This window comes from Schistosoma haematobium (genome assembly GCF_000699445.3).
Source record: "Schistosoma haematobium chromosome Unknown HiC_scaffold_9, whole genome shotgun sequence".
Taxonomy (NCBI): Eukaryota; Metazoa; Platyhelminthes; class Trematoda; order Strigeidida; family Schistosomatidae; genus Schistosoma; species Schistosoma haematobium.
This window is the reverse complement of record NW_026137003.1, coordinates 100,479-172,567: the sequence shown is the minus strand read 5'-3', so window position 1 is coordinate 172,567 and position 72,089 is coordinate 100,479. Positions and strand designations below refer to the sequence as shown.

At 36.7% G+C, this 72,089-nt stretch overlaps 3 protein-coding genes across 3 annotated transcripts in view; 1 reads left to right on the top strand and 2 right to left on the bottom strand.

Moving 5' to 3' along the window:
• The window catches only part of MS3_00011209 (uncharacterized protein), a gene marked incomplete at its 5' end in the record, with an annotated part of 16,146 nt that extends 1,504 nt beyond the window's left edge, over positions 1–14,642 (bottom strand). The window contains 4 exons of the mRNA XM_051219614.1: positions 6,637–6,881; positions 8,989–9,062; positions 9,955–10,050; positions 14,629–14,642. Coding sequence (XP_051064170.1) covers positions 6,637–6,881; positions 8,989–9,062; positions 9,955–10,050; positions 14,629–14,642 — 429 coding nt within the window. The remainder of the gene's footprint in view (positions 1–6,636; positions 6,882–8,988; positions 9,063–9,954; positions 10,051–14,628) is intronic.
• Positions 14,643–35,953: 21,311 nt separating this feature from the next.
• MS3_00009776 (uncharacterized protein) lies at positions 35,954–50,361 on the top strand. Its single transcript, XM_051218177.1, has 7 exons — positions 35,954–36,129; positions 36,165–36,303; positions 36,339–36,581; positions 36,623–36,822; positions 38,410–38,532; positions 43,376–43,616; positions 49,355–50,361. The coding sequence occupies exons 1-7, from the start codon at positions 36,077–36,079 to the stop codon at positions 49,631–49,633; spliced, it is 1,278 nt and encodes a 425-aa protein (XP_051064169.1). The 5' UTR covers positions 35,954–36,076; the 3' UTR covers positions 49,634–50,361.
• Positions 50,362–52,628: 2,267 nt separating this feature from the next.
• Positions 52,629–71,462, bottom strand: TSNAXIP1_3 (Translin-associated factor X-interacting protein 1; the record flags this gene model as incomplete). Its single annotated transcript, XM_051219613.1, has 8 exons — positions 52,629–52,902; positions 54,567–54,673; positions 58,328–58,596; positions 59,139–59,232; positions 62,314–62,511; positions 68,957–69,007; positions 71,262–71,402; positions 71,454–71,462. The coding sequence occupies 8 exons, from the start codon at positions 71,460–71,462 to the stop codon at positions 52,629–52,631; spliced, it is 1,143 nt and encodes a 380-aa protein (XP_051064168.1).
• Between the last annotated feature and the right edge of the window lie 627 nt (positions 71,463–72,089).

Sequence of the window (72,089 nt, the reverse complement as noted above, 5' to 3'; positions counted from 1 at the left end):
GGAACACTATTTTTCGCAATCAAACAAATGATATCAGATATTGAGTCAACTTAAATAAGGCAATGCATGTTAGTTATTGAGTTACATATTTAACCTATCATCAGGTTGTAGAGTTCAACTTTCAACATAGTAATTCCATCGAAATGCAACTTTTCGAACAGAAATAGTTTATTTGAAAGTCATTTTTACTACAAAAAAGACCGAAATTGTATGGTAACTTACTCTGAATGATTTTCAATGAAAAAAAGCCGTTGTTTTTTTTGAAATATAAAAACTCCCATTGTTTACTTAGTAATTTCATTTCTCCTTTTAAATTATTACATCACTCTCCACTTCATTCATGTTGGGGACGTTAGATCCCCAGAACTCACTTGAAAAAGGTCCTAATTTTGTAATTTTATTTCAGCACATTTGCGCGAAGGGGCTCCGGCACAACCATTCTTTCTCCAAACACCAAACAGTCGTTTACAATGCATAGTGAGTCCCGCCGCTGATACAACTGTTTCATGTCCCCATCAAACTTCTTAGACGACCAACCGTTGGTGACATGGTTCATCGCTATCTTGATGATGGGGTCGTTCCTGGAAGCGTTTCGGATGTCTGTTGCAGACACCGGCGATGCCCGTATTGAGATTGTCAGATAACATTCCGCATGGTCTTCCGCTGACAGAGATGCAATTACCATGTTTTCCTCAGCTGCCAATCGATCATTACCGAGTCGTGAGGAAGCATCTGCCTGACCGAATTGCCAAGTGCGTCGGTATTGGATCTCGAAATCAGACCTCAAGAGTACCAAGGGTCATCGCTGAAGACGATTTGCAGAATGGGCTGGAATGCCAGATCTGGACCCGAATATTGCGAGCAGAGGATTGTGATCCGTGAGAAGCGTAAATCTCCTACTGTACAGAAACTTGTGGAAACGTCGAACGGCAAACACAAGTGCGAGAGCCTCTTTTTCTATCTGACTGTATTTCTTTTCTGCCGGGGTTAGTGTACGGGATGCATGCATAACAGCCTTTTCTGACGCGTCTGGAAACTGATGTGAAATAACAACACCTAGGTCATACGCTGAAGCGTCTGTAGCTACGATAATCGGCATGAATGGACCGTAGTGCGTTAACAACAATCCCGAGTTAATTATGGACTTGAGTTTATAAAACGCCGCATCACACTCTTTAGTCCATCTCCAAGTGCTGTTCTTCTCCAGCAGACGATTCAATGAAGCGCGAATATCATGCATTGAAGGAACGAACGCTGCATAATGGGTAACAAGTCCCATGAAGGAACGTAGTGCCGAGACATTAGTGGGGGTGGGAATCAGTTTGATAGCTCGAATGTTCTCAGAATCCGGTCTGCGGCCTTCAGCGTCAAAAATGAACGCCAAATACTTTACTGACTGCAATAAAAACTGGCATCTCTCTGGATGTAACCGGAGCCCATTCTGCAAATCGTCTTCAGCGATGACCCTTGGTACTCTTGAGGTCTGATTTCGAGATCCAATACCGACGCACTTAACAATTCGGTCAGGCAAATGCTTCCTCACGACTCGGTAATGATCGATTGGCGCTGAGGAAAACATGGTAATTGCATCTCTGTCAGCGGAAGATCACGCGGAATATTATCTTTTGCGGAATATACTTCCCCGTTCGGACTTTGACTTCTCTCTCTAGTTAGCGGAGCTGGGACGCAACAGAATAGCTAGTTCATTGGTCTTTTGGTCACAAGTCTTTGTTCCATTTGCAGACTAAGTGAACTCGTAATCGCTTCAAACCTAGCAATTCAATTACTCGTTTTCCTTACCACTATTAATGTAAGGTGGTTGAGCGACACGAGTTCAAGTTAAACATATAAATGACTGAACATAGGCTGAGTGACCTAAATGTTAAGCGCTTGCTGTGAGATCTGAAGGTGCGGGGTTTAGTCCAGGGTGGGGTCTTGATCTACACAGTTGAAAAGTCTAATACTGGGAAGAAACAGCTATTCAATGCTTCCTGGATTTTAATGGTTATTTAACTAAGGTCAGTCCGGGATGTTAACTAAATAATTACCATTGTATTTGCACTCTATTATAAGTTAGCACCATAAACTGTAGTGAGGAGCTTTGATGATATTTAGTTGAAATGAAATTATTCCATTGTTTAATTAGAATCGTTGCTTTGTTTACTTAGTTTTATGACGTGACTTAATTATGTGAACTTTGGTGAAACAATAATGTTGAAATTTTGATTTGTGCAAACTTAGTTTAAATATTACCACAAACAGTAAACGTACAAAAAACTTCAAGTAAAACTATACAAGCAGTGTAAGAAAAAAAGCAACAAGTAATTTGATAGCTTGTATACTCTACTCTTAATTGACTAATTTGCATTTCAATGAATTCATTTACATAGTAGTTAGTGAGCATTAATGAAGGTTCCTCTTATTCACTATGATTTTTGTAATGATGTAGATAGTACTGTATCTCTTTGAGACACAAATGACTTAAATAAAAGATGCCAATATATGAATGGATAACTAACTCCTTTCACACGACGTTAGTTATATACATGTACATTTTAGATTCTACGGAGATCTGGTTGAACTATCTACACACTTAGCCAATTGAATAATCAGTTACGACCACTTTTATTTTAATCTATCAAATTAAGTATCGTAAAATCACCTATATACGTAACGTGTGATGGATAGATGAACCCACCAATGATAACACGATACACCCACCACCACGTTAACTTATTTTGACCTTGTATGACTATGTTTTGCTTATTCACCAATCATAAATTTATATTTATTACGAACGATATTAGGTTCGTTGACTCATTTTCCCTATGCTCTAGTTACTGTTCCGTATGTTATTTGTCTCTCGATTCCCTTTTTAGTAGACTGTATTAATTGTCATTTTGTATACCATTAGTGTTAATTTACGTTTAAGAAACAGATAAAGTTTACCTCAATCACTCTAACGAAATCTTTACCACATTATGTTACATATATTCATCCTTCATCGCCCTCTGTTGTATAAGTATGTCAATATCTATAATAACGTTGAATTTCAAATATTTTAGGTTGTAAGCAGCTGATGAGAACCTAACGAAATAAAATGAATTCATATTATTCTGCACCAACCTTTGTTCTTACTCTCTTTAAAGTTTATCTAACCAAATAGCTTACTTGTTTTGACTTTGGCTAAGCTAAGACTCTGTGCTCGACAGTCTAGGGAATAGTTTAGAATTACATCTGTAGGAAATTACTTTCTACACTATACTTGTATAATCACTCACAAGTTGGATTAGCTCAAGTATCGATATAGCCCATATTTTACAATGTTTCGAATCAAATTTAATTTATGTTTGTGTTAATGTCTTCCCTTTAAGTGTCGTTTCGTTGAAAAACTTATCTATTGGTCAATTGTGTTGTCATCTAATATCAGTTCATTTGAAAGCTCGGGTTAATAGTAGGTATTTGTGGCCAATTATCAACTGACCACACCGCATCAATTAGCACTTAATTTAACTATTAAAGAACTTGAACATGTTCATTTATTTATTTGAACTCATAAATATTGGTACAAGAGTGCGCCAAATATATATGCGCCACACAAAACAATGAGAATTTGAATAAAAGGAAAAAGAAAAACGGTAAGGAGCGTTAAAAATGAGAGAACGATAACGAAGAGATTGGTGTAAGGTAGTGTACAAATAATAATAGTAATAATGGGGGAACAGAAAGGTACAATCAGAAGAAATCTTTCAGTTAAGGAAGATACAACCACTTTTTACGAAGAAAGTGAAGAAAGGTTACAGCAGGATTGCCATTGGCTTCTATTCTGAGCCATATCTGATAACGTCTCTAGTCACTGTGTAGCACCATCTCTTAGACCCCAACCAGGGAGTCGTGAAGGACCAACAGAAGCCAGTCCTTTGCAGCTTTCTTTCATGCCACGACACCATGTCATGCACTGACCACCTCTCCACTTCTTCCAACCAGTCCCAGAGTCGGCAAATAATGCACGACGTGGAATTCTCTGGGACGACATTCGGAGAACATGTCCAAGCCACCGAAGTCGGCGTTTCAAGATGGTGACATCGATTGAATTATCGTCTCCGTGTCCGAACACACGATGCCGAACCTCTGCATTACTAACATGGTGTGGCCACTGGATGTCAGCAATCCTTCGGAGACAACGACGATCGAACACAGAGAGTCGTCTAACGTCCTCAACTCGGAGAGACCAAGTTTCACAAGCATAGAGCAAAACTGCTCTCAACGAGGCCTTGTAGATCGGACCTTTTACAGCCAGACTAACATTACGAGGCGCCAAAGATGGTCCAGTTTGTTATCAGCCTCTCTAGCCCCCACTCTGTGTGAAGATATGATCAATAAATCCTCGACCAGAACGAAAAACAGCCTGCTCCTCGCGAGTCAATCTTTTGAACAACCTGAGAAGTATGACGGAAGCCAATAGCTTGGGTGCAATCGGAAGTAGACTTATCCCCCGATAGTTGTTACAGAAACGACGTGAACCCTTTTTAAAGATAGGGACAACTATCGACTCATTCCATGACGTTGGTACACTCTCTAGCTCCCAAACCTTTGTAAACAACGTCGTCAGTTCCTTGGTCACAAGGTCACCACCATCTTTAAAAAGAACCGGAGGTAAGTCATCTGGGCCAGGTGAGTTATAGTGCTTCAAAAGTTGGAGTTCCTTGCGGACTTCCGCCTCATTTGGTGGATCAGTCGTCACCGGCCATGGAGGGCAGGACAGTCCGACCAATGTTCCTGGGGCATCAGGTCGGTTGAACTGCCCTTCGAAGAATCCTGACCACCGTCCAAGACGTCGATGGATATTAGTGATTGGCATCCCATCATCCTCGCAAATTGTTTCGCTCACACCAGACTTCTTGCTGCCATTGGCTCGGATGAGTTGGAAGAGCTTTCGGTAATTACCAGATGCAGCTGCTGCTTCGAGCTCATTAGCACGCTTCGACTACCAGGCTTCTCGGTCCTTACGCAAGCTTTGCCCAATTTCATTATGTAACAACCTTCGTTTGTGGTCAAACTCACGGTCACCCGGAATAGACCGACGGGCTTCAATGAGTTGTAAGGAACCTGAAGAAATCCAGTGCTTGTAAGAGGGACGTTTCGCGAACCCATAACTGATTGCACCAGCCATTTTCATGGCGTCGTGCAATTGCAACCAATGCTCATCTGTACTTTTCGGTGGAATGGTAGCTAGCTTGATTCGATACTTACTTGCAACAGAAGTTGCAACCAGCTTGCTAATATCAATCCGTTGATGGCGGTCACTTCGTTGGCCACTGAAAAGTAGGGTAAGATTGGCGCAGACCAAAGCATGGTCAGAGTCCAGATAGGTACTCCAAAAGGAGTGGCAGTCTTGTACACAACCACGCCAGCGGTAGCTGATCGCGATGTGATCAATCTGAGTCCAGGCTTGAGATGTAGAGGGAGGACGCCAGGTGGCACATCGGCGATGACTGTGCCGAAAGTTAGTGCTAGCCAGAAACAGGTTGTGGTCTGTGCATAGTTGCAGTAGACGGTCCCCGTTATCTGACCTGCGATCAACAAGTCCCCATCGGCCACCTGAACGACTCTCTTCTGTGCCTAGACGCCCGACCTGAGCATTCAAGTCTCGGCTAGTACTACAATATCTGTCGAACGCACTTTCTGGAGAAGAACAGATAACTGGTGGTAAAACTCATCCTTGATTGCATCCGGGCTGCAATCTGTCGGGGCATAGGCGGATATGACGAAAAGACATCGTTTCTCACTCCGATTTCTCCTTACTTTGATGGAACTCTCTAATCTAACAGCACGTAACCGACTGTTAATGGGGATCCAATCGATTAGTGCTGCTTCAGGTCTAGCGCTTAGTGCGACACTAACGCGAGTAAGACCAGACGAAGATGACACAGGGTCACCGGATAAGCGCACGTAAAACAAGCTTTTTGAAGCGACAGATGGAGAGCGAATTTGTAGTACCTCACCAGTCTCGGATAGACAACAAACATCAATATTAAGACTTTCCAAAGACATAACCAACCCCATCTGTTGTCCGACCTGCATAATGTGCGAACGTTGAAGGCAGCCAGTTTGAATGGTGCATCTGGTTTCAGAAAAACTGCTTCAGTATTCGTAATTGGTGGTAACATACAATTTTCAACCAGACAGTGACTCGAGAACGTTTAGATAGAACCAAGTTTCCACCATAGGCGAGCTGCTGTATAAGTCGAAAAATAAGTAAAGACAGTAGGAATGGAAGAGGATGAATAATGACATAGTAAATAATAATAATAATAATAATAATAATAATAATAATAATAATAATAATAATTTGAACCACTTGATTATTAGTCGAAGCAAGAAAAGTTGTTTCCATAAATATAGACAGTTCACCATTTGTGTGGGCTGTGATACTGCCCGGGTGCCCAGACCGAAGCAGGTGGTTATGTTCATAGCAAACTCAAAATATTAAGCCATGACAATCGTGGTCAGTGCTATTCCTTTATCATTACTATTTAACAAGGTAGCTTAACGGTGTCTGTCCTATTATCTAAAGTGTTATATTATGTATCTAAATGGTCCATATAGCTAACACGCTCGGTTAAAATAGGATACCTGATCAGATTCCCATTTCTTTTGATCTTCTAATTTAGACATGTGATCACTGGAACCAGCTGCCCAAACTTCGATTGCATTTAAACGTATTGGTAGACCAGAATTATATTTCAACTCAGTAAAATCTTCATTTATTTCAATTACAGGCGATATCAGTGGTTGGTGCCCCACAAAAAGACCACGTTTTGATGTTTTCGAAGTAAAATTTGCATAAAATATCCCCGAATCTGTGCCTAATTTACCAGCTTTTAAAATATAGGAAAGAAAAAGTAACGGTTGATACAGAGAGGAAAAAGCAGAAGATAAATAAAAGACGGAATATTTATACCGAGCATCAAATGAAGATAAAAACAATTTACCATTTTTACAGTCAGTAATACTTACGTGATCATCAGCTTGGATTCCTAATAAACTGTATCTCAGCTATTTTTAAATAATACGCGATTTTAATGAAAATACATCAGAACACATACCTGTCACTAAAAGTCAATTAAACGAGTTAAAAGCTTTGTTTTAGTGGATATTACTTATATAAAATAATTTATTCGTGTTATGTCCTAACGAAGAACAAGCGAATGGTAACTGTTAAGAATTTTTTATGGATTATTACGTATATTCTTATTATTTCAACACATAGATATTGGTACAAATAGGCACCAAATACATATGCACCACACAAATCTCATTCGATATGTGTGAGGGCTGTAATACTGCCCGGGTGCCCAAACCGAAGCAGGTGGTTTTCCTAGGGGCCACTCCCCGAGTCTTCGACCTGAAGGTCTGATCCACAAGGCATAACTATTAAGTAACTATTATTTGTATATTTATAGTCCTTTTATTATTATCTTTCATTCAACCTATTGGTTACTGTTATATGATTTACTATTCTCAATCTATTAATCACAGCCTCTCACAACCACAGCCACTTTGACTTGGTCTTGTGTAATTGTTATTTTCTATTTTATGGTATGATGCTATCTGGTTTGTATGTATATAAACCAAGTATGTCCGAAATTTATGATTCGTATAGCGGAGGCTGATTTTGGCGTTCTGGACCGAACATGATGGGTTAAGGGAGAAGCTACTATCTCAGAGGACCAACAGGAACCGTAGGTTGCTCGTACACGTTTATGCGTTGTTGGTCTGGTCGTATAAGTCGGTGTCTATTAGCGATCTTATCACGTGATAAATTAATGGGGTAACAAGTCATGACAATTAGATCATGTAAGTCTTGTTGCATCGTAAAGAATGGATGGATAATGAATTTAAGGAAATGGAGAAATAGTGAAGTTAGATCATGAACTGATTGATGTTAGACCACCATTGAAAACCTGGAAGCACTGAACGGCCGTCTCCACTGGTCACGGCTTCTCACTAGAACTCCGAGAATTCCCTCACGAAGCTAGTCTGTGTGAGTGTTTGATAAGACGATAACCTAGTAATTGTATGTTAGTTGATGTCAAATAACTTATAAATTTTGGACAATCCACCTGCACTGAAGTAATCCTCTTTGGAATGTATTGAAGTGAAAATAATCATATTCTGAAAAGTTGCTTGTTAAGTAATAATGAGTGGTCTTGTGATAACGAAACTGCATATGCGGTAACATTGATTCTAAGGTTTTATTAACTTTCAGTTAATTGGCCAGGAAAAATAGCTGCTTTTATTTGTTAACATCATAGGGTCTTTGATGGAAAAAACCTGGAATTTTGGTTTGAGCATAGTAACATAATTAGTTGGGAATTGCACTTAAAATGAAGCGAAATGGTTGTTATTAGTTGATATTTATTCATTCCATTTATTGTAATCCATATATTAAATTACTCATTTTAATTGGAACTGATGGACCACCACTGAAAACGCGAGGGGCTGAACAAATGTATCACCCTTATAGGAGGATCGTAAACGTGCGTCTATATCTTCGCCAGAGATCGAACCTAGAACATTTAGGACTAGTGGCGAGCGTATTACCTTTATAATACTTAATGAAAATCTGGTAGTTCACGTTTTAAAAATTAAAACGATATAGATGTCCAGTGCTCCAAAACTACTAATTGTTGATGACGATCTACGGTAACTCGGTTAGAAATTACCAAGTTTTCACGGTATACACGTGTTCTAGCAAAATAAACTACTCGGGTTGTAACAGGTAAATAAACACGATTAAAGAGAACTGTGTATGAAAACACGATTAAGTCGAATGCTTGCTGAATATTCTGTTTGCTATTGAAGAATTCCAAGTATGCTTCAATTTGATTTCGTCAAACCGATCAATTAACCTAGCGAAGCATTATGAATTTCAGTAAGATAAAAATTGTTTAAAAATTTGTTGGAAAATGTACATACACTTACATACAAGTCGAATAAATTTCGGTTGAATCTGATAGAGAAATGAATACTCTTTGCCAAACGTTTTTAATGATTCTCTATATAACAGAAAAGAAAAATTAAACCACTTTGTAATTTATCTAAGTTTATTAAACTGCATAGAAACCATTAGCTACATTCATTATTTGTTGCAGATTTACAATCAGCATTCGATGTAATTAATTAGACGGGAATTTTTTTGTCATATATTTAAATAACAATCTAAAATAACCTCGGAAATAGTTACTTCAGAGTGTTATTGTCTTAAAAATTGTTTTTGATGGAAAACAATGGATGTCGATTAAACTATTTTGACTGAATAACATGTGTTTGCATAAATAATCTTCATCAGTTTCTTTTGGAAGTGTAAAAACAAAGAAATGTATGAGAAATAATAATGACTGTATTATTTAAAATCTTACTTTAGAATTTGTGTTCCTGGGATGTTTCGAAAAGATATGTTTTTATTTTGGGAAAATGTGTTTAAACCAAACTTAATAAGAATGAATGGGTATTGCTAACTTCATTGAGAGTAGTATAGTTAACACATATATATACACACAGTCTACTCACTCAAATTATAGTCTAAACTTGAAACCATTTCTCTATTAAAAAATTCTGAATTAATAACGAGAATTGACTGAACTACTCGATAAGATAATATAAGAGGTTATTCTCTTGAAAAGCACAAAGAGAAGTAAAGGCCTTGTGCTAGAGTTGAAACAGATAAACATTTAGGAAGATATATAAATAGTTTGCCAATGTTAATATTTACAAAGAACAAGTATACGTATAAAAATGGCGGTATATTCACACTGCTCAGCATTTAACGCCATAAATAAAAATAACTAACACTGAAACCAGTTAGTATATTACGTAACAAATATTTACAAAGAAATTCAAGTAATGTTCAGAGAAATTTAAAGTAAATTACACTTATGAATATCTTACTTTAAACCTTGGTCAGACAATAAACAGAATAAAAATTCTTTAGCTTTGAGAAAGACAATCGTTGGTCCATTGTAATCAAATACCAGTTCTAACAGTCTAAATAATGAAATAAAATTGGGAAAAGTATATGATGATAAACTGTTACACTGATCGATAGCTATAAGAATCGAATAAATTAGATTGAAGCAAAACACTGACTAGTACATGAAAAAAATTCCATAAAGTTGTTTAAATTGGAGAGTTTCGGTTATTGATATAGGTTGATGGATCGTTAAAGAGCAGGGGAATTGATCAATAAAATTCGATCAACAATAAACCACTAAGCAAACATGAGAATAGTCACTGCTCAATCATCGAACAATTTTAAATACCTCAGTTCCGTAGGAAATCAGTTGAGGTCAGCATAGCTCAATGTTAACGTCTCAGGTTGTAAAGTTGGATGACATGGGTTCGAATCCACCAGACAGTATCACTTGCAGGTATGACTTAGCGACAGGTCCCAGATAGTACAGAAAGTAGATCCAAATAATCCTACTGACTACCTCCGACCACCTGACATCTCATAATAAGGGATGCAATGTTAAGTCATTTTGACATGGCAACTAGATAGATAGAATCCGATCAGAGACAACAGAATAGACAAACATGACATTAGTCACTGCTCAATGATTAATCAATTATAAGATTGTTCTTTTTAGTTTATGGTCCTACACGCAGGATGTATACTTCTTAAAAATACCGGTTTAAAAAATTGGTGTTTTCATGATTTGGATCATGTCAGTGAAATATATTTAAATACTCGATGTTTTTGCATTTTTCTAAGGAATGTTAAGTGAAGTTGATGGCTTTAATTGAACCGTAGACAAACAAGAGTTAAAACTTTGGGATCAAACATCGGGAAGCTACCGATAAAGTAGGATGAAAAGTTTTTTTAACCACAGCTTTTTACGTTTTATTATCTAACTTAGTGTACACTAAATTTCATCATAAATGGAATAAGGTAACGCTAGTATTTATAGTATGAATTACTTCAAATAGGGCTGGAATAAATTTTATAATTCACTTTAGGTTTCTTACAATTTGAAAGTGAGAGAAACATGATACAATAAAAAATGACTTAATAGAAGAGTAAGTTATAACAGTAAGAACATGTGTCTATGAAATATACATATATATATTAGACACGTCTTGAACATAAATAATAAAAATTATCGAAACTTTCATTACATAGAATGAAAGAAGCGCAATATTTAGTACACTTTCTAAATCTAAAATCATGGATACTTAATTTATCATATCAACTCCGCATGTAGCTCTTCTAGAGTTACTGCCGGTCCCAAGCCCGGGTAAAGGAGGAAGGTTTGGGATAGGGTTAGCGACCCCATCCCGTAGAAAACTAACTCGCTAAAAAACGCTAACCAGATAAAATAATTCAAACCATTTAAACTCGGCCCTCCGATTTGAACCATCTTCATTCAAAAGAATTATGACGCTTCGTGGTGAAAGCCGAGTTCCTTCCGAAGCCACGAGGCCGATGCCCCTCCTAACAACCAGAGCAACAATTTTTATAGGTACATGGAACGTACGGACAATGTAGGAGACCTGGAAGACCAGTCAAATAGCAACGGAAATGAGGAGATACAAATTGGCAGTACTGGGAATCAGCGAAACCCATCGGACCCAAGCTGGACATCAAAGGCTAAATACGGGAGATGCTGCTAAACTCCGGTCAAGAAGATGAAAATGCTCCACACACTCAGGGAGTTGCTCTAATGCTGTCCAAAGTAGCACGAAATGCACTTTTAGGATGGGAATCTCACGGATTCAGAATCAGCAAAGCATCATTCAAAACAAAGGAGGGGATCACAATGAACATTATTTAATGTTATGCACCCACCAATGATAGCAACGACGACATTAAAGATCAATTCTACGAGCGGCTGCAGTCAGTCATAGAGAAGTGCCCAAGAAACGACCTCACCATTCTGATGGGAGATCTAAATGCCAAAATCGGAATAGACAACGCCGGATATGAAGATATCATGGGACGACATGGACTGGGACAGAGAAACGAAAATGGAGAAAGATTTGTAAATCTGTGTGCAATCAACAAATCGGTCGTAGGCGGCACAATACGTATACACAAAGCTACATAGATCTCACCGGACCACACCACAGAGAACCAGATAGATCACATTTGCATCAATAAGAAGTTCCGAAGGACAATGGAAGATGTGAGAACCAAGAGAGGAGCTGACATAGCTTCAGATCACCACCTAGTTGTGGCCAATTTGAAACTGAAGCTAAAGAAGGACTGAACAAACAACACTACAAATGTTCAATACAGCCTTCCTTCGAGATACTGACAAACAATGAATTCAAGATAGCTCTCAACAACAGGTTCCAAGCCTTACAGGAACAGCAATCCACTCTTAATGGCGAAACTATGGAAGATGTAGAATCCTTCACATACCTGGGAAGCATCATCGATGAACAAGGAGGATCAGATGCAGACGTAAAGGCGAGGATTGGCAAATCAAGGGCCGCATTCCTACAATGGAAGAACATATGGAACTCAAAACAACTTTCGACTAATATCAAAGACAGAATCTTCAATAAGAACTTCAAGGTCAGTTCTACTGTATGGAGCTGAAACTTGGAGAACTACTACAACCATCATCAAACATGTACAAGTATTTATAAATAGTTGTCTACGCAAGATACTCAACATCCATTGGCCGGATACCATCAACAACAGCCTTCTCTGGGAGAGACAAACCAACATCCAGCTGAAGAAAAATTAGGAAAAGACGATGGAAATTGATAGGACATACATTACGCAAATCGTCAAACTGCATCACGAGACAAGCCCTAACTTGGAATCCTGAAGGGAAGCGAAAAGAGGAAGGCCAAAGAACACATTACGTCGGGAAATATAAGCAGATATGAAAAGATGAATAACAACTGGAAGGAGCTGGAAAGGATTGCCCAGGACAGGTTTGGATGGAGAATGCTGGTGAGTGGCCTATGCTCCTTCACGAGGAGTAACAGGAGTAAGAAAGTAATTTATCATATCAAGTAAGTATAACATAATAAAAGCCAAACAGAGCAAGCACAAGTGATTGGACTTTCATGGTACTAGATTAGCGAAACTATACTATTTAATTATATATTAATGATAGCTACTGTTTCTGAAATGGCATTTAATAGCAGAAAATAAGCAAATTCATAATTTTACATTGAGAAATGAAATTCCAGTAGTGAGTGTATATCGATTATACTTGTATTCAGTAATTATATAAATCGGTTAACTGAATATGATAGCTGTATTATGTTCGCTTTTTAAACGTGATTTCAGCAAATTTAGAAATCTCATCTACACATAAATGGTTACGGCAGGAGTTTTGATCATGTACAATGATAGTAGCAACCTTAAGAAATTACACGGGATGATATCACGAATACGAATATACTGGAAACATTATTGTCCTTCCATTTAGTCATACCCTTATGGCAGTAGTTAAAAACTTTGAATGAATTAGCACTTGTGAGTGTTATTTTATTGTTTTACGACAATAAGAAGGATCGTGGAACGATTCACATTTAAAAACCTTTCGCAAATAGAGCTCTCACAGTCCAGACATTCTCAAAAAACAAGTGAATTTTAATGTCATTCAACACTGAAAGATTTAGGCTAAATGGTATATCTAATACTTAGCAAGGATAAGTCGAAAATAAGGCCAAATCACTGAATATTAGCTTCATAAAACTGATTTCTCTGATTAACGCATATACCTCTAGTTCATTTTACCTCTTTTCCTAGCTAAATTTGAGCTGGATATCAAATGAAAATATACCTTATGCATGTTAATTCACTAGAAATAAACAGTAATCAACCTCGTTTGTTAATATTTGTTTATGTCCAAGCCATTTTATTGTAAGAAACAAAACTCAGTAATGTATCTTTTCCTCAGACTGAAAAAACTGTGAGTAAGAATAACAGAGACATTATTTATAGGTCCACAAAAGGGTACAAACTTGAAATAACGAAGTTAGGCTAAATAGATAAGTAGTTGTTAAAACCAGATGATTGACATGAACACAAATATCTAGAAGAAAAATTGTGAATGAGAAAACTAAAAGACGGCAGTTGAATTTATTCCTTTCATCTCATACTAAATCCGTCACCAGACAAAAGTAACTATTCTTCATCGCCATCAGTTTTAGCCAGACAAGTTACATGATCCACCCGAATATGATCAAAAATACTGGCACAACCAGATAGTTGTTTGAAAAATACCATCTTTGCTCTATACAAAAAGCAAATCACAAATTATGGTGCACAACATCCTAGATACCAAGTTCATACTTGAAGATAAGTGATCATGGATGGCATTCCTTGACCATGGTTTTCGGGTAGCTTAACATCATTTTACACCATATCGATTGTTTGGTTTTGACCAGAAGACCGAATACTCCAGTTTTTGGTTAAGTATATGATAATAACATAAGCTAGTATCTTAAAACAGCTGAGAAAATGGATATAGAGTAGTTAAAAACGCATAAATACATAATGTTATTGTTAACTGTGAATTAACAAGACCTTTGTTGATGAGATCGATAAAAATTCAGCATAATATTTAAGAATCCACAACACAATACCGAAGTAATTACCTGGTCAAACTCATCCCATGATTCGTACTGTCATACAAACAATGTAAATGTGACAACTGCTCCTGAAATATGCATTATTATGTATATGCACTAGTCGGTCAGAATAATATACATACACATTCTAATGGTGTTGTTTGAAGTAGACACGTTTTCGGTGCACGTTTGTATGGATAAGTGAGAAAAGTAGAGAACAACCACTGGAGATCCGACGTTAATATTGTTCCGGAAAGTGAATAAGGGTTGAAATCTGTCTAGGAAATAATAATGGTTTAAATGAACAGGTAAATATATATACATATATATTTGTTTCTGCACCTTACCAAATTAAATGAATGATTATCCTTTAAGAGTTGTAAAAGTATATTGACTAAGTCATTACAAATATCTGGACATAAGCGATTCAAACAGCTGACAATTGTGTGATGCTTGTATGTACCATTTTCATCCTGAGAAAACAGGATTAAAAAGAAAATCAAAAAGATTAACGATTTAACCAAGGAAAATGACTTGTTTAAAGTACATAAACTAGTATGATAAATGATTATCGTATAATACGGAGTAAGTAATTTACTGCAAAATACTATGCGTTAAATTGATAAACTCTACGGTAGCTTTCATCAACAGGACATGTCAAAATTTGAAACGTATGATCACTCTACGCCTTGAATTTTATATAGCAGTAAAGTGAAAACCTATACTGTTCACAGTGACTACATCACCTTCTAATTAAATTATTTAAATCCAGTGATTTACATCACATGACTACTTCCTTTTCTGTATAAAATTATCCAGTCAGTTGTTAGTATACTTCAGGTTTCTATGACGTTTTTCCACTTAATACTGGTCCATGATGAAAAATATCTCTAAATTGGACGAATTTTCACAAATCGCCAGATTCGAAGCGGTGATAGACCCTAAAAACATATGAAATGTAACATAAAATTCGAATCAATGCCCCTGTGAAACTACATTAATTTTGACTCTAGGGTATCTAGATAGTAACAAACTGAAATTATGAATGTTAATTGGGAAAGTGAATCCTTCAACGTTTATGATTTAGGTGTATTATACAAGGGTGCTAGGAATACTCAGATGATGACGGCCAAACAAAAGTCACTTCCCAATTGTAAGTAAATTATGTTGTAGGAAATCAGATAAACTAACAAGTAGAATAACTTAGGATAAAAGATGAATAATATAAAACTAAAAACTTTAAAAACGGATTTTCGATAAATTTGTGAAACAAACCAGTACATTTTATGAAATACTGGATAGTTAGTTGGCAGTTGAATGAGTCAACCTGAGTTCTATTGATTATCTTTGTATCCATTATAATATATAGTTTCCGAACTCATAAACGTGCATATTTTTGCGTACATATGATTGAATGTTTTGATTGCCTGTACGACTAAACAAACTAATGGTTGCTTAAATACAGTCCGATTACTAGAGTGGCGTGTGTTACTGATGTCAACAGATATAAGTAGTATGTATCACCAATCGAAAGTGGAATGCCTGGCGGCAGAAATTTAAGAAAACCGAAGAGAAGAGAACGAGAACAGAAAGCGATTAATATGGAAACGAAAGAACGGCAAAGTCTGAGACAGTTGATGGACATTTTGCAAATGAAGTATTTACTGTTCGGTCCCTAGATTTTAATACGAGATTCTGCAATTTTTTATTTGCATACATTTAATTGTCCCCATTGGTGTTCTCATTTACTATACTAGAACAGATCTTTTTCTCCATGAGTACAAGCATATGAAACAAATATTTAACTTTAACTTAAAGTGTTGAAATACATTTTAAGTATATCTATGTGCTAAAAAGATGTAAATGTTTCTGAAAACAACTCGACATTTTCGAAATACACAAAAGCTTTCAATATGAAAAAATTGTAAAATCTCGTCAACTAACGAAATATCAAAATTAGAGTTACTGTTGAGATAAATAATGCTTATAAATAAATATACGTTTAATCTAGACTAGGATTTGAAAACCTAATTTTATGAAATAAGAATAAGGCGACCAAAAGGAATTCAAACTGAAGATTTTTAAGGTGCGACGTTCTAGACTAATAATATATGGATCACAGAATACGATTCACTAGACATCGTTTATGAGGCGAGACTATAATTTATGGACGAACCAATCAGATTTAGGACACAGGTCTTGGATTTTGACGTGGAACTTATTTATCTATTTGATTAAATAGCTCTTTGGCATTTTAGCTAATGTCAGTTTGTGATAAAAACCCTAAGTCTAACTCCTAACGCTAACCACCAACAGTAAATTATAAATCTGATTCCCCACACTGATTTATAATCCTCATTTAACCTTAATTAGTAGATGGATATTTTCAAGGTCACCTTAGTGTCACTCAAAGTTAACCCATAAATTATAGTTTCACCGTTTATACTATAAAGTAATGACATGAAAAAGATAATTGATATATCTATACAAAATAACAGAAACAACTGGGAACTTCTAGCATTGATCGGTGGTGAAATTCTTAATATACTGAATATCCGAGAAGCCTTAAATGACTGATTTGCTTAGAGGAAAAATTACTTACACGTTGCCAAGGGAATTTCAAATATATCACCAATATTTAGTGATACGATAGTGATCCCAGCTTGTGACAAAACTAACTCATAGATGAACGATGCTGTAAAGAGTACAATTTGTCAAGAATTCAAACTATCGAGAAAATAAAATTTAAAAAACAAGCAGCACGCTAGCAATGTTTAGTTTATTAACTATCACTTCAATTTTATGCTGAAAAATAGCATGTTATTTTATTTCAAAAGACAGCCGATTATATGACAGTGACTTATCGATCGGATCAAGGTTTCAGAGACTCGATAGTCTTTTCTGGTCCGTTGTCCCCAACTCTGCTGACTCGATCAAAAGGCTGGGTAAGGTGTAGAAAGTGTATTCTACAGACAAACAGCAGATAACAAGTCAGGCAGGCAGATCAGATCAAGCATACAAGTCAAGCGTATTTATACAATTATTTACAATCGATAGAAAATTTTTAAACATTAATCAATGAGTTCATTAATTGACCTATTTGCGCATTTAATCGATAGTTCATCAATTGACTTCAATACAAATATTTAAACGTTTAATCAATAAGTTGATCGATGCGATAAAATTCAAAATATGAGTTTGGGGATCTATCGTCCCCAACACTCCTCCCTTTTAGAAGATCCGGAGTTGATATCCGGATTTTAAGTTTTCAGGTCCATCCTCCCACGAAACAGTGTTGGATCCTCATATGCCCACGTTATAATTAACTTGAATTTATTTAAGACATATTTATCGCACTGAACAGAGAATTGACTGAAAGTGACTAAGTCTTGAGGCTGAACAACACTTGATGTGAGGTGTTCGAAGTTTAATTCTTCTGAAATATTGTGACCAAATTTATTTGGAATCTTATTTGTAGATAATGGATCATCAAGGTAATTAGCATCTATCAAAATTGTATTAAGTTTTTGATCATCATTTGATGCATCTGACATATTTTCTGGTAAGAGAGAATCTTGATAATAAGATTTGTCAAAAACATCTGTCGCAGACTGATGAGAACCATTTGAAGCAGTTGTATTCAGTGCACTGCTCGATTTGTTTTCTGTTTCATGGGTGGTTATTGCGACAATTATATGAGGATTTACCAGGGAGTGTGTTTGTGAGCTGGATAAGTCACCGTCTGCACATGCTGTTTTGGGATAATGGAGTTTGAGTCCATTACCGGGCATGTTTCTGGAATGGAGAAGACTGGACCACTGGGCGAATCTTGAGTGACTGTTGTACCGTTTGAAATACGGTTTATCGGGGATTCATTGGGGCTGCAATCATTTTCCAGCTCTGTGTGCAGTTGAGAGATCAATCCATCCACTTCCGTTGCATCTCCAAAGCATGAGTGATTTAACAGCTGCGTGCGTAATTTGACTAAAAACTCCAACTGTCTTTCAAATAGCAGCTGTACTCGATCGGAAGGAGAGTCATTTTTTTTTATTCAGCACCGGTAATGAAAATTACTGTTTGATTAATGACCAATGTTGCTGAAGGACACTGATGACAAATTTGGATGCTGAAGGCTGACTTTGGATTGTTCTTTTTACCCGTCGCCAATTGTTAGGTTCGTTATCCTTGAGGATACTACTGATTCGACTTATTCGCCAATTGTTATGTCTCAAATAGGCAGCCGCACTTTCCAAGCATCATCTTGATTGGCGAAATCAAATTTAAATAGATCTTCATAACGCCTGAACCACATTTCAAAAGTAACATTAGAATCAGGATCGTAATGAAATTCAGCTATGCTATTTGCGATGCCATCTACTGATGGTGCCGTGGTTGAACTAGGCGTGCTTGGCTGTAAGGAGGCGTAACCTTGGTCTCCATTAACATTTGCATCAATTTTAGCTGCTGCTCAAGTAACAGTTCAAGTTTGGCAGGGTCCATAATCGAAAAACCACCGTCGCCAATTTGTTATGTTTCGTTATTGCTTGAATGCGATTACTGATGCGTCTTACTCGAACGAACGAAGGATCAATGATTCAGCGACTCGATAGTCTTTTCTGGTCCGTTGTCCCCAACTCTGCTGACTCGATCAAAAGGCTGGGTAAGGTGTAGAAAGTGTATTCTACAGACAAACAGCAGATAACAAGTCAGGCAGGCAGATCAGATCAAGCATACAAGTCAAGCGTATTTATACAATTATTTACAATCGATAGAAAATTTTTAAACATTAATCAATGAGTTCATTAATTGACCTATTTGCATTTAATCGATAGTTCATCAATTGACTTCAATACAAATATTTAAACGTTTAATCAATAAGTTGATCGATGCGATAAAATTCAAAATATGAGTTTGGGGATCTATCGTCCCCAACAGTTATTTATTTCGAAAAATAATCTAATAAACAACCTTTGAAATATTTGTCGCACAAACTTTACAGTTCATCCACTTGTTAACCAAGCGGACTTTAAAACATTATCCTAACGATGAAAATATTGTATCTTCCCATGAAACGTGGTTTACAACTTATAGTAATCTCCAACTTAGTTTTGTACATGTAACCCACTTAGTTTACTACAGTGTCGTATGCAGTAAGAAAAGTATGTGAAATAGCACTAACAACAAACTAAATAAGTTTCATGAGCCAGTTAAAGCTAGACCATCATGGAAAACCTCAGTCAGTCAGTAACAACGTAGAACTTCGTACGTACCTACATCAGTTCGAGTTGCCACACACATTAGCACAGAGATGCCTTGTCGATTCAAATCCCGTAGTGCTAGATGTAGTAAAATTATAAGCTGTAATCAGGAAAATTAGGATTTGAAGATGTTATTCAAGGAGTATAATGCAGTGGAATAAGTTTGGAAAGAGAAAAAAGGGACATGAAGAAGTCAGAAGATTAGAATTTGGGAGAACACAAGAGTGGATGCACCTGTGCCATTGCAAACGATTTTGAGCCATGTCATTCAAGGTCTCTAACCATCGGTTGCTATAATCTCACGGTCCCCAACCAGGTAGTCTGCACTTGTCAGTGACTTCATGGACTTGTGCCATGTTTTCGTCTGGCCTCCTAGCTTTCTTCCAATCTACTCCTATACCACTGAACATAGCACGTCGAGGTAGTCGGTCGTTGGGCATACGTAACACGTGTCCCAGCCATCTCAACTGATGAAGTTCCACTACTTCATCAAATGATTTGCCATCCTTACCTAGTACTCGTTTCCTAAGACCTCATTACTTACTCGATCTCATTGCTAATACTGGACCACCATCCTTAAAAATCTCAGGAGTAAACCTGTCAGGGCCTGCTGCTCTCCCTCGTTTCAGATTTCCTATGGCTTTTTCAACTTCGTAAAGGGACGGAGGACCTACATTAACTTGCCATTCAGGTGACTAGAGATCGTGGGAAACCGAAGTGTGGCTGAAGGCCAGTTGAACTGATCCCTAAAGTGTTCTGCCCATCGATCCAATCTCCTGGATTGAGAATGAATAATATGTCCATCTTTCTCTGAGATTGTTTCGCTAACGGTCGGGTTCCTAATTCTGGTTTCCTTAACGAGTCTGAACAATTGTCTGCTATTACCTATTGCCGCTGCCTTTTCCATCTCTCTTGATTTCGCTACCAACCACTGTTCGCGATCATTGCGTAGACTTCTTGTCAGCTTGCGCTTAAGCTGACTCCGCTCTTCATTATGTTCAGAGCCAGGTGGAATGAGTTTCCGAGCATCTATCAGTGCGATAGATGCTGCTGAGATCCAGTGTTGCTCCATAACCTTCTGGTTTATCTTACTAGCAGATATCACTGCTGTTTCCACAGCTTTTCGGATATCGTTCCATGCTGCCTCGTGGTGGGCATCACATACATGGCTGCCTAACTGTTTTCCTAGTTGTTCCTGAAATATACTCTTAGCTTGACTATCATTAAGTAGGCCCCTAAGAGGTTGCCTTGCAGCGTCTTTCCTACGTCCAGTAAGACGCAAGCAAATACGCGCTCGCACTAGAGCATGATCTGAATCTAGGCATGTGCTCCAGAGTGAGCGACAGTCTTCTATCGAGCCCCTCCATCGGTGGCTGATAGCGATGTGATCTATTTGGGTCCAACGTTGGGACGAATTAGGGGTCTCCATGTTAAAAGATGTTTTTCCTTATGCTTAAAGTTAGTATTTGCAAGAAACAGGCGGTTATCCGAGCATAGCTGCAACAGACGGTCGCCATTATCTGTTCTTTGAGCCACGACACCATAAGATCCACCTAGGTGTCTTTCCCTATCGCTTAGTTTACCTACTTGAGCATTAAAGTCACCGGCCACTATTACTACATCCGAGCGCTTAGCTTTTCGGAGAAGGTCCGAAAGCTTTCTGTAAAACTCATCTTTTACATCATCTGAGCTGCAGTCAGTGGGAGAATAGGCAGAGACGACGAAGAGGCAACGACGAGTGTCCCTATCTTCCGAGTCCTTACTGTTCCGTTCAGTCGGACAGCGCACAAACGACTGTCTACTGGGACCCACTCTAAGAGAGCTAGTCCTGCCCTAGGACTCAATGCTATACCTACGCCGGCGAGGCCACGGAAAGCAGAATCAGGGCTTCCAGATACACGAAGCGTAAATCGAGTCGGTTCTTTATTTTGGCATGGTGAGGTCAAATGAATGACGCTACTTGGATCCTGTATGCGCGTTTCGGAGACGCAGCACACATCGATGGCGCAAGATTCTAAAGTCCTAGCTAAGGAAGCCTGCTGTCCTATTTGGCACAGTGTTCGGATGTTAAAAGCTCCTACGTGTAGTTTAGAGCGTGGTTTCAGTAGACCAGGGATAGCGTTCCGCGTACTCGAATCGTTTGCCCTAGCGGTGCGAGGTGATAAAGAGACGTGAGGAGGGTCAGTCATGGAGATAAGAGAGTATTAGGAGGTGTAGGAAGGATTTGAATGTGACCAACTTGGTCTCGTGTGCTGTTACGGGTATGAGGGCTGATGTCACTTCCCGGCTGCCCACACCGTGGAAGGGTATTTCTTGAGGAACCTGAAAAGGAAATTGGATTAGTGTTGGTCTTAACGACCTGGGAGCGTGACCGCAGAGCACAAGGGACAACTGCTTGAGGCCGGTCGCGCACGGCCTTTTGTGGAAGGTTTTTGACGTGTTAGCTCCGTTCTTCAAAGGGCCTTACCACAGGAGACGGAAATCCGTGAGGTAAGGTGAGGTGTGACATTTTTAGGGTCGACCTTTTCTAACCCCACCCCTCCTTGTGGGAAGGCAGCATCGCTGTCATGCTGGTTGTCCGAAGGAAACACCTTACTGCTGTCACACCTCTCTACAGTTAGCAGTACGACTTCGCCCTCAGACCTTGAGTTGCTGCTTTTAGTCTTACCGTTCACCAATCGACCTGCCTGGCATGGTAGAACCTACAGGAACATATGTTCCAGCCAATATAGCTCAGTTGGGTCATCACGATAGGCAAGCCCGACCACCGCGTCAAGGTAGCAGCTTCGGTCGGGCCATGGAAAACCTGGAAGCACTGGACGACCGTTTCGTCCTAGTATGGGACTCTTCAGCAGTGCTGTAAAATGTGATCGACAGACGAACCCACCAATAATAAAGTGAAACGCCCACCACCACATTAACTCCCTTTGACCTTGTACGACTGTATCTCTTTATTAACCAATCGCAGTTTGATGTTCATTGTAAAACAATATTTGCTTTGTTGACTCATTTTTCCTGTTCTCTGGCTACTGTTCGGTATGTTATTTGTCTCCGTTTTTCCCTGTATTAATAGACCGTACTGCTTGTTTGAACACTAACGATGTTATTTTGTGTTTTAGAAACAGATAAAGTTTATCTAGCCAAATAGCTTGCTTGTTCTGACTTTGGCCAAACCAAGACTCTGTATTCGACGGTCTAGGGAATAACTCAGAATTAAACCTGTAAGAAATTGCTTCACACAAGTGCGCATCCACGATCCCGCTCGCAGAATTCGAACCCAAGACCTTCAGTCTCGCGCGCGAGCGCTTAACATCTAGACCACTGAGCCGACATCGAACGGTGTTAATGTTTAAGTTCAACCAATCCACGATATTGCGCCGCCGTCCACCATTGTCTTCAGTGAGTTGCTATCTTACTACAAACCCGGTTTAACTCCACTGGTCACGGGATCGTGGATGCGCACTGCTGAGGAGTCACATGATAGGATGAAACGGCCGTCCAGTACTTCCAGGTTTTCCATGGTGGTCTAGCTTTAAGTAACTCATGAACTCAACTATTAAATTACTACAATCTCCACAAAAACCCTTCCGATAATAATTAGGTTTCGTCAACTCTAATTATTGTAATAGCATGCAGTCAGAAAAATTACGCAGTGTTTTGAGGCAATATCACTAGTGAATCTGAAAGATCATATCTGATAAGATTAGTATAAAAAGACTGTAATTGCATGTTAACAAGCCATTTCCTACCCGAGTAATTTAGAACGCTTTATACAAGCCTTGGATGCCTTCAATGGTGCGCACATATCTAGTTTCACCTGAGAAACATCTTATCACATCAAAAGGAAAGGGATTAGACCAATAACTAATAAAGTACAACAATACAGAATTCGTATAATTAAAAGGACTTACTGAGGACAAGATAGAAGTAATTATTAATTGCCACGTGTCTGGTTTCAAATCTCTTCCCAGCAAGAACCACTTAAATAATGCTTTAACATCTTGAAATTTTGTGAAAATAAGTAATTTGCTAATTACCTGATTCACTTAGTGCACGTAGCTTAAACAAACCTAGAAATATCTCCAGTTTATCCTGAGCAGAAGACAAGTATTCAATTATGCTTTGATATTTTCTGAGAACCAGGAATTCATCATTGGAATTACGATCACCTTTGAAATTATCCCATAAAAGATCGGCCAAATCATAGAAACAGAGGTCAAACTTATTCTACACACAAGTACAAAATTCAAATAAAGAAAACGATGGACGAACTCGAAATGATTCCTTAGAAATAACTAGTTCATTATCCTATACGGAAGTTAGATAACGAGAAAACAGATTATTTACATGGTTTTCAAATCCTGTATACGTTTTTATTGGATTTAGATTTGTTTCAATACGACTATTTGTACTACCCATGATTGAAAGCGACAGCTAGGAAATAAGTTAAAAGAGATGTAAGATTATGGTGGTAATTGACAGAACGATTAAAATATTACAATAATTAACGCTTTCAGGTAAACAGAGTATAGGAATGATACATTAGGGTGATAATAAACTAGAACTGTAATTACCAGTCTACTGATGCAAGATTTGGTATGGCTACCGAGAGTGATAGAATTTACTAGCCTTATTATTACACAGGTAATTAGTATGGAGAAATGGTTAGGGCAAAGAAAAAATTATGTACTTTTGATATCTAAGCTTTTGAGTGACATGGATTTTTGATGATAATCATCCTAACAATAGATATACCGGAAACAGCCAATACTGTAGGAAACTTGTGGTGTAAATTCGGGTAAAACCGGACTTTAAGCCACACTTTTCCCTAGTTCGAGGGCAAACCTACATTTTCATAAAATCCACCCTGATGAATTAACATGATTTCCCTCAAAGGTCTACTCTTCCAAAATCATTTATTCTTGGAGAGAATTTATTTTAGAACAGAGTACATCACCGCGGCCAACAAACGTTTGTTAACACTTCGTAAGTACAGAACTAAATCATATTCAAATCATATGAATATCTATTATTTATATCAAGTTAAATCACAAGGGTACATGATACAAATCTAAGGCTGTTTCGGATGCTTCACACAGCACACAACGTTACACACGTATTAGAAACTAAGCCCTATCAACCGGATTTTAATATTCGAATCTACATAGTAAACCACTGGTTTGTAACTACTTTGCTGGCGCAAAACACATCTTGAAGACATTTGGACACCCATTGTAGACGACAGTTTAATTACATGATAAATAACGATTTTTACCCAACGAAACTGTTAGTTTATCCGAAGTGCGCTGTCTGTTGTGTATAAAAAGCATAAAATGCATGGTCATTTTAAAACTCATAGTTTGGTCAGTATAACCTAGCATGACCAGTCCCAATTGGGACTTCCTTAAGGAACTGGTCAACATATTGAACCCTATAACACAAAATGAACTGTATTTTCCGCAGAAAAGATGGGATACATAGAACTTATTCTCCAGAAAGTTTAAGTGAACTTATGTCTGGAATTATGACTGAGAACAGAAACATTGTTTAGTAGCGGGATATGATTTTGGTGGTATATAATAACAGATTAGCGAAATTCAATTTAAGTTGCCCTCATATTACCCTAAAAGAGGTTTTTGCACTTACTCTAGGAATATACTTTAAAAATAAAGGACCAGCTCAGCTTCCCTTTGGTCGATGGCCTTCAAGTCATATTAAGTTGCTTGCCTCAAGGCAAGTAATGAAATTAGTTAGTGAAGCCAAACAAATATTCGGATTTGACATCAAGAATTTTCGCTTCGTAAAAGAAACGAAACGCCTTGCTCCAATCTATTTAACTGTGCCTTTGCGTGTCTCAGAGGTTCTTTCAAATTATCAGTTTTTAACCTATAGTTCGTGTTTTGGGTCTATAGGCTTAACTGTCTACATTTAACTACTTTGAGTAACATTTCTGTGCAAATGAAATGATAATTATGGCGCCTGTTTAATTTAATATTCTTGGTTCACGTACAATTAACTTAGATCGATCTAATTATACGGAAGTATAGTGCTTGAACATATAGTGAAGCATATCAGTTTAGTAAGTAGAACTGCTCACTCATATCCGTTAGCACTCCTATGTGTCGCAACTACAAAATAATCAGTGTGAAACTATGTATGCATTACAGAGTATATCGCTCCAGAAAGCTGAGGCTGAGAGCTTAGAATATGTGTAGAACAGGAGGAATGATATATTGATCATATTCCCATAAAACCTAACACTTTGTCAATAAGTTACACTTAAGATAGTGGTGATATTGCAGTGAAGGAGAACGCAGGTGAGGACAACCGAGTTGTATTTAGAACAAAATTACAGAGTTGCTTGTTAAAACAGAAAAAGCATATAGTAAATCGTTAATTTGCAAAATATCATTCCATCATATCAATGTTACCAGTGCAAGGTTTGCTCGGAAGGCATTTTTGTCACAGTTAGCATAAGACTTTAAATCGTAGGGCACCAAGACTCCCAAATCTTTTTCGACTTGGGATACTACTAGAGAGCAGTTACCTAAGTTATAACTGTAGTCTGCGACATGTCACAGATGGACTACTTTACACTTTGAAGTGTTAAAGGTAAGTCCGTTATCGTCTGCCCAACTTCGAAGTCGAGTCAGATCCTCCTGAAGTGCCTGTATATCGTCTTGGTTGTGTATCGCTCTCCAAAGTTTCACGTCATCGGAAAAAGTAATAAGTCTGACGTTACCTGTTAAGGAAGATCATTCATGTAGATCAAGAAGGGAAGAGGCCCTAGTACTGGGCCCTTGGGGACCCCACTAGGACATTCCATGGCCTGAGATAAAGTGAAATTAACTCTGACCTTAAAGTGTCAAATTTTCAGGTATGAAGTGAGCCAATCGATGAGAGGTGGTCTGATACCCAATCGTTTGAGCTTATTGATAAGACATGTATGGTTAAGCTTAACAAAAGCTTTTGAGAAATCTAGGTAGATTATATCAACCTTCCTCTTGTGATTGAGGATGCTTGTCCACCTGTCGACCTCAGTAAGCAGGTTAGTTATATGAGAGTAACCCTTCCTGAAACCATGCTGTTGAGGTGAGAAGAAATTTAAGGACAGTAAATAGTCTGTTCAAGATCCCTCCTATTTTCCAAACGTTCCTGTCGTTGTAGACGGAAAAGAAGGACCTTTCAATGATGTTTCCAGGTATGAACCTAGTTATACGAAGTAAACAAAAAGAAATATAACTAAATTGGGGTGACATTGTGGAGATAAGCACGACAACTGGATTGGTCTTCAGTCTTCAGCAATAAGGATAGTCGGTTGATGAACCTGTATTAATCCTGACACACTGCTTTCGATTGAAGGTCTAGCTTCTCCTTGAAAATATTTTCTGATGGGGCTGGTACCACTTGTTCGGGTAAAGCGTTCCAGTCACTGACTACTCAATGAGAAAAACGGAACCCCACTTTGAGTTTATTAGGTCGCGGTTTGTGAACCTTCTTGCTATGACCGTGGAGATTATTAGTGGTGGAGGGAGCAAAAGGTGGGACATATTAACACCCAAATCATAATTAAAGTTACGAAATGCCAGCATAAGCTCACCTCGCGTCCTACGATACGACAAGGTGAAAAGTTTTAGGCGTTTTAAACGCTCATTGTCAGGGAGTTTAGAAAGACTCTTCACTAATTTCGTTCCCACACGCTGGACACGCTCAAGGGAGTTAGTATTCTTTACCAGACATGGGCTGCCTGCTTGAATACAGTACTCTAAGTGTGGTCTTACATAGATGGGATATAAAATTCGAAACGTTTCCTCGTCAAAAGATTTGAACGCTCAGGAAGTGACCATAACGCACGAAAACCTTTGACAGTGGCTGGGTTGCAATCTGTAGTTGTTTTTAAATCATGACTTATTATTACTCCTAAGTCTTTATGTTCTTGAACGCATGGAAGAGGTTTGCCCTCAATAGTGTAACGGTAACTATTACCGTGACCGATGTGCATTAGCACACTCTTCCTAGCATTCATTTCTAAGCCCCACTCTCGAGCCCATCTAACTAAATCGTCTAAGTCAGCTTGGAGATCCAGATGATCAGCTTCACTCTTTATTGTTCTCCAGATTTCTACGTCATCCGCGAACAATAATGTCGACGACCTAAGCAACAGCGGTAATTCATTAACGTAGAGAAGGAAGAGCAGATGGCCTAAGATGGTGCCTTGGGGTACATCACTTTTGACCGGCTTCCAATCGGATAGCGTTCCATTGACCCTCGCTCTCTGTCTGCGGTCACATAAGAAGTTTCCTATCCACTCATGTACAGTACCTATTATTCGACTGGGTCGACCCCTTTGAAAATTGGTGTGATGTGAGCCAGCCTCCGATTTTCCGTTAGTTTTCCTCGACTTAGCGAGTGTGAGAACATCACGCTAAGCGGCGTTGCCAAGATTGAGGCTGCTTCCCTCAGTATGGCGGAATGGACGATGTCCGGGCCAGGAGAAGTGTCTAATCCTAAGTGCTGCAGTTTCCGGAACACCAAGTCAGCGCATAGGTTCACTTCGGAAAGTTCTGTGGAATTGCAAACGAGACTGTCATCAGTAAAGTTAATGTCAGTTGGTTGAAATGTCTGGGAGTAATGTCCAGCCTGAAGGTTAGCGGCGCCGCCATCGTTGTTGGTCGGGCCGTTAAGACCTACCAGTTGGGAAACTCCAGTTTTGGCTTCACGAAGAGAGACTGCATAACGGAATAAGCTTTTAGGATTGGAGGAAAATTTGTTCATAAGCTTTGTCTGGTACTGAAGCTTATCTTCTCTTATAGCCTTCGTTCATATGTTCCTGATATTTTTATATTGCCTGTACGCTCGGTCGTTGTCAGTTCGTTTGTACTCCGCCCAACAGTGCCTTTTGAGGCTTAGCAGGCGAAGGGTACGGTTCTTGATTATTGTAGGTGGCTTGTATATCACAATACTGTTTTTAGCACTAAATTTTATAACCACACATAATCCCATACACCCAGCTCACTTATGAATCGCCTCCATTTGTCAGTTGTATGTCCAACCACACCTTGTTTACACTTATTTTCTTTAACCTATTTAAATGCTCTTTCTTAACAAATACCTTAATAAAAGAAAATTAGACTGAGTAATCTTACCTTAAACATTTCTTCATGAATATTGGCTATTCTGCCTCTCGTCCTTTCGTTTGCTTGCTCCCTCTTTCAGCTCCCTTGTGATATGGAACGAAAGATTTCATCCTGCACCATCCTCAAAGCCTTAGACATTCCAAAGGGACATAAGGTTGCGACGTTTAGAAGCTCCCACATTCAATGGACCTATCCTTGACCATCAGTTGCACATTCGCAACGCAACTTTCATGAAGCGCACCAACTGACTAAAACCATGTACATTCATATCTTATAAATTATCGACCCAGCTGAGTAATTTACTAGAGTGTATATTGTATCTTTTATAACAATTTGATCTTGCCTGTAAACTGGCATGCCTCATGTAACAAACTGCTATTTGAGAATAAATTATTATTATTATTCCGCAGACCTATCAATAGGACAATGACGTTACTCAGCAAGACTTAAGCATCCGCGTTGCAAATGATACATAAACACCTATGATCCGACTTACTGAGTCTGTTGTGAGCGTTTGCTATGAGATCTGTGCACGCCTCATGGAATCAACCTTCGCGTTTGCCGCACTGCTTGCCAGATGTGACGGCAAAACGGCACTCAGGTTGTTTGCGTGAATTTTTCATGACTACACTGACGTAAAATGTTTTATAGGTGCTAGCAAAAGCCTAAGACGGTAAAAAACGGGAAAAATGGATAGAAACGAGTTACAATTAACTGAATTTAGCCTTTACATAAAAAATGAAAAAAATCGAACAGTAAGGTGAGGCAAAACCACAGTTAACTATTAAGTTGGGTAAAAGTAAAAAATTAATCTAGCAAACGTATAGCTCAGAACAAATTCTTGAGGTCAGAAATGCTACTTTTGTTGCGTAAGAACACAGCAAATGTTTGATAAATGCAAATCACGCTAGGACTAAACTTCCCCTTCGATAAACTCCTTAAACTCCGTAAACAGTTCGTCCTGATAAACGTTTGTAGATAATGTCATAATGATGTAATTATTAGAAGATGGGTACGAAGTGTTGATCGCGTTTATTTTTGCACGACACACAATTCACCGGAACCACAGATTCGTGAAATAAGAATGAAAGGTTAATGCCGTAAAGCAAGCATGTGAGCGTGCAAGTTCGTGAGTCAAAATGGATAGTATCAAAATGTATATATATTTACATAGGGAAATGAGTGAATCATCGAATCAATTAAGCGACTAACATTAAAGCTAGCAGAATTAATATGTGCATAGGAAGCAAGCGATGCACAAGCACACATATTCATATGAGCGCAACAATGATAAAGGTACAATGATATAACTAAGTTGTTATTGTACGTATGACTCTGTCTGCTAAATAAGATAACAAAAAGGCTTAATCAAGTCAAATGTGAACAAAATCAATCGCACGTGATCTGCCATAATGATCTGGAGTTCGCAGATGACCCAGCTCTTCCATACCATACATAGCAACAAATGCGAATGAGGACAACCAGTGTAGCAACAGCTTATGCAACAGTAGGCCTCAACATCTACAAGAGAAAATGAAAGATCCTCAAACACAACCAACATAATCACATTTGATAGAGAAGCTCTGAAAGAGGTGGAAGCTTTCGCGTACCTGGACACCATCATCGATAAACAAGCAGGAACTGATGTAGACGTAAAGGCAAGGATCGGCAAAGCAAGGACAGCATTCCTACAATTGAGGAACACATGAAACTCGAAACAACTGTCATCCAACATTAAAGTCGGAATCTTCAATACGAACGTCAAGGCAGTTCTACTGTAAGGAGCTGAAGCTAGGAGAACTACTACAACCATTATCAAAAAACTACAAGTGTTCGTAAACAATTGTCTACTCAAGATTCTCAATATCTGTTGGCCGGATACCATCGGCAACGACCTACTGTTGGAGAGAACAAATCAGCTTCCAGTTGAAGAGGAAACCAGGAAAAGACACTGAAAGTGGATAGAACACACATTACGGAAATCGCCAAACTGAATCACGAGGCAAACCCTAACTCCGAATCCTGAAGAGAAAAGGGAAAGAGGAAGATCAAGGAACACATTGAGTCCAGAACTGGGGGGCAGAAATAAAAGGAATGAATAGCGATTGGAAACAACTGCAAAGGATCGTTGAGAACAGAGTTCAATGGAGAATCCTGGTGTGCGGCCTATGCTCTTCCACGCGGAACGACGGGGGCTGTATGTATACACATTATCAAGCTTATATGTTGAGGCTGTGGCTTATCACTGTCATTGAGTCTAATATCATGGTAAAGTATCTTGGTAGTATTTCTTATTTCTTGGTTTTGGTCTAGCTAGAATTTTATACTATTAAAGTCCTAAGATCTTTACAGAATACTATACTGTTAGCTAAATACGTCAAGGTTCTCCAGTTACACGTTTTGTCGGATTTCAGTGATGTCACATTCCAGAGCAGCAGTGTTTCTAGAATTAGCAGCTGTTATATTTCCACTGGGAATTTTAGTTAACTACAACCTAAAAGATATAAAATTTGGAAGCAAAGGATCTGTGAAGTGACAGTAAGAATAATCCAATAAGTCAACGAATTTGTTGATTGCTTGAACAATTAAGCGGAGATAATAAGACGCTAAATGGGTGGACATGAGATAATGCCATATGATAGTTTACGAGGCGTGAGTCATGTAGAGCTCGGTGAGGTTTTGGCAGGGTGTTTGTGTCGAAGATGGAATATTTAAAACTAGTTTCAGTTTCAGTTTGGGAAGGACAGGAGGCCCGATGGCCTGTGTTAGTCCTGGCAATGGTGGTCCCTCAGTTCATCCAACTTTCTTTGAAAGAATCGAAGGATGGAGCCTCAACCACTTGCTGAGGTAATGAGTTCCACTCGTTGATGATTCGATGGAAAAGTCGATAGTCACCGACAAGTAATTTGTTCTTGGCTTGTGAACTTTTTGGAGTGTCCTCGTAAATTCTCTGTTTTGGAAGACAAGAAAACTGAGGGCATATCAAGTGCAAATTTGGCACTAAGCAATTTGAAAACTGTAATCAAGTCGCCTCTAGTTCTGCGATATGACAACGGGAAAAGGTTCAGCTTGGCCAGTCGAGATTCATACGGAAGCTTCACTATTCCGGGAATCAGTTTGGTTGCCGTTCTCTGAACATTTTCCAGATGCTCACTGTCTTTTTTAAGCAGGAGCTGGCCACTTGTATGCAGTACTCAAGTTTAGGACGTACAAACACTGTATACAAAGTCAAAAACGTCTTAGCGTCGACATGACTAAAAGCCCTACGTATTGACCATAACGTTATAAAACCTTTGGTGGCTATTGCACGGCAGTGTGCAGTAGTCTTTAAGACTTGGCTAACGATGAATCCTAAGTCATTATATGTCTGGACGACAGGTAGCTCAGTGTTATTCATCGTGTATGTATCTGTACCTTGATGACCGATATTTATCGACAACTGCCAGGTCTGAGACCATTCAGATAATTTTGAAGTTCTAAGCTATCACCCTCACATCGTATCGTTCTCCATATCTTGACATCGTCAGCATATAGCAAGAACGATGATGATAGGAGACGAGGAAGGTCATTTACATACAAAAGCACTGGCCCCAAAACTGTACCCCGGGGCACTCCACTAAGCACAGTTCCCCAGCTAGATAACTTTGAGTTAACCTTAACTCTTTGTTGACGCCCAACTAAGAAGTCTTTTATCCACATAAATAGATTGCCTCCAATCCCGACATTTCTTAACTTATATAACAGCCGGTTGTGCGGAACCTTGTCAAAAGCTTTGCTGAAATCAATGAAGGCTACGTCTACGGGTAACTTTTGGTCCTTAAGAGCGCACCAGCTTTCAGGAGCCACTAATAAGTTAGTGAGACGAGAGTAACCTATTCTGAAACCGTGCTGCTTCTCCGAAAGGGTCCGGTTTTTATCGAGATACTTAAAAAGCTCCTTCCGAATAATCTTTTCTAAGATTTTAGCAACCACACTAGTTATTCTAACGGGGCGGAAATTCTCAGGTTTGTGTTTCGTACCTGTTTTGAAGATAGGACTTGCTATGGCGTTTTTCCAATCTTTGGGTAAACGACCCTGCGTTACGAATAGGTTAAAGCATATACTTAAATGGTTCGCAACGAAGTTAGATAATTCCTTCAGTAGCCTAGGATGTGATTCATTGGGCCCCGTGGATTTACCTATGTAAAGCTTATTTGGTAGACCAAAGACATCGAGTTCTTTAATAGTCACGATATCCAGTGTGTGTGGGGATCTGTATGTGTTGATGGGAGGGTGCATCTATGGTGCTGAAGTAGTTTGAGAACACTTGAGCCTTACCAAAGTCGTCCTCCACTGTCTCCCCATAGAGCAGGAATATTTCCTCTTTTCTTTGTCCTTTGGTTTATGGAAGAATACAAACGTTTTGGACATTCTATGGATTCCCTAACAATCTTTTCTTCGTACAACTTTCTAGACTTACGGAGGGTCGAGGCACAATTATTCCGGACATTTCTATACAGGGATTTAGTTTAATCGGTTCCCAGTAACCTAAATCTATCCCACATTTTTCTTATCTTACGAAGAAGGATTGGAACCTCCCTACTGAACCATGGTGGGAGTTTCTCGGCCCCTTGATATAGTCCAAGGGATGTGGGGTGTGGTAACTTTTAAGTATGAATTTCGAAATGCGTCCCAGGCCGTTTCAACTGAGGACTCTAGGTCTATTGTCCAATCTACTAACGATGCTGAGTGCATGATACCTGGTATATTTGCTTTCCAGAAGTTAGGTCTGGATTGGGCTGACGCGTGCTCGTGACTGACAGTTATATGGAAGTCGAAAATTAAAACTGCGTGATCACTTTTACCGAGGGTGGCATATAATGAAGGTTCGCAACGTCATCCACATAGTGAGTGAGTATCAGATCTAGTAAGGATGATTCAGTGTCCTGGTCGTACCTAGTCGCTTCTTTCACATGTTGTACTAGAACACATGTGATAACCGCATCAACTAGTTCCTGCTCGAAGGAATTTTCTGACGATTCAGTTCGCAGATTTTCCCAGTCTACCATAGGTGCATTAAAGTCACCTAGGATTAGACATCGACAACTTTGTGACCAAGTATTGAGACTGCTTAGCAGGACCTCGTTTATCTCACAGCTTGGACTGTGATAGACCAAATCAATCAGCAGTTCTTGTCCCTTGACTAACTAATTCACACGTCCCATTCTCATGGGATACACTATCGATAATGGCAAATGGGATAGCATTCCTAATGAATAGAGCTACTCCCCTCCTTCGCTTTTGTGTTCTGTCGGCCCTTACTAACGTAAAACCCTCAAAATCAAGTTCCATCCTATCTATAGCCTGTGTCAGTCAGGTTTCTGTTACTGCGATTATGTCTGGCTTTGTAGAGTAAATCCGTACCCCTAGTTCCGATCGCTTATTAAGTAAGCTTTGTGCATTGGTGTAACAAATCCGAAGCCTGTTTAAGTACCTTCGTGCTTCACCCAAAGTGGCTTCGGCATCATTCTCTGTCGAAGTCTTACAACCCGAAAATTTACAATTTTCAGGTCCTTTTCGCCAGCGTCTAACCTAAGTTGTAGTTCTTTCTCGGCTTCCCGTCTTTTAACACGGTCTGCCAAAGGTAAGTTCCTTCGTATAAAGACTCCTGAACCCTTTAATTTGTGTTCATTCTGTAAAATTAGGTCACGTTCGTTCGAAGAGCTGAATACTACTTTAAGCAGTCTGGAATGATTTGGTTTCGAGTCCGCTAGACCCTAGTCTGTACACCTTTAGCAAGGTGACCCCGGTCATATTTCGAGGCATGAGTTGATTAAGCAGCTGCCTAATCAGTACAATGTCATGCTCAAAACGAGTTTTAGGTTCAGCGCTCTCGCTCTCCTTGATTCTATGAAAAATACCAAATCTGTCTCTATGATGAGCTTTCGATTTTTCAACTACTTCTACGGAGGCAGGGTTCCCTTTTATATCCCTAATTTTCTTCCTTACAACCTGTACCTACTCGTCAACGGTGCTGGGAGAAGCAACAACAGTTGCGTCAAACCTAGTGTTGGATTCTGGAAGGTTGTCGATGACCTGAGAGGTCAGGTTATGTTTACCGCTTGAAACCGATCGAGCTTTGCGATTGCGGCTTCTAGGCGTTTCCTGTGGGATCCCATCTGGGAGACGGGGAACAGAAGACCCTGCTTTCCTTGAGCTTTTGTTTAAGGCAGGTCCCTTTGGAGACTGCTTTTCCTTCTTTGACCGGCGTGAGTCATCTATTATCGAACTAACTTTAATTTGCTTCATTTCGATTTGCGTGTCGACAGATTGAGTGCTGTTTGACGCGTTCCGACTACGCTTGCTAAAACACTTCTTTGCAGCATCAACCAGTGAGATGGCCTCGGTTAACAGGCTGTTTGCATCCGAACAGCACTGTTGACAAAGCCATACGCAACTCTTCTTACTGAACCGTTTGAAAGACGCAGGCGTTAAGTTCGTGCAAACTTCGTGGTATCAGCTTTTGCACTCGTCGCACTGCATGCCGCTTTCAACGGGATAACGACAACCCGGACGTTGGCAACTGCTTTATCACAGTGTCCGGTCATTTAAAAGGAGTCCTTTTCAAAAAGGAACGAGATGCGATGATACTCAGAAACAAAAAAATAATCAATGACCAAAAGTGAAGTACTTTAGATTGTTAGGACCAAATGTACTAACAGATACAATTGAAAATGAGGTACTCAAGAGTACCAACGACAAAACTAATTGAGAGAGCGGTAAAAACGGTACTCTAGTCGAATACTTTAACTGAAATGAATTTAATTAAAGTGAAAACAGTAATCTTGATACGTAATAAACGAACAAAACAATGAAACCTACTCAGCGAGGAACAATACCACTGTCCTTTTTAAATAACGCGGGAAATAATAACACATTGAAATTATCAAGACAGCAAGTTCTTTTTAACATCATGGAGTAGTAGTGAGGATTGAGGGAGTGTACATTAACTACGTATCAGTGCCTCAGATTCTTTGAGTGTTTGTTTTAATTCAGTCACTAATGTTGCGGATCTTAGTGTGCGAGTTATAACTGAAGGTTATGATGCTGCTTCTAGTTCTTCTCCTACACGTTGTTGCATCTGAAGTGGTTAGGTAATTGACAGTGTATGAAAATAGCTAAAACTTAGGATCCCTCTTCATCCGTTTAAGTCTGCTCAACGCACTCTTATTGAGTTCGAAACTTCTTTAGAAAATGTTAAGAAGCTCTGGTTATCCAGGGTATCTGGAGTTGATCCCCAACCGGAATACTTGAAAAACTTCCTTGATGTATGATTTTTTAAATATAATATTTCTTGCTCTAGGCTCAATACTACGGTGACATAACTATTGGTACGCCACCTCAGACATTCAGCGTTGTATTTGATACTGGTTCGTCTAATCTTTGGGTACCGTCAAAATACTGTAGCTACTTTGACATTGCATGCCTACTGCACAGGAAGTACGACAGTTCAAAGTCTTCCACTTATGTCCCGAATGGTACTGAGTTCAGTATTCGTTACGGTACTGGCAGTCTCAGTGGGTTCTTAAGTATAGATTCCCTTCAGGTTGGTTGTTGAAGCTTTAGCTCATCATATTACTTAAACAGTTGGGTTCGCTCAGCGTAAAGCGACAAACGTTTGGAGAAGCGACAAAACAACCAGGATTGGTTTTCGTCATGGCGAAATTCGATGGTATCCTTGGTATGGCCTACCCCTCAATTTCTGTGGATGGTGTTACTCCTGTATTCGTAAACATGATCCAGCAAGGTATAGTTGAATCCCCAGTGTTCTCCTTCTATCTCAGCAGGTTGGTTGTCGTTTTAATATTTAAATTACACACCAACACTTGACTAATAGTTTTCATAATTATTATCAATGTCTTCAGAGATGATATATTTGAGAACAATAATATTTATTACCTGATATGAGTCTTTTGATTTCTGACCTTCGCCTTTACAATTAAATCTATGTTTTCGTTATACCAGCACTAACTTGCAGCAGTTAGAAGTTCTGGGTTTAAATATTTGAAAAACTACCAAAAGTTGAAATGGACATCTTTGTAGGACATAAGGAAGTCAGTTTTTCTAGTTTTTTGTGGTATCCACCGTTCGCAGCGTTTAGTTTGTTGTACAAATATTGTTTTGCGTCCATTTTAGCTAATAAAAGCGGGTGTAGTTAAGTGGTGGTTTTACTAATGTACAAGGAAAACGTGCTTGTTGTTAAGGAGCACTTCTGATTAGTATTCTAGTCCAAATAGGTATGTATATTTACACGTGACTGACTAACCATCCAGTTTCATAAATTCAAGCATTAGGTCTAATTATTCTATTTTGTGTAGTATCAATATAATCTAGAAATTTGCTTGTCTAACCAAAAGTTTCCGTATTCACAACTTTTCTATAAACGTACAGGCATTACTCATCCTTAAACTGTTATAGGAGCCTAGATGCGTATGTAATTGTTTATTTTTATTATGTCGACTATGCACTCCTCGTGAACTCAAATTCTCATAGGAATTTAGAAATTTAAGCTTTCTAAATACCTCTAATATGAGCATAATTGTGCTAAATTTCGCATGATTGCGTCCTGTCGATTAGTGTGTATACTACATTTTCTTAGACGGATTTTAAATAACAAGACATGTAAACAATAGGGTCTTTCATATGCACCCGTTCAAGTTTGGACAGTCCACATTACTATTTTAGATCAGTGAAATAACATAATAGATTGATGACAATCCTCAGTACCGGTAGACAACAGTCATCAGGTTGGCTTAATGCCCTATGGTTTTCTCATTCGAATTGCTGGTTTTTAGTGTACGGAGACTATATACTAAGTTAGAAGTAAATAAACTATTCTCGTTGAAATGTTGCTTTACCATCATTCATGAAATGTACGTGCTCGTTAGTTTCGGAGGTAACACTCAAGAAAATCGGCTGTTCAGTTAGTGTTTATCCAGTGCTGTAAAATCCATCCGGGGCATTTCAAAGATTATTTTTCACGGGATGGTTGGACTCGTTAGTGGACCCCTAAATATTTTAAACTGTTCAACGGTTTAAATATCCAATTCTCTGATCAACTGTTGCAGAATTTAATAGGGTTTCTGAATCCAAAATAAACTAATGCTATTTATTCATTGAGTATTTTTCCACCATAACTTGGTAAAAAATCCTATTATGGCCAATACCGTTTTCCTATTGCATTATTAGTTTCATTAATCAGTCAACTAGTCAATTGAAAAACAAACCAAACAAAATTAGTCGTTTCCATACTGCTACATTCTTTATTGAACCTTATGTTGTAAATATGATAGTTATTGGTGTATCAGTCAATAACGTTACATGTGAAGGTTTATTATTGTCCCGAAGAGTGATGTTTAATCTTTATATTTTAGGAATATATCAGCTGTACTGGGTGGTGAACTGATGATTGGTGGTATCGATGACAAGTATTATACTGGTGAAATCAACTATGTGGACTTAATCGAACAGTCCTATTGGTTGTTCAAAATGGACAAGTAAGCTAAAACTATGGGAATGTTCAATAAATCTTATCATTTAAAGCCATTTAACTGGTTTCTTATTGATTAGTTATGTGACTTTTTTAAGACAAGTGGTTTACTATCCAAATAATATTTCCCAAACATACGTAGTGAAACATTGGTGTTAATTTAGAAGGCAAAAGACTTTCCACTAGCTTTATTACAATGTAGATGTTTTTACTGACCTTGTGTTTAAAACTCAGATTTATGACCAGCCAAGCTAATATCACCTGATAAAAAGCGACGTTAGCAAAAATATTGATGATATAACTTCTTCCCAAAATGCTTACTGGAGTGTTTTTTTATTTTTACAATGCAATGAGTACTATCCAAACCAAATAAATCCCTGATAAAACTGATACGTCTATAACATCAGTACCTTCTCGAATAGTTTATTCCATAAAACGTTTTGTAAAGCTCAGTGGACCAATTTCAAGTAATTGCTTAAATTTATGTGAGCATATAAACATAGGCTCAAAGAGGTACCGAAATATATATGTCACACATCAAAGATGAAGTTGTAAAGAGACAGAGAAAGGAAAGTGAGTATAATAAAAAAAGAAACAAAAATCTTTAAAAATTAATGTCTGAGAATGAATTAACAATAACGGTGATAATAATAATAGAAGCAGTTCACTTAATAAAAATACGACCAGAAAGAATTCTTGCAGTTAAAGAAGTTACTCATTTATGAAAGAAGTTGCAGCAGGATTGCCACTGGCTTCTATTCTGAGCTATGCCTGATAACGCCTCAAGCCAGTGTGGCGCATATGTATCTAATGCCTCCTTGTACCAATATTTACGTGTTAAAATAAGAAATAAATAAATGCACCACCTCTAGGACCCCAATCAGGGAGTCGTGAAGGACCAAAAGAAGCCAGTCCTGTACAGCTTTCTTTCATAACACGACGGCATGTCACGAACTAACCATCTCTTCGCTTTTTCCAAGCAACCCCAGCGTCAGCAAATAGTGCACGATGTGGGATTCGCTGGGACGACATTCGTAGGACATGTCCAGGCCACCGAAGTCGGTGTCTCACGATGGTGATACCAACTAAATTATTGTCGTTGTGCCCGAACACACGATGCCGAACCTCTGCATTACTAACATGGTGTTGCCACTGGATGTCAGCAATCCTTCGAAGACAACGATGATCAAACACGGAGTTGCCTATCATCCTCAACTCGGAGAGGTCAGGTTTTACAAGCACAGAGTAAAACTACTCTCACCGATGCGTTGTAGATCCGACCTTATACAACCAGACTAACATTACGAGGGCGCCAAAGATGGTTCAGTTTGTTATCAGCCTCTCTAGCTCCCACTCTGTGTGCATTTATCTCATCACCATCAGCATTTACACAGCTACTCAGACGCACTAATTTTTCGACTACCTCTAACAGCTCACTACGAAAAAAGAATGCAAACAGCCCCTTGTCAGTCTTGTAAAAGTATTTTGCACATAAAGGTGCAAGGCGCATGCCATACCTACGGACAATGATTACCAACTGACTAAGTGCGGATTGCATCGCTTGGGTATCACCACCCAGTAAGCCAACATCATCCCCACACTACAGGTCGAAAAGTCTCCAGGCGACAGATCCACACCATTACTACCTACATCCAGTAGGGCTGTTTCTAAAACATCATCGATGGCAAAGTTGAAGAGAAATGGTGAGATTGGGGGACCCTGCCTAACTTCACTGTTTGAAATGAAACAATGGAGAGATGGTTATTTGCTTTCAGTCTTCTTGAGGTACTTGTATACAAAGCTTTCGATATGTTAATAAGCTTATAAGGAATACCTTTCTTGATTAGATAGTCCCAGAAAAGTCCTGTCCAACGAGTCGAGGGCGGCCGTGGTGTCCGGAAACACTATGATCGTTTACCTGTAGTACGGCGGTGTTTCAACATTTGCGGAGAATGAGGATATGGTTAATGCATCCCCAACCAAAGCAAAAACGGGTCTGTTCTCGTGAGTCAGTCTTTCTCGCGTTTTGAATAATGCGTATAACGGAAGCTAAGACTTTGGACGCAATCAGAAATAGACTTATCCCCCGATAGTTGTTGCATAGGTGATGTGAACCCTTTATAAATATAGGGACAACTGTTGACTCATTCCATGACGTTGGTACACTCTCTAGCTCCCAAACCTTTGTAAGCAACGTCGTCAGTTCCTTAGTCACAAAGTCACCACCATCTTTAAAAAGGGCTGGAGGTAAGTCATCTGGACCCGGTGCATTGTAGCGCTTCAAAAATTGGAGTTCCTTGCGGACTTCCGCCTCATTTGGTGGATCAGTCGTCACCGGCCTTGGAGGACAGAACTATCTGATCGATGTCGCTGGGAGAGAGTAAACTAGCTAAACTGTCCTTCAAAAGAAAGTGCTTGTAGAAGCCTAGTGCTCATAAGCCTCAAGTTACTTTACTCACTATTTTCATGGCGTCATGCAATTGCAGCCGTTTCTTATCCATGCTTTCCAGTGGATTGATAGCTAGCCTTGAACCTAGCTCGGTTTTGTGTTTAGTTGCAACAGAATCCGTAACCAATTCACTGACATCGATTCGTTTATGACGATGAATTTGTTGGCCACTGGAAAGTAAGGTAAGATTAGCGCAAACAGGGACATAGTCAGATTCCAGATAGGTACTCAGACAGGAGCGACCGTTTTCTACACATCCACGCCAGCGGTAGCTGAGTCCAGCCTTGAGATGCAGAGGGAGGACTCCAGGCGGTACATCGGCGATAACGGTGCCGGAAGTTAGTGTCAGCTAAAAACAGGTTGTAGTCTGCTCAAAGTTGCAGTAGACGGTCCCCGTTATCTGACCTGTGACCAACGAGTTCCCACCGACCACCCAAACGAATCACTTCTGTCCTTAGATGCCCGACCTTTGCATGCAAGTCTCCGACTAGTACTACAATATATGTCGAACACTTTCTGTAGAGGAACATTTAATTGGTGGTAGAACTCATTCTTGATCGGATCCGGGCTACAATCTTCCGGAGCGTAAGCGGAGATGATGAAAGACATCGTTTTTCACACCGATTTCTTCGCACTTCGATGGAACGTTTCAATGTAACAGCATATAACCGACTGCTAATGGAAATCCAATTGATCAGTGCTGTCTCAGCTTTAGAGCTTAGTGTGACACCAACGCCAGAAAAGCCAGACAAAGATGCCACAGGGTCACCGGATAAGCGCACGTAACACAAGCTTTTCAAAGAGACAGATGGAGAGCGGATTTGTAGTACTTCACTAGAGTCTTGAATACGGGTCTCGGATAGACTGCAGACATCGATATTAAGACTTTCAATAGACATAGCCAACCCTATATGTTGTCCGATCTGCATTAGTGTGCGAACGTTCAAAGACGCCAGTTTGAATGGTATTCGTGGTGGTTGCATTCAACTTTCGACCAGTCAGTAACTCGAGATCGTTTAGATAGAACAGAGTTTCCACCATAGGTGAGCTGCTGTATAAGTTGAAAAATAAGGATACACCAAGTGTAAATAAAAGAGTAGATAAGTAACGTAGTATGTAAATAATAAAAATGAGTGTGAATTGTCTGGATTTTAATTGAAATGAGAATAGTATTTCCAGTAATTATCGTCATTTCATTTGTGTATGGGCTGTGATACTGCCCGGGTGCCCAAAGCGAAGCAGGTTGTTTTCTTAGGGGATCACCCGGAGTCTTCGACCTAAAGGTCTCATCGATAAGGCAATGGAGCAACGTCAGAAGATGCAGTCCCATGGTAGCCGGTGACCAACAATTGGTTCATACGCCGTTTGTTCCCTCAGGATCCAGTAGTCTGGCTCGGATATACTTTGGCCCAAGTTGCTATACCTTATTTAGACGACGAGATAAACGGCAAGTAATCGAAATAATGTTTGTTTCAGAAAGATGATGGAAGGGAATATGTGAAGCAATGTTGGAATTCAAGATGTAGAATAAGATGAAAAGTGGATGCATCTGCTTCATTGCTTCCCTTGCCAAACTACGTCACTCATAATTCATTTTCTATTGTTTGTTTGAATCCTCCAATTAATGTGTAGGACTGCAATTGATCAGTCTCTTATTGACATATGTGTATCCTGTGTGGACTGCCCTGATACTGTCTTAAATCATAAGCACTATTACCAGAGATGGATGACGACTGGCAGTGGGATCCAAGACGCTCGTTCCGTCCCATGTGGTGTATAACACCATAGCGTTTGAAGCTAACGGTAGTGTCCGAGTCCTGGCGTGAACATCAAAACTGACATGCAGGTACATCTAGCTGACGAATTCTAAAGAGGACGAAACGCCCGTCCTGGATTCCACTGCTAGGCTTCGTCCATTTCTCCTTATGCCACTAATTTTTTCTAATTATTGGTTACGACAATCATACGGACCTCAACCAGGTAATCTGCACCTACTTACACAACTCAGTCTAACTCTCAATTACTTCATAGGCTGATGCTACATTTTGGCTTGGTCTTCACAGCCTACTCCTACACCAGATATCACCCATAGTGGTAGGTTGTGGTTAGGCATACGTGATGCACGTCTCAACTATCTTATTTGTTGAGGATTCACTGCAATGCCAACCGATTTACCATCTTTACCTACTACACTGTATGTCCGACCTCATTCAGTAGTCCCAAACCACGCGAAAAGTGCGTCGGTGAACTGACTGTCAGAAATCTGCATTCTCAGTATGTGCTTTTAGAGTCCATGTTTTTGTAAGTTTATGATGTACATTGCCTAGTTCTATTCTGTAGTTTTTATTGGATTTTTATCTAAATATATGTATCTGTGTTTCTAAAATTCTCCTTCAAACAGATTGACTACTTCAGATATAACGGTTTGTCCTGACGGATGTCTGGCTATTGCCGATACTGGCACTTCGATGATCGCCGGTCCAACTGACGAAATACAAAAAATTAATGCAAGGCTCGGAGCCACTCGTCTACCTGGTGGTATTTATACCGTTTCTTGTGGTAATATAAACAATCTCCCAACGATTGATTTTGTAATCAACGGAAAACCTATGACATTAGAACCTACAGATTATTTAGTGAAAGTAATTTTCATTCTGTTTTTCCTTATACGTATAAGGTGTGTCTGTTTATTTCACCTATATCAATACACTTTTTTTCAAACTAAATATCAGTGAAAATTATTTTATTCTATATACTTGTCCACTCTACTTGGATTTCCTCGTTTATTGTGGCAAATGTGTATTTCAGGTCAATTTCTAACACTGATGTCTAGTTAGCATGAAAGTATATATGTCTGTCAGAGCTCAGAGAAAAAAATTTCGTGCGGATAAAAATGTTTTTAATATTTGCATTAACTAACCGTTCAATCTTTTCTCCACATTTAAAACCAAACAGAATTGGATAGAGGTATCAAATGACTATCATGGATTTGTTTTACTTATATGTGTATCTGTTTTTGATTAACATATGCCAACATTTTATGGATTCAGAAAGCTTGATTGGCTTTCGTCAACTTGTAAAGTAGGTGAAATGACAGCTGAATATAGAATGAGTTAAATGCACAGCAGTTTCCTCTATTCCACTTTATGGACTTTAAACACGACCATTGAAAAAGAGGATATTTGTAGGTTACTAGTATTTAATCATAAGTTCACCGGCGCAGTTTGGGATCACTGAATGAGGTTGGACATATAGAGTAGTAGGTAAAGATGGTAAATCGGTTGGTATTGCAGTGAATCTTCAACAAACGAGGTACTTGGAATGTGCATTACGTATGCCCAGCTACTGGAAGGAAGGTGGGTGGATCAAACCAAAATGTAGCATTAGCCTATGAAGTAATTGACAGTTAGACTGAGTTGTGTAGGTTGGTGCAGATTACCTGATTGAGGTCCGTATGATTATCGTGATCAATAGTCAGTGGCATGGCTCGGAGCATTCATTCTTTTTCACCATTTAGATTCTGAACCCCGTAATATCCTTCTACTTATTTTTACTGTTTATACCTAATCCTTACTACAACTGATATTGTCACTACTTTTAGTACTTTGGTATTGGTCTTAATAATTTATCTCACTGTGCTAATGTTGCGTGACAACTTCATTCTGTGCAAATATGTACGAGGTTCTACGTTGTGTACGACTTACTGGTTGATATGATTGGATATAGAAGTTGCTATCATTTATAATAATGCCCTGTAGTTAGGAGAAAATTAAAATATACCGAGTGAGTGAATCTCATAACTTGTCTGGTAAAACGTGTAATGGGTGACTACTTATTAATTGGTGTCTTGAATCCTGGTTCTACTCAAATGTTCTTCCACGTTAAACAACTACTCTTATTTACGCCTGTTAATCCTCATAGGCCTCCCACCAGGATTCTCCATCGAACTCTGTTCTCAACGATCCTTTGCAGTTGTTTCCAATCGCTATTCATTCCTTTTATTTCTGCCCCCCCCAGTTCTGGACTCAATGTGTTCCTTGATCTTCCTCTTTCCCTTTTCTCTTCAGGATTCGGAGTTAGGGTTTGCCTCGTGATTCAGTTTGGCGATTTCCGTAATGTGTGTTCTATCCACTTTCAGTGTCTTTTCCTGGTTTCCTCTTCAACTGGAAGCTGATTTGTTCTCTCCAACAGTAGGTCGTTGCCGATGGTATCCGGCCAACAGATATTGAGAATCTTGAGTAGACAATTGTTTACGAACACTTGTAGTTTTTTGATAATGGTTGTAGTAGTTCTCCTAGCTTCAGCTCCTTACAGTAGAACTGCCTTGACGTTCGTATTGAAGATTCCGACTTTAATGTTGGATGACAGTTGTTTCGAGTTTCATGTGTTCCTCAATTGTAGGAATGCTGTCCTTGCTTTGCCGATTCTTGCCTTTACGTCTACATCAGTTCCTGCTTGTTTATCGATGATGGTGTCCAGGTACGCGAAAGCTTCCATCTCTTTCAGAGCTTCTCTATCAAATGTGATTATGTTGGTTGTGTTTGAGGATCTTTCATTTTCTCTTGTAGATGTTGAGGCCTACTGTTGCATAAGCTGTTGCTACACTGGTTGTCCTCATTCGCATTTGTTGCTGTGTATGGTATGGAAGAGCTGGGTCATCTACGAAGTCCAAATCGTCTAGTTGCATCCAATCTGTCCATTGTACTCCGTACTTCTCAAATGTGGAGGTCTTCATAATCTGGTCGACCATCAGAAGAAAGAGAAAGGGAGATAGCGAAAAGCCTTGTATGACTCCGATCCTCAGTTGGAATGCGTCAGCTGTCCTCCATGCATGACTTTACGGTGTAGTCCGTCGTATGAATCCGTATGGTGTTGACGATTTTCTCAGGTACACTGTAGTGTCGAATAAGCTTGCATAAGGTCCTCCTCCTGTACTCACTGTCAACCCGTTTCTCATAGTCAAGGAAGTTGATGTATAGTGACGGTTTCCATTCAGTCGATTGTTCAAAATGATCTGTGGTGTTGTCATTTGGTCTGTACACGATCGATCCTTACGGAATCCAGCCTATTGATTTCGAAATTGGGTGTCTATTAAATCTTTCATCCGATTCAATAACACTGTTGAAATCTTTTCCTGGCACTGATGCTAGTGTGATGCCTCTATCAGGCAGTCAGCTACAACGTAGGATCAGGCCCATATGTACATCAGTCCAAGTTGCCACACCTTATTAGCACAACAAGATGAACACCGGATTCATAGAAGTAGTTAATTCAATGGTGTTAAAATTTAAAAGAAAGACTGCATATAAGAGTAGGGTACAGAAAGAAAGAATGATATGAAGCTATTTTATTCTCATAGTTTAAAGGAAGACAGAGAGTGTATACACCTACGCCATTGTGATAGATTCTGAGCCATGTCACCCAGTGTCCAACCATTGGTTATGATAGTCACGCGAACCCCAACCAAGTAGTCTGCATCTGTCAACATGGCTCAGACTGGAAGTTAGTGACTTCAAGGACTGATGCCACGTCTTATTTTGGCCTCCCTAACTCTCTTTCGCCCGCCCCCAACACTAGTCTGCATTGCGCGTCGTGGTAATCGGTGTTTAGGCCTACTCAACACATGGCCCGACTATTTCAGTCGATGAAGATTCACAACCTCATCAACTGGTTTACCATCATTCCGTAATACCCTGCGTCTAACCTCACTGTTACTTACCCGGTGATCCCAGCAGACGCCAGCAATATTTCTAAGGCATCTATGGTCAAATACTAGTAGCTTACGTGTATCTTCTACTCTTAATGGCCATGTTTCGCTGCCGTAAATTAAAACAGGACGGACTGACGCGCAGTATACTCGCCCTTTTAGTGATAAACGGATATCTCGCCTTCGCCAAAGGTGACGTAAGTTGGCAAAAGCCAAACGAGCTTTTCGAGTCCGTTTAGAGATTTAGTCAGACACCAACCTGTTAGGGCTAATCAGACTTCCAAGATAAATGAAGTTGTTGACATGTTCGACTACTTCACTCCTTATCCTTAGTTCAGGTGTTGACACAGATCAGTCCTGAAGCAACAACTTGCACTTAGAGGGAGAGAAGCGTATTCCAAACATTCTGGCATTGTTGCTTAGTGCTACCAAAAGACTGCATTTTATCAGCGTCTTCACTAAACAGGACTATGTCATCTGCGTATTCTAAGTCAATAAGTTGACCTCCTGGTAGGTCTATGCCCGAAAATTCAGTCGACGAGAGCGTTATTTCCATCAGTAGGTCTATGATGAAGTTAAACAAAAATGGAGAAAGTGAACAGCCTTGACGGACACCACTTGAGGTTACAAAAGCAGATGACAGTTCGCCATAAGCTCTGACTCGACTGATCGTGTTCGGGTAAAGAGCCTTCACTAGGTTTATGTACTTGTGGGGTACGCCTCTCAATGACAGACACTGTCACAGAATGTCGCGGTCTACCGAGTAAAATGCTGCTTTTAAGTCAAGAACGACCACCTCTATAATTCTCACACTTGCTCAGATCTTTCTTTCCATCCTGTTGGCACTTGTGCTTCGTTTCGAATCTTTCTGAATAGGACGTGAAACGTGTTTAGAGTCAGCTTCAAGTGATATGTTGTCTGTTCCTTCTTTATTGTAGTCTTGATATGTCTGATGACCATGCTAATTTCTTCGATTGTTGGTGTGGTGACCTCTATAGTAAAGTCTGTACGTGTTGCTTCGAAACCTGGTGGGTTCAATGGGACTGGTCTATCACAGAGTCGTACGAAAATGCTCCACCCACCTGTTCCGATGTTCTTGAATCTAAGTGACGGGCTTGCCTTCTTTGTTCTTGACTATTCGCTGTGGTTTACAATATTTCCTTGCTAGTCTCTTCGTTGTGTCATATAGTTGTCTCATATTTCCTCCCTTTATAGCTTTTCCCACCGTCATTGCAAGATCTTCCGTGTACTTCTGTTTGTCGGTTCTACTGCCCCTCTTTACTCCCTTATCCGCTTCTGTGCATTCAGTCTGTGCCTCGAGTCCTGTTCAGATTATCTATAGAAATGCATTCTTTATGATGGTCCTCCTATAGACCCTGAACGTTTTCACATGTTGAAGTTAGTGCTTCTTTGGTTCCTTTCCAGTTATCCTACATAGTAGTTCCCTCTCCTTGGAGTAGACCTTGTCAGGTTTGGAACCTTTTATTGAGAGCTATCCTTAATCCACAGAGTTTGTCAGTATCTTTAAGAAAGGCGGCGTGTAACCTTTGTAATGCTGTTTCTCCATTTGTCCAGTGCTTCTTTAGCTTCGGTTTGACCTTGGCAACCACCAGTCACCACCACCAGGTGGTGATCCGAAGCTGTGTCGGTACTTCTCTGTGTTCTTGCGTCTTCCATTGTTCTTCTGAATTGTTTAGTGATACAGATATGATCGACCCGGTTCTCTGTAGTGTGATTCGGTGAGACTCACGTAGCTTTGTGTATGTGTTTGTGGAGGGAATGTATTGCTACCTATAACCATGGTATTGAAGGCATATAAGTTTGCAAATCTCTCACCATTCTCGTTTTTTCTTCCAGTTCATGTCATCTCATGATATCTTAATACCTAGTGTTATCCACTCCGACTTTGGCGTTTAGGTCTATCAGGATGATCAGGTCTTTTCCTGATCACTTCGCTATGATCGATTGCAGCCTCTCGTAAAACTGATATTTATTGTCGTTGTTGCTATCATTGGTGGGTGCATAACATTGGATAACATTCATTATGATCCCATCTTCTTTGTTTTGAAGGGTGGTTTGATGATTCTGGATAAATGAGATTCCCATCGTAGAAGTGCTTTTTGTGGTTGTCTGGACAGCATTGGTGTGATTCCTTGTGTGTGCGAAACACATTCTCCCTCATGAACAGAGCACAACCTAATCACTGATTTCGAAAACCTCCAAGTTGTATCTTTTGATTTCCGCAGCTATTTGACTGGTCCTTTTAGTCTCCAACATTGTCTGGACATTCCATATACCTATAATAAATGCCGCTCTGGTTTTGAGAAGGGACATTAGCCGGTGACTTCCGATGCATCTCGGCTTTCATCATGAGGCGTCATAATTCTTCTGAACGTAGATCCTTTAACTCCCATTACATTGTATAGATTTTTTCTGGTTAGTGTTTTTTTAGCAGGGTTGTTTTCTATGGGATGTGGTTGCTGACCCCATATCTAACCCTCCTTTTTTATCCGGGTTCGAGACCGGCACTAACCGTAGAAGAGCTACAGGTGAAGTTAATGACTACTACTCCTTGTGTGTAATTATCTTTTATTGTGTCGCTACGTCTATATGCATTTCTTTTCAGTAAAACATGTTTGATTGTTTCTGTGCATGATTTTGATTTCGATACAGGTATCCAAAATGGGTTCTGAGATTTGTCTAAGCGGTTTCATTGGATTGGACTTGCCGAAGAGGAAATTATGGATATTAGGAGATATATTCATAGGTAAATTTTATACAGTATTCGATATGGGCAGAAACCGTGTCGGTTTTGCGAAAGCTCTTCATCCAGATTCTCTTCATCGTACAAAAACTTATATCCCTATGATGCGATTATTCCCTGCTCAATCAGTTCCACAAGCGGCTTTAGAAACCCCAAATGGGGTGTTCGCCTTTCCAAACTTCTTTTAGATGAAGTTTGAGAAAATGATTACTCCGTTCCGATGTCTACCGACATGATGCATCTATTTTATTTAAAAGAGAGTAATATTTATTATTCATCGTTGATAATCTACATTTTTAACTATTATGTGACTTTCCTCTATTATCCGGTTTTTTCGTCTCATTATTGTCATCATTACCTTTTGCACCTTTTTGTTAATCCCAAAAATGTTGTATTACACCTTATCTAAATCTTGTCGTGTTCAATCGCAAAATTAAACGTAACTTGTTAAATCGCGTTTCGCTAAACTTGCAATAACCAAACTGTCCACTTTCTTAAAGCAATTTTTCATTCTAACTTCAGTCGTATTGTAGCATGGCTTAGAATATTTTCAGGTAGCTTGTACATAATACTCCTGCAGCGAGGTTTGTATTTGTAACTCAGACCTAGACATAGTCTCTCGGATGAACAATATGTAGTTCCCTTGGCCTCCATGCAGAAATAGTGTAGCTTAAAGTTGTGTATGAATCTGTACTGAGTTACGTTACTTCTGTTCAGTTGTTTAATTTTAAGGTTCTATAACGGTAGGATTTTCAACAATGGAGCTTCCAATAACTTTCCAGATAAAGTTATCAGCACAAATTTCAGATAGAAATAGGGCATTCGTATCTATGCACAGATGATTAACACCTTGTTCTGTTGACCTTTGGTTTGGTTGGACAATGACGGCAGAATGTTTCATTTCTAAATACTTGTCGCGTAGAGTAGTAACTAGTTGGTCAGTGATTATGGTATCGCTTTAGATCAAAGATTATTAATGAAGTTACATCACTACTATGAATTTACATTGTGTTATCTAATGTTTGGCGATACAGTTGTTATGACGACTTAAATCAACGACCTCAGTAGGTACGACTTGCTAAGTAAACAAAACTTCTACTTTTGCTTCACGACATTATTACAACGGATTCGTTAATCAACCCTTAGAAGCCAGGTTACACGACTTGGTTCTAAGGATTGGTGAAAGTCGGTCGAGTGACTATTCTGTACATTAACAATACTTTGTGGCTTTTAGAAGTTAAAATCCAACTTCGCTCAATGCTTTCCGTACTAATACTTGGTAGTTGAGATTGTAGTGTGTTTAATCTATCGGGTTATAATGTAAGTTGAGACAGTCTTTATATTGAATGCAGTTGAATTTTGTCAAAATCTCTGGACTATTTCAAGTAGTATTAAATCCTCATAGAAATAACGGTCGTTCTTTTTGATGATTGTCCGTATTACAGTTGTCCACCTGAATTACAACAGGAGATTAGGTTTCATATGGAACATCAACAAATATTTTTTCCTAACCTAATGAAAATAATATTTTTGTAATATTTCTTATCAGCCAAGCCGGTCTCATGAGCTTTTGGGGTGTGCTGGGGGTTCACTACTAGTCATTTTGCTTTAAGAGAGTTTTATCGACTGTCGCTTTTTACTGCTGACTTGCACATTTTGACTGTTACTTAGTATTTTCAAAATTTTCCTGGTTTTCGAAATCCGGTTTTTGTTCTAAGTCACTGTTTACGTTGCTGATGTTCCTCACTGTCACACAGTCTCTGATACTGAAAACAACGAGAGAATTGAAATCTAGTAGTCCGAAGTATCCACTAGCTCTCTAACATTTTTAACGGTTGTCCCCGTTCGTATGTATCGTTAAAATGAATTTAACGATTGTTTATCTATACTGTTACTTAGTATATGATATAAATTGTATTCACAAACAATTCGGAATTCCAGTACAAGTTTCGAAATATTTCACGTTTTATGAGGTGTGAATCATTCATAGATGATAAATTTCCGTGTACCCAAATAGTATTTGACAATGTTATGTAGTCATTGATTGACGAATATTCACTGGTTATTGGTATTTTTATATAGTACAAAACACAGCGATTTCTCGTATACAGTCTGTCAATGCACTGCGGAAAAAAGTATGAGTGACTATGTTGTTAGATTAGCAGTAGATGAAAATGCATAATGATATTTATGGAACACAACTGAAACAAGGCTTCCGCCGAGTGTTTACATTTTACTATTTCGTTGTTATTTTATTTCAAACAAAATTTGTAGTTATTTCCTTTTAGTTTTAAATTTTAATATGTTGTTTACTTAATTTTATTGTTTGCGAAAGGAAATCAGAAAATTTTGATATCAGGACAAGAACTTTATCATTGAGTTGAAATTTCAGTAGTTAACATTGTCGAACTTTAAGCGATCAACAGTGATCTATGATACTGCTCACAATTTTTGCAACCAGAACCTTGTTGACTTCAGTAACCACTGATCATCAAAATAATAATTAACCTGTAGATTTCAATTGATCATTGGAAGTAAGTTAGGTCATATATGAAGAAAAAGGATAGTTACCCACATAGTACAGCTGCGTATTAGGACTGTAACTTCAATCGATGAAGTTTGGAAAATAATAATCACATATGTATGATCTAGTGGATTAGCAGTAACATAAGTACTTTGGGTTTCAAAAGATGTTAAATATGCCAATCAGCGACAACAAGTAGACGTACTTATGGACGTTACAAGATAATAAGACATCTTGTATCGACTCTTGGTAGTTTCCGACTTCACGGTAAGTAATAGATAATAATTTAATGCGATTAACTGCAGCACATCCTGATAATCATAGTTGTATAACAATTTATACAAAATTGTAGTTTCCAGTGACAACAATGAATTTTGTTCAGAAGTAGCTTTTGTTTCTAAACTTATTTGATAATGTTATGAGGATATCAGCTTGACGATTGTAATGTTTTCAGATAGCCTTCATATTAACCACTTAAACAGAAATATTCTCATTAAAAAATTATTTGAACCAAAATCTTACGGTTGCTGGGGAACAAATGAAAACAATTATAAGATTTCAACATCTATTTACTTGAAAATACTGAGATAACTTTTTTTCTCTCTAAAAATGTAGTTTGTTGAATGAAAAATGAACAAAAAAAATTATAAGCTTCTATACTAGTTTCTAAAAAACAGATTGCATCCTTCAAGGCGTGTTGTTAACTGATTCAAAGGTATAGATTGTAATGGTGAATCATTTGGATTAATTTTAAACAACCATTCTAAACTTGATTCGATATCAATCGATAGTGTATACTGTTGCTGTTGTGTTGTGATGGGTTTCCCACTTTTTGGTCTTACATTCAATGTGACAGCAGTGGATGGAGCTATGCATTCGATTGCATGCTTTACTTGAACTGATGTTACGTTGTTGGATTGTACTCCATCTGATCTGCTTGTTTTTTTCACCAGATTAAAATAAACATGAAATGATAAATAACCATTTATAGTAAATTTGAAGATGGTTAAAGTATTGTACATGAAAATTTCCCACTTTTCGTCATATGTGAATAATTTCGAAAGTCTTGGTCATTTTCAAATATTTATACTTCAAACTGATACAAGACATAAAGACAAAGAAGTCTCAACTGCTTAGTCTGAATCACGAACTATATAGCATTTCGAAAGACCTATCTTTACATAGATAAATACCAAATTTGCAGGTCTGACACTGCTTATCTTCACACTGCAAAATAAAAACCCAGTAAATATTGTTGACAGATTTCCCAATGGTCCATTCACACTAATATTGAACATAGCTGTGTGGCGCATATATATTTGGTGCGCCCTTGTACCAATATTTGTGTTCAAATAAATGAACATAGCTTACTAATTGTTTAAGTGTGAGAAATTGCCATTTATACTCAGTCAGCTACAACGTTCGACCAGGCACGTATATGCATTTGTCCAAGTTGCCATAACTCATTAGCACAACAAGATGAACACCGAATTCATAGTAGTTAACTCAATGGTGGTAATATATAAAAGAACGATTGCATGTAAGAATATAGTACATAAATTCATGTTATTCTGAATAGTTTTGTCTCCCAGAACAGCTTAGGTAGCTTTTTATTTCGTTAGTTATTTTTGCGGGATTATATTTAAAGTTTTCCCAGATTCTTCAGCTCCACAGATCCCCATCTTTCTCATTCTTATGATTTGTCAATGTTTTAGTAACGTCCTACCAAATATAATGTAAATTTGCTGTTGTGTGGTGATTATAAGCTTATTTATTCTTCTGTAGCATTTAAAACAAATGTTCACACAATTTACGTACATACATTCATACATTTACTATTCTTCACTTGACTCTTTAGTAACAGAATATTTTGAGTACCAGTTATTTATAGTCATGCATTACAGAAACATATCACTTTTTATCGTTTGGTATTCAACATAAAAATGGAGTCCTGTCTGTTCTGAATAATATGCATTTTATGATAAGGTTGCTATTTCTGGTGAGATTTTCGGCGTTAATGCTTTCAGTAATCTATACATTCTTTGTAAACCGAAAATTTCTAATTTTCATGTATGGATCTATGTTATTCTACGTGACATTCATTTGATTGGCTTTTCCAGTGATTTATTTTTCGACTCTGCTCTTCACACTGAATCGTTTCTACATGATCCCTATTAGGATAGAAATAATTAGTAGTAAATATAGTTTTTGCTATATCCCAATTTTTAGAAAAAATATATTTCAGAGCATTTACTCTAATGAAGTGGCTTACATTAAGTCGCGAAACGTCAGGAATACAATTGTTCTGCTCATTTGGATATAACAAAGATTATATTTATTGCTAATTTTCTATCCTATGCCCAATTTATTTGAAACTATCAAGTCCAATCTTGGCAATAATATCTACAAACTCATTGATAGAAATAATTGTTAGGGCATAACAATCTTGCAGTCATACTGTACTTGCTTTCAGGATAACGAAAAATATTTCAGTGGAACCATCAGTTCAAGCGTTACTCGATCAGACAAACAATATGAAGAAAACTATAGCTAAGAAAATCATTTGTCGTGCTTGTTGGGATGATATAATCTCTTACTTTAACTTCTGAAGTTCGGTGACAATTCCATTGACAAATGTTGCTTTTAAGTGTTTATATATTGAAATTAATTCTTTTAAGAATGGATTGAAGTCTTCATCATGTACCTATTTAAAAAACAAAGGAAACAAAATCAAATATGGAGATATTGCAATAATAATGCATTTGTATGATATCCAAATGAGTAGAAAATAGTATTTATTATGTTTCGTGACTTAATTTGATTTATTTCTTCAAACTAAATAAATGACCAAAATAAAATAAATAGTGCAGACGAACAAGCTTTCAACACTGGAGAAATATCTAGGGAGGTTTGTTTAACTTGGTAATTTCACTACAAGTACCATATTTTGTACCACACTACAGTATTTCAAAACACCAGTTTAATTGTTTCCTGATCTACATTATACAGAGGAAAAACCTGAGTTGAAATGTTTGTAATTCTTTTAAAGTAGTTGAAACTAAATACAATAGACTTCAGAGTTGTTCTATGTACCATGCTGTTCGTAATGAAATTTGACTATGTAGAATGTTCATTGATTGTACAGCGTTTAATATAATTTAGCTTCTGCTTCATAGTACTTACAGTTTTGTAACTCCACCAACTGGATTCATTGTTCACAATCGTCAAATAATTCCTTAAATGTAGTAATCGCTAATATCTATTAAATTATCTTTATACACCACAAAACTCATTTTACAGTCATCTAGTGATCTAGATGGCATAGTCTATGTATAATGACAACGAAAGGGATTGGATTGTTTTCAAGAGCATGACCGATTTGTATCAGTTGTATTCAAACGCGACATTCACATTAGTTTTGAAAATATTTCTCACCAATGATCATTGCAAGAATTGTAATAAGATGACAAGTTCTCAGTATCCAGTAAATATAATAGTGATATCAGATAATATGAGCTGGGTGGTCAGACTATGAGGCTTTAGTTTTCGTTTTGGACAACACCATGAACACTTACTCAAGCTGAGATAATGTAACACCATAGCATCCACGCGAGTCTACCTTATTCCATAAGTGGAAACTGCATTGAAGAACTTCTCTTAATATCGCACTTTTGAGAAACTAGCAATAAAACCTATCGTTGATTTAAGCTGACTGAAATGCTTGTATCGTTTGAATTATATCACAAAAAACAGCATGAAGATATTATCAAGATAAGCTTAAAATTGTTGGTACTCTTACATTGTAGGTTTAAATAAACACGTAATTTTTAGTTCAATATGTAAAGGCAAAGGTTTCACATGAAATGTAATTCTGATCATTAAAACGTATTGAGCGTGATTAATAGCACTTTTTAAAAATACTTGGATCTAACACTTGGTCATCAAAACTGCAGGGTGTGGTAGAAGTATGCACTAGACCAAGTTGTCACTGCTTCCCATCAGAATGAATTGATGATAAGATGACGAAAAATAGTGAAGGGTGAAACAATAATATGAATTTTGGATGGAAAGTTAAGAACTTAAAGGGGTCCAGTAAATCCAAAAAATAGATGGTATTAAACAATACTAAGCAGTGGGTTTTGAAGTGCTTTTGAATAATGTTGCTTTAAGTCTTTAATCTCAGATTACGATTCAGTCAGTCAGTAACAACGTAGAACTTCGTACGTACCTACATCAGTTCGATTTGTCACACCACATTAGCACAGAGATGCAGTGGTCGATTCAAATCCCGTAGTGCTAGATGTAGTAAAATTATAAGCTGTAATCAGGAAAATTAGGATTTGAAGATGTTATTCAAGGAGTATAATGCAGTGGAATAAGTTTGGAAAGAGAAAAAAAAGGGACATGAAGAAGTCAGAAGATTAGAATTAGGGAGAACACAAAGAGTGGATGCACCTGCGCCATTGCAAACGATTTTGAGCCATGTCATTCAAGGTCTCTAACCAGGTAGTCTACACCTACCTACATGACTCAGTCAACTTGTCAGTGACTTCATGGACTTGTGTCATGTTTTCGTCTGGCCTCCCCTAGCTTTCTTCCAATCTACTCCTATACCACTGAACATAGCACGTCGAGGTAGTCGGTGGTTGGGCATACGTAACACGTGTCCCAGCCATCTCAACTGGTGAAGTTTCACTACTTCAATTGATTTGCCATCCTTACCTAGTACTCGTTTCCTAACAACTGTGTTACTTACTCCATGGTCCCAGCATATACGAGCAATGTTTCGAAGATACCTATAATCAAATACAAGTAACCTACGAATATCCTCTACTCTTACCGACCCTGTTTCACTATCATAAAGCAGAACGGAAAGAACTGCTGCGCAGTAAACGCGTCCTTTGGTTGATAGACAGATATCTCGCCTACGCCATAAATGAGGCAAGTTGGCGAAAGCTAGTCGAGCCTTCTGTATCCGTGCTGAGATTTCGTCACACACCAAACCACAATGGCTGATGAGACTTCCAAGATAAGTGAAGCGGTCGACACACTCAACTACTTCACTCCCTATCACTAGTTCGGGTGTCGATGTAACCCAATCCTGAAGCGACATTTTGCATTTCGAGGGAGAGAATCGCATCCCGAACATGCTTGCATTGTTGCTTAGAGTAGTCAGAAGACTCTGCATTTTGTCAGCGTCTTCACCAAATAAAACTATGTCATCTGCATATTCTAAGTCAACATGTGAACCTCCCGGCAGAAGTTCGATCCCTGGAAATTAAGATGAGAGTGTTATCTCTAAAAGTACGTCGACGACAAAGTTGAACAAGAATGGGGAGAGTGGACAGCCCTGACGAACACCACTTGAGGTAATCGATTCTGATGACAGTTCGCCATAAGCTCTCACTCTACCAGTTGTGTTCGAGTAGAGAGCCTTTACAAGGTTAATGTACTTCTTTGGTACTCTCTTCAATGACAAACACTGCCATAGAACCTCACGATCAACAGAGTCGAATGCCGCCTTAAGGTCGAGAAATACTACCATTGTAGGGCGTCAGAATATGTGTCAGTGTTCTAGAACTTGACGTAGGGTGAATATCTGATCTATACAGCCACGTCCAGGTCGAAAACCAGCTTGATTTTCTCTAATCTGCTCTTCACGAGCTTTGGTTAGGCGTCGATTATGTCTCTGATTTCAACTACGATCCTTACGTTACACAACATGGTTCACACCGAATATTAGGATATTGCTACGCCTTGGCCTGATCGACTATAGATTTTTCCAAATCTACTACTGTACTACCGGATATGGTAAACGGGTGTCCACACTGATTTGGCGATTGTAACACTTTCTATTCAACACAGTCAATGAAGGTTCATAGCTTTATCAACCGATTCTCTAGCTATACTACTCACCCCACATCTAACCTAAGGAATTCATTATTATAAGGAACTAGTATTTTTCGATAAGTGATGAAACAAAATACAAATCGTGTTTACTGCAGTGATGGGAAAAAACCATAATATAATTAACGGGTCATCAAAAAGAATATGTAATGAAACGCCTAAAAGCATAAGGTGTAAATATTAACATTTATTATTATTCATCTCTTAGTATAAAAGTAATTTATGAATTGAGAGTCTAGTAGATTATATTCTGTAGCAAGTACTTCATTATGAATAAAGGCATTCTTTCACTCAATTATCAACACATGTTAAGTCTACAAAGTTCCAAGTAACTCCTTATATAATACTATTAATTAGGATCATTTACAATAAAACTTGTTTATAATCTCTAACCCCTCAATTAAACAATAAATGGTTCAGAATAACAGTTATTCTAAACAAAACAACCTACATTATCGAATAATTTATTAAAATCAAGCATATTCTGTAAATTAGTCTGTATATTGTCATTATCTTTGCTTTCGCCTTCATCCATATTTGTTAACGATTTTGGAGATGAGTCTTTTATTTGTAAACTTGCATACTCTTCAGCTGATTCAATTATGATATTTAAGTTGTTTAAATCTTGCTGACTGAATATATTTAATAGCGCTTCATGTAAAGTTTGTTTTAAGATTACTTTTTGTTTTTCTTCAGAGTTTTCAGTAGTCGGCATTATGACTATTAATGATAATAACAAAGAAAAAACAAATTATTAAATCGAGTTGATTATACCACCCAGTCCAATAAACTCGCTAGTTGAGGTCATAAAAGTTTTATTAAAAAAAATTTAGGGTCCCTTCAGAATAATTCCAATATACTCGTTCCACTAGTGTCCCTTGGGATTTAGCAAACATTAGGCTGTTCAGATGCTTTGTTGTTTCATGTTTTGCTAGAATCGCATAGATAGACGATTCTCCAAAACTCAGTCGATCAATCATTATCTAGATGCTGCGTAGTTAATCATGAATCATAAGATGTTTTCATAAGTACAGGAGGTGACTAGTCGTTCTAGACTTGCGTCAACCGAACAGTCTTTATTACTTCCAATGACGAGCTTACTGTGAAAAGATCGATTTTTTTCGGTGGACTGTCTTCATAAACAAGTGTCGATACTTCGCGAATTCTCTGAGTTCTTCGTTTATTTCATGTATTTTGTGTATTTATTGAATAGACCAATTATTTTCTCTTTGTTGGCGTCTGACTTTTCATTTATCACTTACCTGAACTATTATTACTGCTATCAATAAATATTAGTATTTGTTCTTTAATAAATAGTATCCATGATTCCAAGTGCCAATGACATTCTTCATCCATCTAAAGATGAAAAACAGTATTATGAAAACTAACTTGTTGGTTTATCTAGGTCTTTTTATCGTAATTCTGTAAATTATGCAAAATGATATCTTTGAAAGATTTAGACGATAGAGCATGAAGTCAGTCATAATGAGGAGTAGATTCTTAGGATTTATCCATCTGTATATTTCGAAAATTCTTCAATCTTATGCTGTGGGTGTATTTCCATCATTTGTTTTGTATTCTTCGTGTCATTTTTTTAGTATCTGATCAATTTTAATGTCATCATTTTGACTGTTTCTTCACTTCACTCTATGTTGATGTTGTTTCTCTGTTATAATGAAAAGTTTGGGTATTTAAACCTACATTAAACTAGTTTCAGATCCATTTATCTCTTTCCGTTTGTTTGTTAGTCATTTGTTAGGAAATGAAGAGAATAACAAGAGAGAACAAACTGAAAATATACAAGGTCGTCTGGATGTTTAGTATAAATTTTAAAAACTATTTGATATGAATCTTGAACAGAGTAAATATAAATGAATCAGTTGTTTCTAAACAGGAATCTAGGAAATAAAATAGTCAAATCAATTGATCATTTCAATTAACCTCCAAGATAATTCAGTATATATGAATTATTTGATAACGAATTTTGACCATGATTTCAGATGGATCGACCATCAATCTATACTCTTACTTATTGTATTTATTTAATCTATTTAATTGTTATCATTGTCCTAAATACTACCGTATTAGGTTTAATGTTTTTAAATATATTCATATCAATATTATTGTATATTCGAGTAAAGCCTGATAAAGATTTAATCGAAAACAATATCACCCGCTTATATATTCCGAGAAATACTGATTGTTCTAGATGCGAAAAAGAAGAAAAAGAAACTTAGTAAAGAGTTCTTTTTCCGGGTGAATTCATACTCGAAACTTTACAATCACAAATATCTACCTTCTAAAAAATTATAATATCAAACTTGACTGTCGAATGGATCATTTAAGTTTTTATTGATTTCAATCCTTCACGTGTTTAGAAATAAAATTTCCTTTTTAGCATCGTTCATAAATTCAGTGACCAACTGTTATAAAACTATCCTACCAGTGTTAGCCAAAAGTTTTTGTTAAATAACATGTTTGTTAGCAATAATCATGTTAACAATAATAATCGTATCAGTGAAGTAAAATATTCAGAAATGCCATTTTTATTACGAAACTGAAAATGTATTTTTAAGATCTTGAATATTCATCAGGAAAACAGATAAATATTGATGATTCTCAAGGACGGCTGGACAACATGATTAAGTAAACTGTTGAAGTTGAAATAACATTTCATCAGAAAGAGCATGGAAACGAAAATAACTCAACTGGGTCACAAGGTCAATAGAGAGAGAGATAGGAGAAGGTATAACTGAAGATTATGAACAGGGTGGAAGTGGTTGAATAAGCTTCCTTTTATACTTAATTTTGACTTTTCTAGGTACCTTATGAAGGCTTCTGAATTGCTAAGGAGACAGTAACTCGGTGTTATTGAAAAACTTTCTGTTTGCATTGTAGGAGACTTTAAACATCAGATATATTTTAACTGAATGAATTATGCTCACAAAGTGCTTGATTATGGAGCTTTTTATGAATTTCAGCTTAACTCTTTTCAATCAAGCTGGTTAATATACTTGAAATATCTTATCACGTTATTCAGTCGTTGTAGAGAATATCAATCTTTATCTGATTTCTTGGTAAATATTCAAGATCTTAACAAATGCATTTTCAGTTTTCATAATAAAAATGACATTTCTGAGTATTTTACTTCTCTGATACTATTTTCATTAAATTATTTTTAACATGAATATTGCTAACAAACATATTACTTAGTATTTTGGAAAAAACCGTATATAAGTAAATACTTTAATAATAACTTTGCTGAAACACAAACCCTTCACTGAACCATACATTCTTGGAATTTATACCCTAACCCTTATATAAACCATGAAATATTCCTTTAGAATTTCTTAATCAAACTATTGATACATAATTTCAGATATCGATTAAAATGTTTTCAGTAGTTGGCTAGCATCAATAGTACTGTGATATCTGAGTTTAAAAATATTTCAGCAAACAGGTTATTAAAATGTTTCTTTTAAGTGTATGGTCTAAAATAATTTAAAGTTTTTAGTCTTTTACAAGTTTTACTAGTCTTGACTGAATTTATGTATATTAAATAAAGTATAACTATCAGTTGTTAAATCTGACTGGTTTGTTTTATAATGAAATAGTTTCTTACGACAGAATTATGTAATAATATTTAGATATATAACATTAACTTGATAAAGATATGTTTTTTGAAAAAACGGGATTTATAGGTGAGCACGCTTTCCCCTTAATTCTTCAAAAATGAGATTTTGTGACAGGTTGAGTGTTAGAATGATCAGAACTTTCTTGAGTATTTTACGGATTGCTATTTCTATTTCTATTGTATATTCATTAAATGATTGAATTACTATTTTTCCATTCTCCTTTTATTGTAAACACCTATTGTTGCACCTATTGTCTGTGGTTATACTCGTTATTGTTTGATGGTTATTGTTAACTAATCATGTATTGTTTGCTCCGTTCACTGCCACATATGGTTTGATTGTGCGCAAAGGATGATTTTTTATTTGAATTTCGTTGAGGTCTGAAAATTCATATATATAAACTGATGAATATTCGAGCTAAAAACACTGGGTGTTTGATATATAGTTAAGGAAGCTTGTGGAACGGTAGAAGTTATGATAACCTCGATCTCAACTGAACGTTAATTGTGTCAATTCGAATGTTTCGTTTACCAAAGTCAATGATTCCATGATGTAAACGAAATACCATTCACGTGGTTTATAAATGTAATAAGATTCTTGTTAGCAAATGTTCTCTATGCATACTGATCGCTCTGTAATTATAATACATTCAATATGAATTATGAAAACGACACAAAGAAAAAAAACCCATCTGATTAGATGATCATTAACGTCTATGAAAATTATTGTTAAATTGAAAAAAAATAATAAAAGAAATGAAATTCAATGACAATTATTTCTACTATTGATCATTTTATCTTACCTTATTTTCAATAATCATTCTTAATTCATTAAGTTTATAATTATTATTTTCTTTGATTAACATTTCATAAAAACCATATACCCATTCAATACGTATTTGTTCAATACCATAAATTTGTTTAAAGAAATTACATAGAAATTCATCAAATGGTTTTGATACATTTTGAACAATTGTCGGTAATTTTGATTGAATTTTCATCTATATTTTATTGTAAAAATGAAATATAATAGTAAATGGAAAAAAACTTTGTTTTTTCTTTTTCCTTTTCAATCATTTAGTCAATCATAATAAGTGTGGAAATTAACAAGATGAAAATGGATTATTATTGTTCTTTAATTACATAAGGGAATAAACCAAGAATTTAAATAATGATATAAAGGAATGTAACGTAATAGTGTTAATTTATAGATTTATAAAATAATGTTTTAGTTACTCAAAGGTAGTCATATTTTTAAACGAAGATAATTTACCATGAGTTAAAAGTTAAAAACAGTTTTACTTAAACATCAATACTGGAATTTAGTTATACTCAGATAACAATTCTCAATTAGGAAAAAAACACATTTTCTGCTTTCTAGTGTTAGCCATGACCTAACTAGACTAAAATTCACTGAACAATTTATTGTTTAGTATGAAACATACTGAAATAAACATCTTTAAAGTCTATTTTTTTATAATTATGTAAAACGTTTAAGTTTCTTGACTAACAATTCATAACCAAATTAAATATTTACAACTATATTATTTAATCATTTCGTGTTGTTTTAATTGTGTCTTCCCATGGTTATTTAGGGCTGCAATTGATCAGTGTCATTGAGGCAATTCGCACAGAATGCACATATTCCAACATGAGACTGATCAATTGCAGTCCTAAATAACAATAGGAAAATACAAGTAAACAATACCAAATGAATTTAAACTTCACTACATTGCATAAGCAGGTGGCTATCAGGACTCAGTAGCTAAATGGGTAACGTAATGGCGTTCGAAGCGTACGGTACTGGGTGGACATCAACTGTGGGATGCAGGTACATTCAGCTGACGAGTCCCAAATAGGACTAAACGTGCGTCCTGGATTCTACTGCTAGCCACTATTCATCTTTGCTTACATTATTTATGCTTCTTACTAATAAATGTAACTCACTGTAAGGCAGAGACTGCCCGAAATCCTTATCACTAATCATTCAATTAATCTTATCTATTATAAAGGCCATAATCTTAATAGTCACAACTATTGTTTGAGTGCATTTATTTATAAATTACTTAGATTAGCTAATTTAAAATATAACATAACTAATCACTGTGAAAATAATCACTATCTAAACGGAATGATTTAAACAAAATTTAGATCATTTCATGATTTAAACTAAATAAGATTTGGTCACATCATATAATATATAGGTCAGCCATGTGGTCAACTAATGTACATGAAAATAATAAAATGATAAAAAAACAATCAAAACAAAGAGAAGAAAGAAGAAAAGTTAACTTCATAATAAAATATTTCATCAGATTATGTAATGGAGTGTTATATAAAAAGTTTTGAATAATTTAGAATATAATAATTTTTCATATTTCCCATCATCAGTATGTTAAAGATAAATCTCTAGAAATATTCTCCTTTTTTTGCAAGATTTGACTGAAAACATTATCAACTATATCTATGGTTATATATTATTGATTCGAACATTAAAATAAAAGTATTACATTAAATAGAATAGGCTAGAATTGTTAGATTAAGCAATAAATATTTATTAATATAATCATAAAAATGTGAAGATGAACAGCCAATACTGAATAAATCGATTATTCATTTAGTCAGAATTCATCACAACATATGTTTACTATAGGCTTCAAGTTATATGAATAAAAGTCTCTAAAATATGTGAATGAATGTAGAAAGAATTAACTGATCGTTTATTATTACCGAACTTCATTTTTATCTGATCTATAGTGCCAATGAAATCCTATCGACAAAGTTGTAATGTAATCAATTGTATAGATGATTTGATATTGGAATGATTAAACAGGAGGTAAATGTTTTTCTACCTTGTATTGTGATTCATCCCACCACGGGGTTTCAATAATCGTTTTTGGATAGTTTATTTACTTATTCAACTAATCGGTCTATATCATGAAACCCTTTTTTCCGTCGTAATTTTAATTTAGTTAAAAGTGGAAGTAAAGGGTTGTATGTTGACTAGTCCATCGATCAGAAGTTCAATGTTTATTCAGCTTTGTATGGTATAATACACCAGGAAGTGTAATAATCATTGTTGTTGGTTTGCATTCTTCATTACCATAACACCTTAGTCGATCACGTCAGTAAATGTGTTTTATTATTATGTTAGGTAGCATTAAAAACAATTGAGACTAGTGATAATACCATAAAATGCTAAGATGTACAACATTAGTTCTGACTATTAATATTAATGTATCTAAAATAAAGTTTTAATGACAGTTACCTCTGATGTACTCAAAAATCTAGTTTCTAAGTGATCATCAAACACCTTAGACGTAATATTTGTATGTATAGCTACCTTTATATACAACGTAAGCTGAAGATTGAGTAATATTAAATAATTAAAAATGGAGTTTAAAGAAATCATGATTGGAAAATGAAAAAAATCAATGATTATCAATAGTTGAAATCATGAGTCAATTGAAGCTAGACCACGATGGAAAACCTGGAAGCATTGGACGACCGTTCCGTCTTAGTATGGAACTCCTCAGCGGTGCGCATTCACGATCCTGCCCCCCCCGCGAGATTCGACCCCAAAACCTTCAGTTTCGTGAGCGAGCGCTTAACATGTAGAACACTGAGTTGGCATCGAACGGTGTTAATGTCTAACTTCAACCAATCCACGATATTGCGCCGCCATCCACCATTGTATTCAGTGAGTTACTATCTTACCATAAACCTGGTTAAACTCCATTGGTCATAGGATCGTGGATGCGCACTCCTGAGGAGTTCCATACTAGGATGAAACGGACGTTCAGTGCTTCCAGGTTTTCCATGGTGGTCTAGCTTCAATCAACTCATGATTTCAATTATTGAAATTTTTAAAATCTCCACAAAATCATTAATGATTATCAATAGATTTATATTTCATTTCACTTTAGAATATATGCAATCTTTCAGATTTAAGTATCGTTCTCTAGATATTATAGACAACTTCCAACGTTTCCCATATTCATTTGGATTGAATTTTATTTTTTTGTTTTGAAAATGATATGAAACAGTAAAATAAGGTTATTTACAACTAAACTAATTGTATTATTATTTTATTATATATTAAATGATAATTAAAATTAAATTAGGGTATCAAATTATATTTCAATAATTGATATTGATTAACTAAATAAGAATGTGAAATTAAATAAATGTTTTAAATTTGTATGTACAACAAGTGATGATATGACAAAATATAAAGTACACATTTTTCAGATTTTTTTTCCATTAAAAAATAATCAAAATTATTATTACTATTATTGGTAACATTATTATTATTATTGTTCAATGACACAATGAGTTATTTTAATTAACTAAATGATCAATAAATTAAATAGATCGAGAATTTGTTTAATTTATAAAGTTTGATTTTTTAATGAGACCAAAGTTGTTAAATATATTAATTTAATCAAGTAATCATTTGGAAATATTATTCTTATTGTTTATTTATGATCTGATTATCTCAAGTACATTCAAATGTAATTTGATATATAATGAAATAATAATTCTATGTCATTTCTTTTTGTTGTTTATATTTTAAATATTTATTAATCATAAATATGTATTTTTGTTATAACTTAAATGAGTAGAAAAATTGTATTCCTTTCGTTTTGTAACTTAATGTAAGCCATTTTTTTTCAGAAAGACGCTTTACTCAATGTTCAATTCATTTGAAATCATTAAAACATTTATGAAGTCTGAATATGAGTATAATTTAATGTGTTTAACTAGTTAACAAAATGGGATAATAGTATGTTAACAGGAGGAATTAATAAAAATGGAAAAAAAACGATATTTAAGATTTAACATCAAATTAAAAAAAACTAGTGACATGTATGACGTAAAAGGCGTAGCAAAAATTACACTTGTAAACTACTCTAAATGGTTAAAATTATAACAAAATTTTTTTTTGTTATCGCAGAGTAAAAATTGTAGTGTTAAACGTATCAAATTGTTAAGTTTCTGAATTTAGATTGTTTCTTGTATGTAGATCAATTCAAACCAGGAATAATTTATTGGACCCTTAAAAACCTATTTACTTCCTTGTTAGAATTCGAAAAGATATGTTTTATAAACATTTCGATAAAATCATTAATTATCTCTTTTAAATATACAGACAAAATACCTGGAAAAGATTTAAAAAGTTTACGAAATAAGTAAATGCTGTGTACCTTTTGTAATATTAGTTTTTCTATGAACTTTTCATTTACGGTAACTATTTTCTAATTGACTAATGACGGACTAAATTTCTTAGCGGTTATTTTTGAAACTGTTTAAACTGGTTTCTATACTATAATTTTGCCGAAAAACTTAACTCAAATAATTAATTGCTAGACATAACAGTTTCAATCTGATGTCAATCGAAACTATTGATGATAGTCTCTAGTTATTGGATTCTAGAAAACAAATAAAAAAGATGAATGGACTTATTTATAAAATCTTGAAGATGTAAACGACTGGTTCTGTAGTATTAGCCTTTTCTTAAGTCATTGTATAATATTTGATTTCGATAGAATTAGAAAAAAATCGAGATATAACCGAGAAATAGTTGTTCGAATCAAATTTCATAATGTTCTACAGATATAATTCTGATCTAACGATCAAAATGGATATTCATGCTTAAGGTGAATCAAATTTCAAAAGAGTTTGTGGCAGTGAATTTAGGATTATCATTAAAACAAATTTTCAGAATTTATTTATTGCATTAGATCACATGAAATAATCGAGAATAATTAGAATTATAGTGAGTACTTCACAAACTATTCAAATACAAAAAAATTAAATTAGTTTAAGTTATGAAAATTGAGTGGAAGAAGTTGTGTATACAAGAAGTACTGATTAATTTTCCTAATAGAAATGACTATGGGGCAATAAATATCACTGCTGACCTGCGTAAGAAAACGGGTTGAAAAGGATCGTTGAGATAGTAGATATTTTTTAATAATTATGTTGGAAAAACAGTGACTCTGGAAACATTCAACAGATTTCTCTACAAGTGTTAAATAAATGATAAGGACGTGTTAATTCTGACTTTATGACCCGTATGGGTTAAGTGGATTAGGACAGATCGCGACTGCTACTTTGCTTAGACACTCTGAAAGGCGCTCGATAAGGCTATCATTGGAACGCTCATTACTACATTTCTAGCTGATTTCTAAAACCTCAGACTATTTGTACATGTTTACTTGAACAATGGAGAAAAGGCCCAAAATATGAGAAAAAGCTTTACTTCAGGGTTAGTTCATGTGTTGAAAACTGAGGACATTTACAGAGTCTAGAACTTTCTGCAGACGTAGTGAATATGATAATAGTGTTGTGTGCTACCGATGTCGATGGGTATTAGTAGTATGCATCATCATTCGAAAGTGAAATGCCAGGTGGCGGAAAGTTAAGAAGATAGAAGAAAGGAGGACGTGAACAGGGAATGAATGCTATGGAAACGAAGGAACAATAAAGTCTGGGACAATTGATTGACATTTTGCCAAAGAAGTATTTACTATATGGTTCTCAGATTTTACTAAGATGTTCTGTAATTTTGTATTCAAATACATCTGATTGTCCCAACTTGTGTTTTCGTTCACTACAGTGTGAGTGATTATCAAACCAAAAATGTGACTCATGATCCCCCACTTTCCAGGTGTTTCAGAAAGCCTTTTGTTCAGTGATGACTGAATAAAACAAGTGATGTAGCCTTCTGGGCTTCTAGAGGCTTGGACGAAGGACTCTTCTATAGGGCTCTCGTGAATAGGAAATTAGGTTCCTAGAAAACTGGGAAAAGTAGTTTACCGCATAAAATTGACCGATTTGGTAGATAGTGGGTTTACACAGATTACTTCGAAGAAGATTTTAAGCAGAAAAACTGCCACTGATTTTTTGGACACGTCTACTGATATCACTGGGACTTGAATATAGATTATTTAAGTTAACCAGCTCATTTATAAATGTCTCATTTTATTTGCTCTCATTTCCCGTAATGCTAATGCAGAAATGGTATAACAACTGACTTAAAAGTATCTTTCCATTACCCAAATAATGTACTGTTTCAACATCCCATAGTTTATTCTCACTATGGATGTGCATCATACAATTATTTTTTTTATTGACCAAAGCTATGAACAACTGATTTCGAGAAATTAATCAAAATAAACACTTTTTAATCAATATGCTTAAACGTGAACTAATCTGAAAGACAAATGTAATGATCAAATCTATAAACATGAAGTGTATTATGACAATTCTTTTAACAGGCGAATGCCGTCTAATCAATTGTTATCGCTAATTTAAAATATCTGTAGCTGACAATGTGTAGCAGTGCATCAGGGGAAAGTGCATAGTGCTTTAGTGCCTTAGTGCATATAACAAAGTGATTTATCAATTATAGATCTATCCCTTTGTTAGCTTTATTTTTACCTGTGAAAATCGTCTCGATGCAAGTGATCGTCTTCGTTCTACAGAATGTTCCTTAAGATTAAAAATCAATATATGTAGAGATAGGATTTACTTAAAAATCAAAAGGGGCAATAATAAATTAATTTCTCTTATCGACCCACAAAAAAAGCATCAGAAATAGAACATACAAATTATTGCAATTACGTTCACTGACAAATGCTTAGTCGTGTTCAATGTTAATGTATTTTGTTCGGTTTTATGTACTGGCAAAATTTTTTCAATCAGTTTGGGATTTGGTTACTAAGTTTAGTGGCTCTGATTTCTCGTCGAACTTTGTTCAATATAATGTGTAGTTAAAAGTGTTATTTTTAAACATTTTCATTATTTATCAAAAGATTAAGTCGGTGTCGAAAGGACAGATTTCCTCAAAGTTGATAATATTGATAAAGTTCACTCTACTTAAGATTCTCCAATCTTATGTACTTCCTTCATGCATCAGGAGTTATTGATGTTCCTCAAAATGGTTATAAAAAATTAAGACTATGTAACATCATTAAGACCTTCCCTATAAGTTATGAAAGCTCATTTTCTCGAAATAAGTTTAAACAAAGCACTATTCTTAACGCAACTAAAGTAGATAACTTTGTACATCATTAAACCTTTTGAGGGTTGACGCGAATCAATATTTTAATATGTATAGACTATGAGAATAATTATTGTTGTAAGTTTTTGTATCTCCTTGTTATCTTGACATCAGAAACCATTTAAATGACACCAATCCCCATAAATTACCTTGGCTTTTAACACTGTTTATTTATAATTATTGTTATATCAACTTATTTTAATGTCTTTTCTGAAGAAACAAAAAGCTCTCTTGAAAAGTTAGATTTTTCAACCTTTTATAAATGCTTGGGTGTCATCGTTGAAGTTCCGCGACCACTTTTTATTTGCTGTCATGTTTCAACAATCTCCAGTTGTTCGTATTTTGAACTGTGAATTAGAAACTCTAACAAAATCCTACTGTAAATAAATATTGATTTATTATATTCAACAGTTGACCTTCCATAATTAACATGGTGTCAAACATAACAAGGCATTCATCATTTGAAAGAGTATTCACTAACTGAAAACTAAGCTGATTTATACATTTTCTATTGTACTTTACAAAATGCGTTAATATTTTGATATACCCATATCTGTATGTATTGATTTATTCATTAAACAAGTAATACTGTGATTTGGTTTATAAAACTGTAACAGATTATTAAATAATAAAAATACCAATAGGCTGTACACTATGCATAAACACTTAGTTAACATTATCAATATTTTATCCACACAGAAATTAAACAAACTGGTGGTATAGATTTACAATAAAAATGGTTTAAGTGAAACAGGAACTATTACCATAGATTAGTTAATAGCGTAACCAACTAAGCCGACAGAGAGATGCTGAGATTATGACGTATTGGACTATGGAACTTAATGTTTGTTAACAGTGTCTTAACAAAGAAGCTAATGTTTTATTATTTCACATTTTCATATCTATCTGAAGTGGTTATGTTTTCATTAGTGGTTGGTAGACTATACGATAGAAGAGTAAAATCCCTAATCAATTCTTAATTTAAATTTGGATTACATTAAATTCCTATTGTCCAGTCCGAACATAAGTAGGTGTCATTTTTTTCTCTGAAAATCCGATTTACACTAGGTCGCGAAATGTAAGGATTTTAATTTTGTGCTCATTGGGATATGATAAATATCGAATAATTTTAATTCCTATTAGGATTATTTTTATTTATTCTTACAAATAAATGAAAATTTACAACTACTAAGGTTATTTAACATGATTTATAAATTTTCATATATTTTGTATAAGTTTTTATTTGAGTAAAATCGAATCTTATCCATATAACTGTATAATATTGAATTTCTAAAGGCTATATATGGTCATCAATAGTCACTTGATGATCCATTACGAATGGTGCTTAATTCTTTATTCATTTTCTTAGTATTTTGCTTTTTATAATTTTCCTATTAACAATTCACGTCCATCTAATACATAAAATATTTACCTTCTTGTAAAGAAACAAAAAAAAAACTGGCTGAAATCGAGAATAGAAATAGGAATAAAAATAGTACGAATTAACAACCAGGAATTAATTAACTTACTCAGTTTTGATCTTCATATTTTTAAAAGTCAATAGTACTATTTGATTTCTATAAACATTATAAGATGGATGGGTTTAAAATCAATAACGCACTGGTTCGAACTCAAATGTTTTGATCACTGACTCATGATTGTTAAAATAAATCATTTACTTACCTTCAATGAATCTTTTTCATTCTTCCTAGCTTTCCAAAGTTCATGTGTCAATAATAAACAATCTCGAAGTTGTATTGATCTGGATATTATAACATCAGCTCCAGTCGTTTGTAAAAATGATGGAACAAAATTCAGTTCTTCCTAATAATAAGTAAAGAAATGTCAAAAAGGCACACACATATGCACAATTACAAAGGACATTTATACTAGCACTTACAGTTTAAACGATTAAAATTTATTAGAAATATTGAGGAAACAAAAGCGTTCCCCAAATTATTCCTAGATAATAAGCTTCCATCGAAATAGAATGACAAACTTTGATCAATAACAAAAAGAGAACTAAATCCGGGTTGGGCTATCTAATCAGTTAAACATTTAACACAAAAAAGCTTTCATTAACCCTGACAGAGCCTTAAATTATGAACGTGATGATCAGAAATCAGTTATGTTGTGTTTATAGCATCTGTAAGTACGAAGAACTCAAACGATTATCAGCACATATAGTCGCACAGATTTGATTTGAAGATTTTAAGCAAACTAATTCTTGTGATGTCGATAGAACATGGACTTGGTTAACACCAAAACGTGTGGGTTTGGATACATGCTGCACTAGTGCATGCTCCATTATTGTTATCACGAACCTACTATCAAAGGAGTTTATAGATCCTTCTGTGGTCATCTCAGTCCATCTAATATCGGGTACATTAAAGTTTCCTATTATCAAGCATCTGGTATTTGCACTCCAAAGATGAATGTACTCTAAACTAAAGTCATCAGCTAAGCAGATCGGGCTACGATAGATGACACCGAGCATAAATGTACTACATC

Excerpts from the sequence above, each read along its gene's own strand:
- MS3_00009776 (XM_051218177.1), top strand. The coding sequence starts at position 36,077 with ATGATGCTGCTTCTAGTTCTTCTCCTACACGTTGTTGCATCTGAAGTG. Across the intron at positions 36,130-36,164 it reads GTTGCATCTGAAGTGGTTAG|GATCCCTCTTCATCCGTTTA; the intron begins GTAATTGACAGT and ends GCTAAAACTTAG. Across the intron at positions 43,617-49,354 it reads CTACAGATTATTTAGTGAAA|GTATCCAAAATGGGTTCTGA; the intron begins GTAATTTTCATT and ends ATTTCGATACAG.